The 59,071-nt window shown below is 36.1% G+C and overlaps 2 long non-coding RNA genes across 9 annotated transcripts; one reads left to right on the top strand and one right to left on the bottom strand.

The window, feature by feature from the left end:
• Positions 1-3,986: 3,986 nt before the first annotated feature.
• LOC149790442 (uncharacterized) lies at positions 3,987-25,361 on the bottom strand. 8 transcript variants are annotated; one of them, XR_016423850.1, is made up of 7 exons: positions 25,277-25,361; positions 10,856-10,964; positions 9,687-9,756; positions 7,934-8,026; positions 6,175-7,223; positions 5,206-5,291; positions 3,987-4,755 (listed from the first exon to the last, which is right to left on the bottom strand). It is a non-coding gene; the product is annotated as an uncharacterized LOC149790442 (long non-coding RNA). The 8 variants fall into 8 exon arrangements; XR_016423849.1 differs by lacking the exon at positions 25,277-25,361 and adding an exon at positions 11,208-11,296; XR_016423853.1 differs by lacking the exon at positions 25,277-25,361 and having other exon boundaries at positions 6,175-6,236; positions 6,542-7,223; positions 10,856-11,101.
• A 1,033-nt stretch (positions 25,362-26,394) lies between these two features.
• On the top strand, positions 26,395-42,492 carry LOC149790441 (uncharacterized). The gene is made up of 2 exons (XR_016423847.1): positions 26,395-26,875; positions 28,041-42,492. It is a non-coding gene; the product is annotated as an uncharacterized LOC149790441 (long non-coding RNA).
• Positions 42,493-59,071: the final 16,579 nt, after the last annotated feature.

The raw sequence follows: 59,071 nt of genomic DNA, 5'->3' as shown, positions 1-59,071 counted from the left end.
GTTTTGCACATTTCCACTATTAATTTTACATTGTTATAGAGTAATTTCAGTACTGACACTATATCCAACTAAATGTTTCTGTAAAATTCTGAGCTTAATCCATCCAATTCTGGAGCTTTTCCATGCTTTAATTTCAGTATTGCCACTTCAATTTCCTTCCCTTTAATTCATACATACATTTACTATTACTATTAATTTTATTAAAAACCACCATCCCTCCTAAATCAGGGGTCTCAAACACATGGCATGTGGCTGTGGCCCACTAAGCCGCATCCTGTGGCTCGCAGAATAATTTGCATCACAAGGTGTCAGAAGATAACAAAGGTTTTGCACCCCTTGGGCCATCGAAAATGCCCTCGTGTGCCCCTCAGGGTGGTTTGAGTTTGAGACCCCTGCCCTAAATATTCTTCACTTTGTTTCTCTGGTATGTTTTCCAATGTATATAAATTCCCATAAAATGTTTTTACCTGTCTTAAAAGCCCACAATGACACATGCCTGAAAACAAACAAACAGACATGATACAATTGCAATAAAATGGTTGGGGAGTGTCCTCACAAGGTTCACATGAAATATCTGACATGAAACATGGATGACAAAAGTTACCCCACCCAATGAGAAATGGTCATCTTTATAACAATTATTTAAGTAGTGTAGCCAGTCCTAGAAATTATTACTGAATGCACTCAGGAGTTGGTTTTCACAGTTTCCAAAATTCATTTAGAAATATGTAAAGTATGTCTATATGAAAATAATTACTAGAACTCCAAAGAGATGATATACAATAGAACAACATCAATCCAGATTTATATGCCAGTTTTGATCAAATCATCATGTCCACCTTGACTTCAGATCAGCATAACAGAAATTATATGATGTTGCTGTTATAGGGTTTAATGCCATTTTTCAGCACAGGATAGGCTATACATGGCGGCCAGTATAAATGGTGGAGGAAGAACACGGGGAAAACCCCGGAAAGAACCACCGACCCACGAGAAGCTACTGGCAAGCTTTCTCACCTAATATACACAATGGCCGAGCCTGAGACTCGAACCCACGCAGACAGAGGTGAGATGGCAGTGATCCGTGATGGACAGCACCTTAGACCACTCGGCCACTCAACTATACAATGTTATTCTAATATATATATAGATATATATATAGATATATATATATATATATATATATATATATATATATATATATAGAGAGAGAGAGAGAGAGAGAGACACAACACACACACACTACTGTGCATCCATCTCAAGTTTCTTCTCCACTTAATAACATTTTGTAGACTGTGAAGTGAAACATTTTATGTTGGAGCGTACTACTATGCCAAAAGAATTGAATCAAATTCAACATTTTTTCAAAATTGGACAGCAGTAGTTGCTACAGGGTTCAACAGCACATCAGCACAACCCTGGTTTAACAATGCCTAGGAAATTGATGTGTCCTCGGAAAGATACGAAAGAAATCATAAAGGGGAATATCATTAAAATATGTCTATATATTAAGCTTTACTCTTGAAAGACAAAATCCAAGACTTCCGCATTGGGAACATTATCCAGGATTATGAATAGATGTATATTCTTGTATTTTGACAATTGGAATTTAAATGCAACTGATTTTTAATGCATGGAAAATCCAATGTGTAGTACATTTTTATTATGTACAATGATTTGATCCAGAGCACAAGTCTTACTTACTTATAGTACTCTTCCAGCATAATTTCATAATGAGTTTGTGCTGTCCATTGCAAATTTACTGTATTTGTTAGTGATCAACATTTGCCAGACAACTGTTTACTTCTTGTTGGCCAATAATATCGCACCAGTTTAAAATCATTACGTATGGGCAGAGCTAGCAGTTCAGTCATGTCATGCATAATTGAATCAAGGTTAGTTTATGACATGATTGCATTAATATTTCATCTGATATCAGCATATATTTGATTGTCCATTTAATTATAAGCAATTAGACAAAACTGGATCAGGAAGTCAATTGTCAAAGTTATGTCCATGCACTTTTCAATTCCAGGCTGATTTCCAGAATATAACAGAGTTAAGGTAATGAATGTCATATCTTTTCCTTATTTATGAGGGTGAACAATGGGATTAGACTGATGATTTTGTAACTTTGTTATCAGCTGTTAATTTCTTATAAAACTTGACTAAATCACCTTCTTGTGGGATTGGTTTGTCTAATGCTAATAGATGCACTTTAAATGAGTCATGCAAATATTTCATTAGTTCATGATCTATTTCTATAATAAAACAAAATACCATAATTGCAATGGCAGTAGCTGGTACAGGAAAGTAACATTTCCATTGGTCAGAATGTTACCACGCGTTTCTGTGTGAACTGTAAGGAGAACTACTTTTCCACTAATATAAATACAGTCACATGTACAGCATAAGATAAACACTGCCAATGAAGGCAGACACGAAGTAAGCATTAAAGGAAAACAACATTCTTACATTTTTTTATGCAAAAATTTGAATAAATTTGGCTTCCATTGGTTGAAGGACTGGTATTATGATGACCTTATTACGATCAAGCAGAACAATCCCAAATGCTATATATAGCTAAGTAAACAGAAAAAACCCAAACATGTATTACTACACTCAATCAAGATTTCTATTTTTTAATAATCAGCAACTGACAGTTTATACCACAATAAACTCAGAAAAAACTTACGTAAATTAGTGTTACTTTTCTGTGCTCGTCTTTTAAGAGCATATATTGGCACACGACCCACCATACAATAATTACAATCAAAATACATATTGCAGAGGTCTTTGAAACTCTATCATTGTAGTAAGAGAATATCAGAAAATATGAAAAAGAATTTGTTTTTTTTATAAGGCTTCGTACTGTGATGCACTCAATCGGAACATCTGTGACCCTCATCCTGGTTCTACTTTTATGTCAGTTTTTTTATAATTGTGTTTACTGGAGAAATTATTCAATCTAGCTATAACATCTGAAGCATAATCATATGTATTGTTGTGTTCCATCTTTTTATTTGGAAATCAAATTATTATTCACTGGAATTGCAGTACTCATTTATTTGGAATTATAGTGAAATTAGGCAAGGACATATTTGGATTATATTAGTGGGATACATCAAAAAGACTAGTAGTACATAGATACACTACAGGACACTGACACATTATCATGTTACCGCTCTGGTGGCCTAGTGGTTAGAGCATCTGCCTCGGAAGTGAGAGGTCGTGGGTTCTATCCCCGGCTGAGTCATACCAAAGACTTACAAAAAATGGTACTAACAGCTGCCTTGCTTGGCGCTCAGCACTAAGCGGTTAGTGTTAGGAATGGTTGGCCTGGTGTCAGGATAATGTGACTGGGTGGAACATGATGCTACATGTCTGCGGCATGATGCCCCAGTGCTAAACATCACTATAAACTGCCACACTGCAGACACTGTAGCGATATAAATGAAAAATTGTTAAAAGCTACATTAAAAATTCTAAACACACACATTATCATATTCAAGACGACAGGCACATCAACACGTTCAATATTGGAACTTATTTGGAATACAACTGAAATTCAACTGCAACTTTATATATGTGCACTTGTGATAAACCTTTTAGGACTATTTAGGATTTAATTCACAATACAGTAAGTTCTTTTTGAATATTTACGTTGTGCTCTAGGAAATAAATTATTTGTTGAATTTTACAGAACTTGGTTTTGGCTCTTTCCTTTTACTTAGTTTGAGACCAGAGTCGTAACATGATCTCCATAGTAATTATGCTGGGGTTCATTGTATCTGCCAAAGATCTATATACTTCCAATCACAATACCTGTTCCATCTGATCAAAGTCTTTCAAACTGACTGGAAATATTCAAGTCACAGTAGGAATGATACAGGAACAGTGGACAAAAGGATGGACAGATTGCCCGCTCGCTTTTTTCTTAAAGAACATGTGGTCATGAAATGTAATCAGAACAAAAACATTTCAAGTTCAATTTTAGCTATTTATGTCATGGTTTTATGCATATAACAACTTTGTACAATCAAACTGAAGAATATAAGCACATACTTTCGAGAGAGAGAAGACAATAAATATACAGGGAGAGAGACAGAGAGAGAAAAGGGAGGGAGATACAGAAAGATATGCATATACAAAGAGAGAGAGAGAGATATGGGATTGATGGTTTTTCAAAAAATGTTTCATATTAAGCTAGTAGTACACTGAAACATAATGGAATCTAATGCATATATCCACACAAAAACAAAAGTGATTGATGACTGAAGGAGGGTTTCCTGCATGGTGTACAAACCAACGAATATAAGCACTTACATTTGCTCGTTAGTGATTGAGAGAGAGATAGATGCAAAAGAGATACATATACAGAGAGAGAAAGAGAGAGATAGAGAGAGGGAGGGAGAGAGAGAGAGAGGGGGAGTAAGATCAGATCAATCGTCTTTTTTTCAAATACGTTCATACTTCGCTGGATATGCATTAAAACATGATGAAATCTAATTCTTATCTCCACACAAAATCACAAACAATTGATGAATAAAGGAGGAAAGGTGATATCGTGATTTGCAATCGGTCATGATGCCCTCTTCTCCACCAGTCTACACATCAGAGCAATTCTTTATTCAGCAGGTAAAATGCAATTGGGCAAAATAAATCCATCCATTTTCTTTCTTGTGATCTTTGATCTCCTCCATCCATATACCATTCCCATGGAGTTGGGAGGTGTCAGCTGCTCCACCAAGTCACCTAGGGATAGAGAGACAGATTAATAGATAGTAAGATACCGAAAAACAAGGATATTAACTTCATTAACAATTTTTAATAATTTTCGTAAAACAAAGTGAACCCATCATAATAGTAATATCAATATATGCAAAAAATTGACACTCTTGCTATTTCATGTTGGTGAAAAGATTTTCAGAAAATACAGTTTTGGCAACATTCATAAACCTTCTGCCTGCTAAAAAAATGTTATGATTTCAAGTTTATGTGTTGCGGCAGAATGTGCAATGATAATTAATAAGTTCTATAAAATAATATAAACGACAATTAGGATACTTTAAGATAACTGACCCTTATGAGAAATATAGTAAACTATAATTGATCTTCTTCTTGAAAAAATTGATTTTGCAGTATTTCTTTCAGGAAAAGTAAAAGAAAGATTAAATAGAAATAGGAAACTGTTAATATCTTTACCTGGTTTAATATCCATTTCCAGACATTCCATCTTTTATGCTCATTAATAGCCACAGCCTTTACACATCGATTCAGTCCTCTCTCACCTAAAAGAAATGGTTGATTAAAGAAAGAAAGGTAACAGATTTTAAAGTACATTGGATATATCTATAATATCAATAACACAGAGTGTTTTTCATATTTTTTGTGCTCAGGATGTTTTTAACAGAAAGAAATAACCTAGATAGAAATATCTAAACTGTACGTATTTATGCATCGTTATTGACACTTCTTTTGCCTATATAAAAAACAATCCCGTCTTCAGGGAGTAATATCTTCAGTCCCATAATATAAACAATCCCATGCTCGTGGAGTTAGATCGATGTACTTTTGTAATACTTTACAGACCTTATTTAATTAATTGATTGTCGACTCCACCCTTATGTCATTCCAACATAAACCCATAGCAATTAACAATGTCCCGCTAACCTATGCTGTGACTGGCTAGATCTGAAGAAATACTTAATATCAGCATGAGTTTAATGAAAACCGAGATGCTAATAAACAGACATAGCCATATCTGTCCAGATGGTATATTGATTACTACCCCATCCCTTGTAAGGATCAATAGACGGAGCTGTGCTTGACTGATTATACCCCACCCCCAACCCTTGTACAAGTACAATTTGAAATGCTTTCTTTCTTTACCATTTATTCAATGTGAAAATAATAGTAATGGATTCTAACCAGGTTGCATTCATCAATCAAGCAATCTGAGATAATAGCACAGTCTCAAATTTATTACTTAAGATTGAACGACTTGACTGTATTACTCTAGTTTTTTTTAATGAGACTGTAATTTGGTGTCTTTTTAGGTGCTCGATGTTTGTATTATTTTTGTTACGAATATCAACGTATGAAGTGTATTATATTATTTTGTAGCTAAAAGTACTGGCTTGTAAAATTGTAAAAGAAATGAATTCAACTTACCACAGCTGTCAACTGGGTCAAAGGCTTATCCTCTCCTTTCTTTTCTTCTTTATGTTCATCTTCTGGAATACAATGTAGATGACGTTTTGTACTACATTGTACCTTTATATTTACATCTCAAATAATTTCATTTATTTTTTCACTAGAAAGAGCGCATAAGCTGATACAATTTCTGAAAGTCTGGTTTTTGTAAACGGAAACAAGTACAACAAACGTAGATAATTCCGTTTTGGACAAGGGTTGAATTTAGTTCCCAGGGTTGTAACTTCCAGCAGCATCAAGTCTCATGTATTTATAAAACATGTTTTCCTTCAGATTTTACTCAAACACGTCATACTTGTGCATAATGTTTTAAGCATGGATTTACCATTGGAATAGAATAAGTTATACAGTGTATCGAAACTATCGGCTGGTGTCATGGGCTTGTTCCCTTCGAGTTCCTTCTTGTCTTCACCATTTTAATTTCCTGAAAGATATTTTGGCAAATAAATATAGTAAATGTACATTACCAAAATAACAATAGTTACAACATCAACAAACCTAAATGTTGATTTCTGTCATAAGGATATTACTGTAACAACAATATCAAGTCTTACGAATTTAGGAATTATGTTCTTGTTCATAATTTATTTAAACACATAACATTTGTCTAGGCTTGGGTAATGATATTGTTATCTTCGACTTCATTTGTTTTTTTCACAATTTTCATCTGCTCTGCTGAAAGATATTGTGACAGATCAGATAATAGTAGCTAATATTCACTGTGAATACAAAAACAACAACAACTACAACTAAAATAAGAGATAATTACAGTATGTAAAACAGTTAATTTTTGTAAAAGGCATTTACCATAACAGCCACATCACGTCTTTTTAATTTATCAATTATGTTTTAATACATAATTTGTTTAAACATATGGTTGAGGATACATTTTTAGATGGTTAACTTACCATTAGAGCAGAAGGGATTATATAGTCCATTGTAACTATCTACTGGGGTAAGGAAACTGTCACCCTCTACCTCATTCACTTCTTCTCCTTATTCATCTGCTGAAATTAAACATACATTGTCAAAACAATATCATATTTTGAGTCATTAATTGGTGTAATTATACTTTATTCAAATCTGAGCAGGATTACAGCGCAAAAGCACTAACTCTGCCACCCCACCCCACCCAGGGAAATAAAAAGTAAACAACAGATGACAAAGTTAATCCACAACTTTTGATTCAAAAAGAAAAATAAGATTGTATCAGTTGGAGGAAGTTATTGTCTTTGTGTTGAAGAATCAGTCAAAACAAGTATTCGTTTCAAAAATCATTTGGTTGATATTTCCTAATTTCGAATAATCTGCAAAGAACAGATATTTGTGCACCGAATGTTTTAAGCAAAATATCATACTGATGTGATCAAGAACATTTATCCCCACTCAGAAAAATGATCGAGTGAGAATAAGAAAATTGAAACTATTTAAAATCCCAACGTTACAGCTTTCCGTGGTTTCAAAATGTCCAGCTATTAAAGGGCTATTCAACTTGCAAATCCGCCATTCAACTTAATTCATAAAATTTTGCAAATAAGCAAATTCATGTATATTAACAACACATGTATAAACATATGTTTATATTATTCAGCCAAAATACTGTATCGTGCTCAAATTTAATTTATAAGTTTATGTGTTTGAAGTAATTATATATTTGTTATCATTCATATCAATAACTCCCGTTCTCTTATGAATGTTTATAAAAAAATGCACTTACCATTTAAACAGAAAGGATTACACAGAAGATCATGACTGTCATCTGGTGTCATAGGTTTATTTTCCTCTTTATTTTCTTCTCCAACTTCACCTTCTGCAATATATTTTGGAACCTAATTATTTCAGTTTAAAAATTAACAACATAAAACATATTAAGTGTTCCTTTACACATATACACTTTTGCAAAAACAGACACAGACACAATATGTGTGTGTGTGTGTGTGTGTGTGTACGTACGTAGCTAGCTGTATGACAGTATCATCTATCACATTTTTATTATTGGAAATCAATAAGATAACGGCACTGCAGCAACTTTTCTAGTTCCATCCCACTTTTTACTGAAATAACATTTTGGGTAGTTATTTCATTTCCAGCGTTCCATGTCCTCTTAGGATAAGATAAACAATAACACAACCACACTGGACCTGAGGCACGAATTAAAGGTAATGTCTATAAAACCTTGTGTGTTTCTTAGAAGTAATCTCAAAAATCTATTTAATACTATGATCTCGATCTCTCTCTCTATACCCTTCCCTCTTGTATCTCTCTTTCTAACAATAAAGATCACTAAGTAACTGCATACTTCTTTCATAGAAGAGATTGTGAAGGACATCATAGATGTCCAATGATCTGATTCATGTAAATAAAACATATATAAAAATAAATTAAAAAATTCCGATTGCATTAGTACCATGCATGATTACTGCCGATTATGAGAAAAATATTTTGCACAACTAATACAACTGTTAATTAGGTAAATGCATATGCTTCTATCCAATTGGTGTTGACAGCCTACAAATTAAGCTACCCTAAATTTACATTCATTCATCAGTGATGCAAATATAGCCGTGTCTTCAGGTTTAGTTACTATTTTTATTGTTGTTCACTTATGGCTATTTGCCTTGTTTGTCTTAGAGTATGTAGTTCTCATTTTTGTAGCAACATCTTGATCTCAATGCATAGATCAAGTGCTGGTGTTGTTGTTGTTGTAAGGTTTAACGCAATTTTTCAGCACAAGATAGGCTATACAAGGCAGCCAGTATAATTGGTGGAGGAAGAACCCTGGAAAACCCCGGGAAGAAGCACCAACCCACGAGAAGCTACTGACAGGCTTTCTCACGTACCAACATTGGCCGAGGCTGAGACTCGAACTCATGCAAACAGAGGTGAGATGGCAGTGATCCGTAACGGTGAATGCTTTAGACCACTCGGCCACTCGGGGCCCCCAAGTGCTGGTGTAATAATGGACAAATATTGAAAAGAGTACATTCACTGGTTATAATGTGGCAAAAACATGGACGATGTTATGTTTAACTATAAAGTCACAAAGATAAGGAAAATGAAACGTTTTTCCATCCCGAGAAAGAAAGTCTAATTTAAAACATAACGAAACATTTTCTTATAATTCCCACTCTTTTAAAAGTTCTAAGACAAGCACAGTTGAAGCACTGTAATAGGGGGAAAAGGCTTGCCTCAATTAGTCACCTCTGACAACATATGGGAGGATGCATCTGCAGTATTCTACGTTCCCCAACTTGCTGGGTGCTAATGACAGTGGTCATGTTTCAAAATAGCCGATCAGCATAAAACTTCTAACCTAGTGTGAAACATAAGATGAGTGTAGGATATTGTTTAACTTTTCACTCCATATGTAGCACTTACGTAGTTCTACATTATTCAGATTGAGCTGATGCTCCGTTAAACACTATATACATACAAACAAACATACTCATTTTGGATGACTCCAAACTAACCGGAAATGGTAGTTTCTACCACAGGCCGATAGCCAAGCAGCTCCTCGACAACGATAGTTCCTTGGAATTCCTATAAATAATTAAAGATCATGAAGATTATATATATATATATATATATATATATATATATAGAGAGAGAGAGAGAGAGATGCACTTTATGTGACATCATCTTTGCTAGTGAAGGTTTTGATATGATAACGCTATCTACACCTCGGTGTATCAAGCAGATATGTCTGTGCTTCGGGTCTGCCAATTTCATTACATGCTGTGACTTGCCTCCGCATGCAATCGAAATTCAGTTCTTCAAATCTGAAAGATGTTACTAAATGATCAGGACAAGGGGAGTGCACAACTTAAATAGACAAAAAAAAATATAACAAATTTGACTCCTGGTCAGAGTTTGTACAAATATTTTTCACTCACATACACCTGTAATGGCTCGCCTGTGGCATGTAGAGATACGTTCGAAGTTAAACTTATCATTTTCAAATCAATTGTCTCCACCATTTTCGGCCGATTACAATGCACCGCTGTTACATGCGGTTGGTTAGTTGGCATTATATATTCATGAAATCCAACAGATGACACAAGGAGAAAGCACTAAATTATCTGTTCGATCCACCAAGGTGTAGATAGTGTTATCGTATCAGAACCTTGGCTAGCGAAGACAATGTGACACACGATTGGCACTGGAATCAATGTTCATGTGCAAAATATAGTGTTACGATAGTGAAACTGTAAAGCGCTCGTTTCGCAGCTATCCCTCCCGCGGTCGATCCCCAGTAGGTGCAAGAGTAAAAGATAATCAATCCATTGTCCTCGATTTTCTGTCGACTCAGCACACTTTTCAGCTAAAGAAACCATCCTACTGAAACATATATTTGGGAAAGATATGGCTTAGCAACTTGAACATGATACATGCAATAAATGCAACAATCGTAGGACACGGCACGATTAAATGTAGAACACGTCTTTCTAAGACGCATATTAATGTCACGTGTTTTTAATAAACCTTTAATATCAGAAGATTACACATGAATGAGACTTAAATCTCAATGACTTTGTCCACAACATCACTAGCAAACTTTTCTCCGACACAAAACATTGTTATCTACCCAAGGAGGTTGAAGGGTCGTTGAGAAAATTAGAGTTTCCTAAATGGCATTTACCTTATATGTTGGTATTTGGAGGTTTTCCTTGTTAAATTCTGACAGATGCTTGACCAACTTTTAAGAATCAACTTTGTTGAACAGGGATCGTACTGTTTTGATCACGTTCCTGGAAAAGACAAGAAAATAATCCACATAATATTGACATGTGTGAGAATGCTTGTATGTTGAGCTTTCAGGACAAAAATATCCACATTTTGACTCGAAATGCACATAAATATGTCATTTCTAAATGGCAACGTGAAGACCCACTCCATGACCTTTTTGAACCTGTAACCCAGAAAATTCTATTTACTATGCCTCTTTTAGAATAATACAAATAAATACATTATATAAAAAATGGAATGCGTACCTTAAAACAAAAGTGTATTTTAATCAAGTTTCCAATTTTGCATGAAGTTGTCCCACACGTACAAAGTCGTCTGCTACCCAACGTGTCTACTTCCCGCTATAACATAAATTATCAACAAATTCATCGACGTATAGTCTGTTTCAAAATTCTGTAGTACTTTTCCCCCATCAACAAGACGTTATAATCACATTACATCTTATTCATTGTTGTTTCTCTTCCACGTAATAGCTTATTTTCATAAAATGTTGAACTTTACTAACTTTTTTACAAGATCGGTTTAGTTTGCTTAATACCTCTTGCCATTTATTGGCATTTTTACGTTGAGTATTTTAAAACTAGCTATAAACATGACCCAATTACTCAAATGAACTGCTGACAGAAACAGTCCAAAGTAATATAAGTAATATATTTCATTTCTGTAGCCCAAATGGATAAATATTACATCTTTTCAAAGCCATGCGCAAAATAGGCCGACATATCGCGAGTCAGGAAAACCGGGGGGGGGGGGGGGGGGGGTGTATCCTCTGTGTCCAAAATTAATACTATTTTGAACAGAATATTCTGGTGAACATTGCATCTTTTTAAATGATAAACATTGCTGTATTTTTTTTTAAATCGCTCGAATTCCGTATGCGTTTTGCTTCAATATTGGAAACGAAAACTTAGGAGCACTGAAATGCCCTACAGCAGTGTACCTATCAACCTATTTTATTTGTAAAGTATCCATCTAAAAGCTAGAAAACTGTGCAAGCAACTAAATGACTAGTTTTCCAACTCCACAAGGAAGCAGGTATATAATCGACAGAGCTACTTTAGATCTAATGATATCATACAACCTATCTGCCGCACTATCTCTCGACTTTTTTTCCCCATCCACAACTGAAACCGATTCCGCAATCTGTGTTGTCCTTTTATCGTTTAACAATATATTTGAAACAAGACAAAGCATTAAAAAAAAAAAAAATATCAGTGGTACTTACGATAATACATCGTAGTTATTCCCGAGCCCATTAAATAGCTTTAGATCTACCATTTTATCGAAATTTAACAGTGTCTGAAGCAACGCGTGTTAAATTCGAGAACGGCACTAGACTGACACTGACAACGTACCATGATAACCAGTAAATGACGTCAAGAATGGAGTGACGTCAACTGATGCTTAGGATCTCGAAGCTCGTTTGAACAGACACCACGGAAACTTGTTACCGCGGCATTGCTGAGCGCACCGCGGTATACTGCAGTCATATTAGGGACCAACAATTCAGTGTTCTTGGACAGGGGCCTTGCACTTTGTAATATAATCTCCGTCTGTTAATACTGGAAATTGTCTTGTTCTCATTATTGCAAAATAGGACCATATTACATCCATGATATTATTTTACAATATATCAGCTAGTAGAAACAGCCATGTGCCAAAACCTTCATGGCCAGTAAACGAATGTAGTGAATGGGGATACTGTACATACAATAGGAAAATACATTACAGACCCCTTGGAACGTTTACGGACAAGATTTATACGGACAATGGGGAAAATACATTACAGAACATCGTGGAAATGTTTACGGACAAGGTTTTTCAGAACAACTTGGGAACGTTTACGGACAATGGAAATTTAACCTGGAATCTATAAATTATGTATTTTGGGTATGTTTACGAACAAGGGTAAGTTGGGTCTGTACAGCGTCTGACGTCACGGTATGGTTGATTGGTAACAATGTTGCTACCATGTGAGGTGACGTCATACTACTGAAGATGGGTAATAAATGTTAGGTGACGTCAATATGGAGCAAAGAGCGGGTGTGCAGGTGTGCACCTGGCTGACCTCAATTGGGAATAAAGAGTGGGACTTAGATTTATAAAACACATACAACATACAGTCACAAACACTTACACAACTGACTAAAAAAGAATACTGAGGCAAGAAAGCAACTCTTTTCAAGGCATATCAAGGGCACTTACATTCACTTCACATATTATATTATTATATACTATTGACACACGGGAAGGAGCACACACACAAAAAAAACCTAAAATATACTATCCACACACGGGAAGGAGGAAAAACTAACCAATATATACTATTCACACACCGGAAGGAGCAAAAACTAACCAAAATATACTATTCATACACGGGACGAAGAAAAAACAAACCAAAAGTTACTATCCACACACGGAAAGAAAAAATAAACCCAAATATACTATCCACACACGGGAAGGAGGAAAAACTAACCAAAATATACTATTCACACACGGGAAGGAACAAAAACTAACCAAAATATACTATTCACACACGGACAAAGAAACGATACACCGAAATATACTATCCACACACGGGAAGGATAAAAAATATACTATCCACACACGGGAAGGCTAAAAAAAACTAACCCAAATACACTATCGACAATAGGAAAGGGAAAAATATATACTCTATCCACACACGAGAAGGATAAAAAAATATATACTATCCAGACACAGGAAGGAGAAAAATACAAACCCAAATATACTATCCACACACGGGACGAGAGAGAAAAAAAAAACAAAAGTTACTATACACACACAAAAAGAAGATAAAATAAACCCAAATATACTATCCACACACGGGAAGGAGAAAAAAAAAAACACAAATATACTATTCACACATGGGAAGAAGAAAAAATAACCCAAATATAATATCCACACGGGAAGGAAAAAAAAAACAAATATACTATCCACACACGTAAAGAAGAACACATAAACCTAAATATACTATCCACACACGAGGAGAAAAAAAACCCCAAAATATACTATCAAAAATCCCAATATCTACTATCCACACAGAAGGGATGGGTAAAAAAACCCACACAATATCTAATATCCACACAAAAGTACGCGAACGCTTACAAACTCAAAAATATACTATCTACTCACGGGAAGGAGAGAAAAAAATAAAATATACTATCCACACACGGAAAGTGGGTAAAATATATAATATCCACACACGGGAAGGAGAAAACAAAACTTTAATATACTATCCACAAACCAAAATATACTATCCGCACTCGGGAAGAAGAAAAAAACAAACCAAAATATAATATCCACATACGGGAAGGAGAAAAAACAAACCAAATTATAATATCCACAGACAGGAAGGAGAAAAAACAAAAACAAATGTACTATCCACACACGGGAAGGAGAAACAACAAACCAAAATCGACTATCCACACACGGGAAGAAGAATAAACAAACCAAAATATAATATCTACACACGTGAAAAAGACGAAACAAACCTTACATATAATATCCTCACACGGGAAGGAGAGAAAAGAAACCCAAATATACTATCCACACATGAGAAGGAGAAGAAAATAAAACATACCAAAATCTACTTTCCACAAACGGGGAGAAGAAAAAAACAAAAATAAAATATACTATCAAAAACCCCAATATATACCATCCAAACAGAAGGGAATGGCGAAAAACCACAATATCTACTATCCACACAAACGTACGCGAACGCACACAAAACCCAACATATACAATCTACACAAGGGTAGGAGAAATAAAAACTTAAATATACTATCCTCACATAGGAAGGAGAAGAAAAAACATATCTACTATCAACACAGGGGAATAGGGGGAAGAAAAAAATACTATCCACACAGAGGTGAGAAGAAGAAAGAAAAAAAACATTTTACACTATCTGCACAGAGGGAAGAAGAAAAAAATACCCCATTATACACTATCAACATAGAGAGAAGAAGAAAACAAAACATAATATACTAATCACACAGAGGGAAGAAATAAAAACATTATATACTAGCAACACTAAGAGAAGAAATAACCCATTATATATATATACTATCAACACAGAGTGACGAAAATAACCTATTACATACTATCAACACAGTATATCCAAAATATACTATCCCCACACAGGAAGGAGCAAAAAAACTAACCAAAATATAATATCCACACACGAGAAGGAGCAAAAACTAACCATAATATTACTATCCACACACGGGAAGGAGCAATAACTAACCCAAATATATTATCCTCACACAGGAAGGAGAAAAAACAAACCCAAATATACTATCCACACACCAAAAGGAGAAGAAGGAAAGAAAAATCTACTATCCACACACGGGAAGAAGAAAAACAAACCCAAATATACTATCCACACACCAAAAGGAGAAGAAGAAGAAGAAAAAAACAAAATCTACTATCCACACATGGGAAGAAGAAAAAAAAAAACAACCCCCCAAATATACTATCAAAAACCCCAATATGTACTATCCACAGAGAAGGGAAGGGTAAAGAAAACACAATATCTACTATCCACACAAACTTACGCGAACGCTTACAAACCCCAAAATATGTTATCCACACACGGGAAGGGGGAAAAACACCCCTAAATAGGACAAATAATTATTGAAACAATCATACATTCTATGTGAAATATGTTCCTTGTTTTCATTCATTCATCAATTTCATAAAAAGGTAATGTGATATTTATTGTCGACTGACTGCTTAACATTTGCTAAACATATCTCAGATTTAAGATATGTCCTGGGTTTCGCAGCACACGCTACCAACAATGAAACTGAGAGAAAATAGGTCGAATATTGTTACATATTTTCTGAACGTGTGTTTTAGTTTTAAAATTCAGAGTTAACCATAGGCAGGGTTATACAGTGCAATGCCACTCGCGTCATTCTTGAACATTGTTACATTTTTTCCGAATATGTGTTTTGGTTTTAGATTTCAGAGTTAACCATAGGCAGAGTTATACAGTGCAAAGTCACTCGCGTCATTCTTGAAAAAGCCTTCTGTTTGTTTCCTTTCTAGAAAAACGGTACATCTAATGTTAGAATTTTTTCTGTGACACATTGCAGTGCCAAAATAAAGAGAAAGCTACGATGCCTAAATTCAGCTCAAGATTTTATTTCATCCAACGATTTACTGATTCACAATTTGTAAGGATGTAAGTGTGTGAAGAAAAAAATTACATGACAAACGGAACAGTTCACAGAAATAGGGTGACTACTGATCACAATTTTGGAGAGGTATCTTCAAACAGGCACAGATACCATTAGGATTTCAATCAAAACTACAAAGACGGAGAGAGAGAGAGTGTGTGTGTATTTCCTACTTTAAAAATATCACGACACGTACGTTTGTTTTTATGGTATATTTTCCTTGTGAAAGTTTCAAAGAAACACTCATTCTACTTACATAAGATAAGATAAGAATTCTTTATTTCAGACTACATAGTCCATACATCTAAATTAAAATATAGATATAAAGTAAAATCATTGAAAACATAAAAGAACATATAGAACATAACATAATCACATCCATAAAAATACACTATTAAAAAATATCACAAGGGTGAACTGAAGACGCATGTGATTAAAAAGTGACCACAGAATAGTACATCCAAACAAGTCGTGATGTATTTTGTAATATGACACAAGTCGTGATGTATTTTGTAATATGACAACATAATTTCCATGAGTCGCCCATGGCGTGATCGTTTGTGTGTTAGTTTTATTGTTTGTGAAGTGACTAGTGGTCAGGTACAGGAAAACGCGTCTGGTCATCTCGCGGTGCGAATAACAACTGAGACCAATTTGAAGCTAAGGCGGTGGAAAATATCGGTTAGCCAATGAAGTCACTTACAATGTGTAATACATTGTTTGGTTGTAAATTCAGGGCAAGTAGTGTAGCGACCAGCCGCAGAATTAAAACAAAAAACGTCCGATCTTGTCCCTGTGCGAAAAGGTACTGAAGTCAATTCGAAGCTAACGGGGTCAGAAAATAAGTCTAGCCAATGAAATCGTTTATGATGAGTGATGCATTGTTTTTTTCTAAGGTAGTGTGGCAAAATAATGTCAAAGCAAGAACGTTACCATTGCAGTGCAGACAGATTGGAGTGTAAACTTACAGTCCCTTTGTTGCGTATTGTACCATTTCCCCTTGTCACATCAAATAATAAACGGTCAGAGTACTGGTTCGCGTTTTGAAACTGACAAACATTTTTTTATCTTCCTCAAACATTTTGACAAGCACACTCACATCAATAGAGACAGAAGTGTTACAGTACCTGGTGTCAGTTTTTGTTGTTTTTTTTTTAATCCCCTTCAAACTAGTGAATTTGGGGTTTGTATGAAGTAAATGAAGTACAGTGAACCTCAAGAAGGATAAACCAAGCTGTCTGTCCATTGATGCATGTATTTACATCAGAAGAAATATGATCTCCAAAACACAAAGATATAAGACAAGCATGATTAGAACGAACACAAGGACAGCAAACTATAGTAACAAAGATGTTTTCGTTCACGTCCGCGTAACTTAAAGTTTCAATCCCCTTGCAAGACAAACTTGGTACCTTTTGTAGAGCTTGAAATAAAAAAACTGAACAAACTTAAGCACTTTGCTATAGATATTTTCTTTCGCAGCAACAGACTAAACAACATAAATACCGTTACAACAATAACTAATCTTGCATCTTCTTTATTTAAAAAAAGATATACGTCAAGAAATAGAATTAAAGATTAACGATGATTAACCAGCAAAACCGAATTTAACAAAGGCAATGACGTGTAGAAATGCCTCTCACTTTGAGAAGGTATTTGGATGTAATCTGCCATGCACCAACAACTTGAAAAAATATATAAACAGAGAGAAACCTTAATTCAAAATTTAATTTTGTTCCAAATTGTTTGTGTCTTTAGGGAACATACCTAAGCACTAATAAATGGTGGAACAGGGAAGATACACATAAAAGTTTTGATATGTCTGAAAAAATGAGGTGATATTCCTACAGTTCTTAACCAGCTTTATATGCTGGGACGGGTCTGTGGGATATCCACCAATAAAGAAGTACAGATTTCTGGTCACGTTGCAAGTGTGTGCGTGTTTTGGAAAATGGTAAAAATTGGATACACAATTTTCTCGTGACACTTATAAAGTAAAGAGTCTGTGCAACTGTCAGAAGCCAAAATCATACAACTTTTGTACGGTTTGTAAAGATTTCCACTTTAGAAAAAGTGAAGTATCACAAGTTATTATCACAAACAGAAATGGAACATACGGGCTTGACAGTTGTTGTTTAGACACCTCCGCTCAACTTCACAACTTACTTGCTCTGTCTAATATTTTGATCTTAAGGAAAGATCACCTTTGTGCAGCAACAGTGGTAACAGCAGGAGGAGACGCCGTCACTGCTGTCGAAAAAGGGTAGTTATTTAAAAATGAGTTTAGTATATTTTTTAAAAATATCAGATGAAGAAAAACGTGTGTTAAAACAGGGTTGGTAGAATCGTAGTCAGCGACAAAGTAGAAGTGACTGAGAGATGGGGACATCGTTGTCGAGTGGCGTAGTTTTCTGGAGTACGTACGTGTCCCAGCGACACAGCGCCACTGTCTCTAGCTTTTTTGAAGACACCAACTGTGTGTGGTTTTTTTTGCAACTTTTTTCTTTCGTGGTAGGGTTTGAATCGAAGGGTCGTCAAAATGCATGAGGTGTTTAAGACGCACCGCTATCGTTGGGTTCCTATATGCTTGGTGTTCACTTGCCCTTGTGAAATATACCAAGTCATTGTGACAACAAGAGGTAGAGAGGGTATATATGGAGAGAATGAACTTGGTTAAATCATTTCTGAATCAGCAATCGAGATGAAACGATCGCACGATTTCAGTGAGAGAGAAGAAGAACGTAAGAGGCAGCGAAGTGACGTATCGCCTCACACACGAAAAGAAGTGTTCGCTCAAATAGAAGACATGAGCGAACCTGAACCAATACCTTCCACATCTGCGACCAGACATAGAGAGCCTACTCCAAACCAAAGTCCACCAGTATCACCCGCAAAGTATTACCACATTCGAGAGACGGAAAAGCGCTCCTCTAGAAAATTTAGAACTACGGCTTACATTTACAGGGTGAAGTTTAAAGATTTCTCAAGTCCGACGTACCGCTGGAGAAAGTAGAAGAGTTCATCACCGAAGTGTGGGATTCTTTGTTAACCACACTGAAACAAGAATGTGAAGCCAAAGAAGACGATCGCTTGAGACTTTCCATACAACACGACAGTTTGAAATCCCCTGTTTGGATCGAGTTTAGTAGTCCCGCAGAATTGACCCCTTCCAAAGTCATGGACAAGATTCAACACGTGCAACAATCCAATGACCAGTTTGACATCACCGATGGAAAAGCCACACTGTTCATGACCCACGTCTCTCCTCCTCAAGGGACCGGACAACGCAGAAAGGTGTTATTGGTGAACGACCTTCGCAGCATCAAAAAGAGCCTCGTCCAAATTAACAACCCTCAAGACCAGATGTGTTTAGCCAGGGCTATTGTGGTGGGACGAACCTATGCCAACAAGAACGACAAGGCAGAATGGAAAAGAGCCTGGAAAACTATTCAAAAATTGGACCGAGCCAAACAACGAAGTGAAGCAGAACTCCTGTTACAACAAGCCGGCCTGTCCACAGACACACTCTGTGGCATTCCTGAAATGCAAAAATTGCAATATGTCCTAGCTCCACGCTACACCTTGAAAGTGCACCCTCAAGAAGTGCGCGGACCCAAGACTTTAAGGATGGAAAATACATTCATGTCTATCATCACGATGAACATTTCGATACCATTTCCAGTATCACCGGATTCCTGGGATACAGTTATTACTGTGAGAAATGTGACTATGGCTATAACAATCGAGAGCAACACAAGCATTGTGGATCGAAATGCTCAGGCTGTTTGGCCTCTCAACCCTGTCTGAACGAAGGACAAGAACGAGTGCATTGCCCTACTTGTCAGCGCACTTTTGTCAGTCCAGCCTGTTACCAACAACATCTGAAAACGCAAGGTTCACAGCAGAAAAGTGCATGTCAACTCCTGAGATTGTGCCCTACGTGTGGACAAGGCATACGTACCAATAGTGCCAAGTTTCACGTATGTCGAGGAAAGAAACGATGTCACATTTGTCACCAAATCGTGGACTTGGAACACGAATGCTACGTGCAAAAATACCAACCACAACAGGAGGAAAATGAGGACCACAAGAAGAAAGGGAATTTCATCTTTTTCGATTTTGAATGCATGCAAGAGACTGGCATTCACATTCCTAGTTTCTGTGTGGCTCATCGAGCGTGTGAGAAGTGCATTCAAGAACCTATCTTTAGTCATTGCCATCACTGCAGTAAGATTCCTGGAGGGCGTGAAAAACTCTTTCGAGGACCGAACACGCTAGCCGATTTCGCTCAATGGCTCTTAGACCCCATCGACGAAACATGGAGCCAAGAGGACATCGAACGTTACGGAGATTGTCATCGCCATGCCACAGTCATGGCCCAAAATTTCTCGGGATACGATGGACAGTTTCTTCTCAGATACTATACGGAACAAGGCACCGAGCGTCCTAAAGTCACTTTGAACGGAGCCAAAATCATTTTCATGCAAGTGGGACAAGTACAGTTTAAAGATTCAATGAGTTATTTGGCCATGCCTTTGAGTCGAATGCCTAAAACGTTTGGAATGACAGAAATGGCTAAAGGGTATTTTCCTCACTTTTTCAATACCGAAGCCAATCAACATGCTGTTCTACCCCATTTGCCTGAGGCTAAAGACTACGACCCCGACAACATGCGTACCGAACAACAAGAAGCTTTCTACGCTTGGTACCAGACCCATGCCTCGGACCCTTTCGACTTTCAGGAAGAAATGTTAAAGTATTGTCGTTCCGACGTGGACATTTTACGACGCTGCTGTGGAAAATTTCGAGAACTGTTCATGGAACACGGAGGGGTCGATCCTTTGAAAGAAGCTTGCACCATTGCCAAAGCGTGTTCCTTAGTGTACAGACAACGATTCATGCCTGAAAACACCCTGGCTGTCATCACCCCTCAGACGACCAACTTTATCAAACGTCAATACTCGGTCAAAGCCCTACGTTGGTTACGTTACTTGTGCGACAAGGAAGACAAATGGATTCAGCATGCCCGCAACGAAGGGGGTGAAAAGACCATCGGAATGCATTCGGTAGATGGCTGGGACTTAGAAAACCCCAAGATCGTGTACGAGTTTAACGGTTGCTTATTTCACGGATGTCCCGAATGCTACCCTGATCGTGACACTAAAAATCAGTTTTTACAACGAACCATGGAAGACTTGTACCAGGCCACTTGTCAGCGACGGCTGAAGTTAGAAAAGCAAGGATACCAAGTGGTGGAAATGTGGGAACACGAGTACGATCGCCGTTTGAAAATCGATCCCGAGTTTAAACGTATCGTGGAAAGTTACCAGTGGGTGGACCCCCTGAACCCGAGGGATAGTTTGTACGGAGAAAGGACTAATGCCACCTGTTTGTTGTACCAAGCCGACGAAGAGAAAGGAGAATAAATCAAATACTTGGACGTGTGTTCGCTGTATCCTTACGTGTGCAAATATTGTCGCTTTCCTGCAGAGCACCCGCAATTGCTAACGGAACACATCGACCTGAACCACATTCTACAATACGAAGGCTTGATTAAATGTAATGTCTTGCCTCCCACCGACTTGTACCATCCCGTGTTACCTTACCGTTGTCAAGGCAAACTGATGTTTCCCTTGTGCCGTACTTGTGCCGAAACGTGCAACCAAGACCAGCCTTGTCAGCACAGTCAGGAAGAACGCGCCTTGACGGGGACGTGGATTAGCGTGGAATTGTTCAAAGCTCTGGACACGGGATACCAACGGTTAGAAGTGTACGAAATTTGCCACTTTCCCAAGACTCAACAATACCACAAGGGTGACCCAAGTCAGAAAGGAATTTTCGCCGACTACGTGGATGCCTTTTTGAAACTGAAGCAAGAAGCCAGTGGCTATCCTTCCTGGTGTCACACTCCCGAAGACCAAAAGACATTCAAAGAGAAATACTGGGAACAAGAAGGTATCCCCTTGGACCACATCGAGATAAACGAAGGAAGGCGATCGTTTGCCAAAGTGATGTTAAATTGTTTGTGGGGAAAAATAGCACAACGACCGTGTTTACCCAAGACGGAATATTTGACAGAACCTTCCCGCTACTTCCAGATGATTCGCGACAAAACCAAATACATGAAACACGTAGACGTCGTTCGTGAGGATTTGATCTTAGTCAATTACGAAGAAGAATTGGACTTTGTACAAGCCGATGCATTTGGAAATGTCATCATTGCGGCTTACGTGACAGCCCATGCTCGCTTAAAATTGTACGAAGCTTTAGAACTGTTAGGGGATCGCGTCCTGTACTTTGACACGGACAGTTGTATCTACATCGATCGCCCGGGACAACAGCACCCTAACATCGAAGGAGACTGTTTAGGTGCCTGGACAGACGAGCACCCCGACGATAAGATTCTAAGTTTCGCGAGTGGCGGTCCTAAAAATTACGGCTACGAATACCGGAACCCAAAAGGAGAAGTGCACACCGGGTGTAAAGTGAAAGGATTGACTCTGAATTATCGCACCAGTCGAGTGGTCAACTTTGGGGTATTGAAAGAAACCTTGCACTCTGGAGAGGATGAACACTTTAAAGTGACCACCCGTGAACCGCATAAGATTGTACGTTTACCCACTCACCAAATCGTCAGTCGACCCTTGGAAAAAGTCTATCAAATCGTGTACCAGAAGCGAGTGAGACTTCCCAATCACTTTACGTTGCCGTACGGTCACGTCGATATTGGTCAGCATATTAAAAGGGACAACGTCCAAGACCAATAAGTCATTGTCACTACCAAGACCAATCGAGAAAATGAATCCTTTCAAACAGCAGATATAGAGCGTAAGACTCAAGTCCAACGAGAAGCTCGGGTGTGATTCTATGCCTCACGATCACATCTCCAATGCAGTGCCACATCTTAGTTGTTTATGTACAAATGCCATGACAAACTACGTGCAACCAGTGAAACTTCCAGACCACAAAACTTTACCTTATGGAAATGTTGATATCACCCAGTATAAAAAGGGACGACTTCCAAGAACGACACTTTATTGCGAGGACAAACGAAGAGAAAGATGAATAACTCTACGCAGAAGAAAAAAGAGAAGGAACAAACATCATTGACCTCTTTCACCACCATACCGTCACAGCAAAGTGCGTTCAAGAAGGGAAAGGGTTCAATAGACCTAAAGGAGCATTTTAGCATCCAAATGACTCAGACAGCGACCTCGAGAAAATTTAGAACGACAACTTACACCTACACGGTGAAATTTAAAGACTTCGCGTCTGACGTTCCAGCCGAGGAAGTATCAGGTTTCATTACGGATCTACTTGACTCACTGTTACAGGAACTCAAATGTCATTGCCAAGTCAAAGATCGAGGTCGTTTGAGCCTATCTATATATCACGACAGTTTGAACTCGCCTGTATGTCTCGGATTTAGCACACCTGCAGAAATAACCTCTTTCAAACTTTTGAGGACTATTGAAGACGTGCAGTCGATGAGAGAAAAATTTGACATCACCGATGGAAAAGTGACTATTCATATGGCATATGTTGTACCTCCATGGGAAGAAGACGATGACTGCTCTTGATCTGCTTACCGATAAGTGTACCTAGCACGATGGACGTAACAGCAGATTTACGACTGAAAGGGAGTACGTGATGGGAAACATCTATGCTGGGACACAAGTGGTAGCTGAACAGATTTCAAACAACGTGTGTGACGGGTAGAGAGACAAACATGAACTTTCTCTTATTTGATTGTTTGTTACTTGTTTTGTTTTAGCTTTTTCATATAAACGAACATTTAATGTAAATTAGCTGCATATGAAGTGTATTTAAAAAGGAGTGAACGTTAATTTTATACATTAGTTTACTAGCGTCAATAACTAAACAACTCGTAAATAGGTTTGTTTTATGTCCAAATGTTTATGTATTAAATGGATAGTACTTAGACCAAAGCACAGGCCAGAGAGCCCAAGTATATACTTGAATAAATGTTTTGAACCCATACAAAAGACTTTTCTTTTTCGAGTCTCTATACTATCTGTGAGTCTTTCTTTAGAATATTTCTGTTCTCTTTTCTGTGTGTTTGGATGTGTATTTGTTTGTTTCTGTCCGTCTATGTTTGTCCCTATCAACCCTTTGTCCCTACAAATACATTTCACCCTATAAAAGGTTTTGACCTTATAATCCCATGACGTCACTAATGTTTAATTCCCATTGATCCCCAGGTGACATTCCCATGTTCAATTCCCATTGACGCCAAAGCGCAAACCCCGTATTTTAACGTTAAAGTCCCATTGACGCTAAAGTACCGGTCCTGTGTTTCCCATGTTCAATTTCACATGTTAAATTCCCCTTGATGCCAAAGCGTCGGGACCCTATTTTAACATTAAAATCTCCTTGTCGCTATAATGCATATCATGTGCTCGCCATGTTAAATTCCCCTTGTCGCTATAGTGCCGGTCCTGTATTCCCCATGTTAAATTCCCCTTGTCGCCAAAAACCATAAAATATTTCCCCATGTTAAATTCCCATTGTCGCCAAAGGGCCGGGACACCTATTTTAACATTAAAGTCCCCTTGTCAGTGAATCGCCCCCATATACTACTCACGTGTCAAACATGGATTAAAAGATCATAAATTGTAAATATTATATTGTGACTTATATAACCGTTTCGTAAAATTATTTGAATTTTTTTTATTTAAATGGTCACGAATAATGAAAGGACGTAGTTAATGTTGATAGTTTGATCAGAGAAAAGCAGACTAAAACCAGCCATGCCCATTCACAACGTACGGAAAAGTAGTATCTTTAATAATTTAACATCTTGGACTTAGAAACTTCGTTTGATATTGAGAACCCTTTCAATATTTAAATGTGGATTAACTTAACCTTAGCGTAATACTCTAAATGGTTCTCTTGAATCACGCTAAATGGCACATTTTCCGCTTTCCAATGACTTCCTTTCGTCTCTTGGTTACTGGTATAATGGTACCAATTGTAAAACACCAGGTAGGCGGAGCTTAAGTGGGTGTACGAAACATTGTATTCAGTGTATTTTTATATTTAAATGTGGTACGCATGACTGAAAATGTTTCTGTTGTGACAAAAAGTCTTACCCATGTCTCGTTCGAGCTGTGCAATCTCTGAAATTCTTGCAGTTGGTCTGACGTCATTGAGTCACGTATTCAACATAACAACTCATCCGCCATATTTGTTTGGGGGACGCGCTCGTGAAAGATCGAAAATTCGAAGAATTAAGGTATTATATTAGAATAATTTTGAAATTTAATTGAAATGTCTTACCAATATCAAGACAATTTGGCTTTGCACGCACAAGAGAGGTACTCGGTAAAACCGAAGTTGATTGCAATCGATATTTGTCCTGATAAGATGCCCGCTGATACCTGGATCAATGACCCAAAACAATGGTCAGCTGCTGAATCCCACGATGTCTATACCTGATCAAACAACCATGTAAGTATTTATTTTATTTGACGAGCGAACTATCGTCGTTAGATGAGTGTAAATATTAATATTCTTAAATGTTGCAAATAACGGTAAATTACAATAAATTGATGCGTGTAATTCCAATGTTGACAGAGCTATTACTGTAGTAGTTTAAGAAATTGCAGAATATAATGAAGGTATTGTCTATGTATCTTTTACATTTTCATTTATTATATTCAACTAATAGTTGAATGAAATTTAAGACAACTTATAATTTTTCTTTACAGGTATTCTGCAGAGGCAATGGAGAACTTTAGGTCTATAGAGGCACACATTTGTTTTTGAGTCAGGCTGGTTTCAGACATTTCCACATGAAAACTGACAGTGGACATTATGTTTTGAAAGCTGATGTGAAGCCGTCTTGGAGAGTGACTGAAAATCCCCACCACCCATGGGTTGCATTACAAAATTCAGGACCTGTTATTGCAGTATATTGTAACTTCATGCTGGGCAAGTACATGTAACTATGACATTATAAATTTAGACAGTAGGCACACTGTTACCTATTAAACAAACCATTTCTTTTTATTGTATGCACTACTGGAAAACATGGGGAAATTTGCTGAAATTGCTATACAGACCAATAAATTTACAGAAAGAATCTAAATCTGTAGCCTTATAGTTATATATACGTATATTTTAAGACTAGTTGAACCAGATTAGGTATATTATTTCATAATTTTAACAATACATTTTATGGCTTTATTATAGGTTAGGAGAGACTTCTTCCCACATCGGTGCATTACTGTTTAAAATAGAAGCTGCAGTGCGACCGGGTTATACATCGAGCACCTGCACAGACCACCCATGTGAGTGGAATGCATGTTTTGTGAAGAAAATAGAACAACAAAAAATAACTGAGATAAAATTTTACAACACTGCTGCAAAAGAGACCCTACAAAAATCTAATAAAAAGGATGAAAATGGTGCCAATAACCAGCAACCGATGAATAGCAGAATCAATTTCTTCAATCACTGGATAGTTTGGATGAACCTTGTGTTGGTTTAAGTGCTGGTGGAGTACCTGATTCTGTCCTTATCTAGTTGACAGTCTAACATTGTTCTCTGTGACAGTGTGTGACACACAAAGTATATTCATTTCACGAAGCATTAGCACTGAAGTCTACGGAAGAACAATTGGTACCGTGATGCCTGCTGCGGGTCGGTCAGTTACCTCCCTCTGATATTAGAAGTGGCGCTTTAGTCAAGTAAGTCACTTGCTATTCTGGTTTACTTAATCTATGTTCAACTGACTTGCCTTTCTCAAAAGTGCTTCTTGTGCCTCATCGAAAAAGTGAGTTATACTATCCACATTTTCATTAAAAAGGATCATCAGATTGATCAGTCACAGTAGGAACGTGATGTTCTTTATGGTGAGTGCGTTATGACTTGGGCGCATTTTGGCATTGCACGTTATTTTTGTTTAACCCTTTACCTCACTGAGCTTAGTGACAAAGTGCAGCATGCTATTAATAGAACACCTATTACCTAGTCGACAGCATATGCATAGGCCTGCCTGTGAACTGTTAAGCAATGTAGTGTATGTAATGTTCAGCAGCAGTTTTAACCATTTTACATATTTGGTACACATCTATTATATGTGGACAAATATAAGAGTAAAGTCCGATTGTTATATCTGTGTAATTATTTTTCATGGAAGAATTTTTTTATGTGCTTTAAAATCGAGAGAGAACTCATTCACCGTCATGTCAATGAGGCCGCCTGACCAACCTTAGCTGCCATTTCCCATACTCGAAATTTACATGTTTTTCATCTGCGTCTACATCACTGAGTCATCTGAATTTGATAATCAATAAAAACTAATTGCTGCCTACATCAATGTAAGAGTTTTTATCTAAGTTATTAAATCTTTTGTGGTTTTGATTCTAATCGTGAAAACTTCATATGTACTGAATGAAATCTGTGGCCGCCATTTTGGAGAGGGGAGATTACGACCCAGTTACTTTAAATAGCAGATATCGACCAGTGCATAAATAGCAACCATGTGATCTGACATAATTGTCATTCGCAGAAATGAATGTAGTATCTAAGAGGGGGGTTTTCCCCAAAGGTGGCTTTACGAAAATTAGCTAAAAATGGCTGATGTTTACAGCAGGCGTCAAAAGGCGCTTCCATGTGAATGGAGTAGAGGTGTCCAAAGACGCTTGCATGAGTTAAAGGGTTAACTAACCCCCAGAACAAAAATATTGGGTGATGTGTCTATATTGTAGGATTAGCATTCATAGGTACGTTTTGATTTTTGTTCCTTTTGCCGGTCAAGGTACACATATGGAGAACTTTACGAGTGCTTTCTTTTACTCTTCATTGGTCATATGATGACCATGTGTAAACCACTTCATTGATCTGTTTCAGGTCCAGTCTCCACAGCCAACCTGCAATGAATCGGAATTCAATGATCAGAAAGATATATTCCTGAGTAAAAACGACAACAACAAAATTAAGAACAATGAGGTGTGAAATTCATAATAAAATGTGACCCAATAGTTCCGACCTAAAGGAGCACATGTATTTACGCGCAGCTGAAACAACACTCATACCTGAAGTTTGCGATTAAATAAGTTCTGGCTTGAAAGAGCACAAGAGATTACATGTTGATGAAAAGCCAAAAGTGTTAAGATTGTGACAACCCTCAGGCACAGTTCCACAAAGATGATCCTTATGAGGGTAACCATTCAAGTGTGAAGAATGCATTAACATGCTTAGTAGGAGTTCAGACATGAAAGCCACATGATGATACATATTGGAGAAAACAATATTCATTTGTGAAGTTTGTGATAAACTGTTTTGAGATGTTGCCACACTGAAGAAGCACATGAGAATATAGTGTGGAGGAAAACCATTCAAATGTGAGGTTAGTGATAAAATGTTTAGTGCAAGTGACAAGTTATGAGTGCACTTGAAGATACAAACTGGAGAACAAATGTTCACTTGTGAAGTTTGCAATAAACTTTAGTAGGCATTCAGAGTTGAAGGAACACATGAGGTTGAAATGCCATTCAGATATGAATTTTGCTATGACGTGCAGCTACTGCTCTAGGATGAAAGAGCACAGGAGGGTACATACTGGAGACTGAACATTCTTCCAATGCGATGTTTATAACAAAATGTTTAGCTTTTTAGCATCAGTGTTCACAAGAGGTTATATACTTGAGAAAAAGCATTGAAGTGTGGAATTTGCAATACAATATTCAGCAAGGTTACAACCTTGAACAGGCACAAACGGATACATACTAGAGAAAAACCATTTAAGTGTAACGTTTGTGATGCAATATTTGTTCAGCCAAAGTTCCAGTGTAAATAGACAAATGTAAATGTATACTGGAGAAAAAAAAATTATATGCAGTGTTTGTGATAAAATGTTTAGATGGAGTGGTTGTTGTTGTTGAGTTTAATTATAGTGGCTTGTGCACAATTGTGCATGTGCCACTTTTTTCTGACTGCACCGCAGCCTGCTAGTTGTTCCTGGGAAGGGAATGGTGCCACCTCCCCCAGGTTTTTATGGGTTCAAGGAACCCTGATAGTTTGGCCTCAATCTGTGGATCCATAAAGGTCCTTTACAGTTGAATGGTTGGCTGTCATTAGTGGGGGGGGGGTTCTTCAAAATGTTCTAAAATGGGGGGATTGGTTACATGCTGTTTATAGAGGTTGTTAGTAGAAATCATGTATGAAGAGAGATTTTCAAGGTTATTATGGTATTAATAGTCAAGGTGTTTAGGGTGTGCTTCCTACGTTATGTTATTTATAAGTTTTTAGATATTGCCTCTTTAAGTTATTTATTTATTAATGTTTTTAGAGATTGAATGTTATTTATACTTTATTTAGCAAGAGACTCGAGTCCTAGCCGATTACATGGTTTGTTAAGGACATCTAGGACCCGAGTCCTAGCTGATTACACATTCGTTAAGGACATCCGATTTTGCGGTTTCCTTAGTTTTTTATAGGTGCTTCGCAAGTGAATTATTTAATAATAATTTTATAAAATTGAATGATATGTTATGGGTTTTTATGAGGGGGCCACTCAATTTATTTAGCTAGTTACTGGGTCTTTTGGTTTTGTGGGGATAGTAACTATTTTGTACCTAAGTCCAGCTGAGTCTATGAATTTATTTATATTTTTATATGCTGATTGTTTATTTTTTTTTAGAGTCCATAAGTAACTCTGGGTATGTGTGTGGTGATCCAATCTCTTTTTGGCTTTTGATAAATATTTTCTTAGCAGGTTGATATTTTGGGCATATGTTGAATATGTGGTGTAGATCTTCGGTGGTGTGGCAGTCAAAGCAGTTAATGGTTGCTGGTTTGGGTCCTATAAACCTTTCAAAACTGCTTGCTAGTTTCGTTTTTCTAGTTATTATCCTGTTTATGGTTTTTTGTTCTAAATAGGTACCCTTAGGTAGCTGTATGTTCCTATCTATGTTTATTGGGGTTTCATGGTGCTTTTTACTTTTTGTGGAGGAGTTCCAAAAATCTTGCCATTTTTGGTCTATACAGTATATGTTTGTGTGAAGCTTAGTGCTTCTGTAGAGCTATAGTTAAGCTTGATAGAGTTTTGATCTCCTAGTTTGGTTTGTGCAACTTTGTCTGCTGTTTCGTTGCCAGAGATTCCAATGTGTGACAATATCCACATGAGTTTGACTAATTGATGTGCTGTGGTGATATCATCAATTAATTGGCATGCTCTGTCGAGGAATTGTTCCCTAGAGTGTCAATTACGATTTTGGATCGATTTGATAATGCTTAGGAAATCGCTTATAATGACTGCTTTAGGCATTTGGTTGTCTTTGATCCATTGTAGTGATTCACGTATAGCCCATAATTCAGTGGTGTAAATGGAACAATAGTCAGGTAATCTGGATCCCATTTGTTTATTGAATTCAGGGATGACTATTGCTGCTGCTGTTCTTGGTGGGTTGTTTGTTTTTGATCCATCGGTATATATTTTAACATATGCCAGGTATTTTTGCTTGATTTCGTTTACCAGTACAGGTTTTGTTAGGTTTTCTTGTCCTTCTTTATTGCCTAATTTGGTAGCTTCAGTGTTAATCCTTGGTGCTTTTTGTAACCATGGTGCTTTTTGTTCTGGTCGGTATTGTTTGTTACCTGTTTTTTTAGTTATCTTTTCTCTTTGTTCAAGAATTACTTTGCCACTTGGTGTGGTGGGTATGATTTTGGGTTTGAAGACAACTTTACACTTGTTTATAGCTATTTTGGTGGGATGGTTGTCTGGGTGGGTATCTAATTGAATGGCGTATCTGAGAAGCAGTTCTTGCCTCTGTAATTTTAAGGGTAGTTCTCCTGTTTTTAGTTCTTCTAATGATGTTGAGGGGAGTGTAACTGTGCATAATAGTAAGACTTTTCTCTGGATAGTTTCAAGTTTGTTTAGTACAGGTTGCTTAGCCGAGTTGTATGCTTGGCAACTGTAATCCAGTTTTTATCTAATTAGCGTTTTATATATCATGAGGAGGGTTTCCTGGTTGGACCCCCAGTCAGTCCCTGTGATGTTCCTGAGTAAATTGAGATCTTTGTTACAATTCTGGGTGAATTGTATAATGTGCTGTTTCCATGTGAGGTCGTTGTCAGAGAACATTCCTAGGAATTTTGCTACTGTTACGTATTTGATTAATTGATTTTGTATATAGAAGTTTGGATAAACTAGGTTGTTATTTCGTTTGGTGGTGAATATGACTGCCACAGTTTTTTCATGAGATATTTTGAAACCCCATTTGTCCACCCATCTCCCTATGTTGTCTCGGCAATGCTGGATTTCTTTAACTACTGTTTTATTGGCAGGATTTCCATTCTCCATATGCCAATATCATCTGCAAATTGTGACAAGTTTATTTTTTTGGAGGTTGCATTAAGGTCAAGATTGTTTACCATTATGTTAAATAGTAGGGGACTTATTACACTGCCTTGCGGTGTTCCATTTTCAAGTGAAAATTCTTCTGAAGGGGTGTTGCCTATTCTTGTGGTAATTTTCCAGCCTGTGAATAAATCGCCAATCAAGTTGAACAAGCGTCCAGTTATTCATAATTGGTTTAATTTGGCCATTAGTTCATTGCATTGGTCCATACTAGGTCGAACGCTTTTTCTGGGGCTAAAAAAAACGCTATGAGGTTGCGATCGGTTTTCCTATGTGCATTAAAAGCGAGTTTGATGTCTGTTTTCAACCTGAGAAGTTGGTCAATGGTGGACTTTTTGTTCAGAAAGCCACATTGATTTATGGAGAGTAGGTTATTTATTTCTAGGTGGTGTTTTAACCTATTTGCAATTATTGTCTCCATTATTTTGCAAGAGAGATGGGCCGGTACGAATTTCTGTTGTTGGGATCTTTACCCAGCTTGGGGATTGGTATTACTATGGTCTGTTTCCATTTGGTGGGTAGTTGGCTTTTATCCCATATCCTATTTAAGAGTTTGATTATGGCTATTATTATATTGATATGTATTTTTAATAGATAATGTAACCTAACTGATCCTTACCAGAGCATATTTCATTTTTAGATTGTAGGGCTATCTCCCATTCATGTACTGTGATGTTGCTATTTAGGTAAAATTCTTTTGTTCCTTGGTCTTGAAACATTTGAGGTTGGGTTTCCTCCATTAGTTATTTGTGTCTTGTAAGTTTCTGGTGTGGTTATTGTTGCTACTCATGTTCGAAAAATGCTTCGCTATCTTTATTTGTTATGCATTTGTAGTATTTATGTGCTATAGTGCACTATGTAGTCCACCATGGTACAGGGTTTTTATTTTGGATATTAGTTGTCTTTGGGATGCATCGTTTAGCTGCCTCTATAATTGTGTGTTATGTTATTATAATACATGTCAATATTTGGGCTTTCTAAGTTATCTGGATTTAGTCTAGCTAGTAATAATTGGAATTGGTCCCAGTGTGCCTGTTGGTACCTCCATTTAGGTGGGGTTTCGTTTGGAATGTGTTGAGTTTTTGATTGAATATTGATTGTGATGGAGGAAATGGTCATTTCCTAACGTATCTTCTTGATCCATCCACCAATTTGTGATTTGAGCCAATTTTGGGGTTTTGATGGTTAGGTCTATGGCTGAGAGAGTGCCATCCTCAGGGTTTAATCTAGTGTTCAACCCGGCATTTAAGATGACCAGATTGTTCTCAGTTATTCATTTTTCAACCATTTTCCCTCTTTGATCTTTCTTTTTACCTCCCCATAATTCACTGTGTGCGTTGAAGTCACCCAGATAATTAGATTGTTGTTATTAGTGATTGCCCTAGTGAGATTAGGTTGGTGGGGCAGAAGGAACCCTCTGGGTTGTATGCATTTATTATTTGAATGTTTGTGGTTCCTATATTTGTCATTACTGACATTATTTCGATGCTATTATTGATGTTTAGGTTAGGGGGTACTTCTGTTAATTCATAGTAGATTAGTGTATCTATATAAAAAAATTGCTAGTCCACCCTTTTTCTGCCCCCTTGGGTCTGTTTTTAAAGATTTCCTGTGTATAGCCTTGTAATTTGGGCAGGGGTTTGTGATCTTGTGTTTGAGGGCTTCCTGTAGGCAGATTGTCAGGTTTTACGCCATATTATTTGGTTTGTTCTGCAGTTCTGATAGGTTTTTAAAGATTCCTCTGCACTTCCATTGTCAGATGGTGATTTTATTATTTTTTGTACTATCCATATTTGACGTTGTCTTTATCTGTTAGTCTTGTGGTCTAGTATGGTGAAAATGGTTTTGAAGATTCTCATTATGCTATTGTGGGTTGTAGTTTTTGGTTCTTTTGTTTCCTGATTCAAGGGTATGTTTTGTGGTGCAATGTTTTCCCTTATTGGGCCTAAAGTTTCAATTTGGATGAATTTTTCCACCTGTTGAATTTTGCTGCATTGAACAATCAGGTAGTTTTGCCTTGGTCTTATCAGTTTGAATTGGCCAGTAGTAATTTTGTTGCATCTGCTGCTTATGTATATGGTGTGTTCGATGGAATGATAATTGTGAATTTTGTTTTGGGGGGTTCTGTTGTTTTATTTCCAGTTTTGAGTTAACCTTACATGGGGTGGGTGGGGTGTTTGGGGGTTTTAGCGGACCCTTGCCTTTACCTAGGTATGGGATCTTTGGGTTGCCTTATTAGTGATGCTACTGGGTAGTATGGTAGTGTCTAAGTCATTGTATTTGTTCCCATAGGTTGGTGGTCCCCTTGGTGTTATTATCCCCAATGGTCCAGGAGTTTGGCTTGAGTGTATAGTTTCTTTCCTAATGTTTTATTTATTGGTTTTTGCTTGATTTCCTGTTGTTGGTTTGTTTGCATGTTTCTAGGATTGGTTATTTCATTTTCGGTGAATTTTGGGGTTATGGTTATGTGGTCTAATTGTGGGGAGTTTAAGGTACGTAGGTTACTGTCAAATTCATATGTCAGGTTTGAAATAGTGGTGTCTGTATCTTCATTTGTGTGTGGTTTTTCCGCTTCCTTGAAGAGGATTGACGATAGTATTGGCATTGTATTTATATTGTTCCATGGAGTGTAGTTTTGTATTTCTGGTAGTTTCTGTTGGTGGGGTGGGGGGGTGTTATGTCTGCTGGTTTATGGTTTGTTTGGTCTGTGTTTGTGACCAGAATTAGGGGTCCCAGTGTGATCTCGGTTGAATTGGAGTTTGCTGTGGTTGGTATGACTTGCGTTAATCCTGCTTGTTTTACATGCTTTATTGGTGCTGTTTGGAGTTATGATACATCCATTAATTTTACTGATTTGTTGATAGGGTTGTTTGGTGGCTTGTGTGTTTCGATTGAATAGAGCCATTTGTTTGGACCTAGTTTGCATTCTTCTACTTAAATTGCGTCTAGCATTGAATGATGACTTACATTTTGTTTTTGTCCTAATGCCCAGTCTGCTCCTCTGCTCCAAGTCTCTCCTTTGTTTTCTGTTATGTGTTCCTATCATTCCTTTGTTTGAGAGTTCCTTTGTTCTGTGCACTTCTTTTGTTTGCGGCTTGGCAGGTTGCTAATTGTTTCCTCTTCTTAGTATTATTTCTTTACTCTTGTTTTCCTGTTCCTGTCTTCTATGTTAATTGGTGATGGTGGTGGTCGCACTCAGTAGAACTTCTAAAATTATATACCAAGCTGGTTTTACACAGTAAACAAATCAGGCAAACTGAGAGATAGTTTTCAAACTTGATGTTATTGGAATAGCTACGTTAAAAATCCAAATCATACACACGCGCCATCTCAAGTTTCTTCTCCATTTAATAACATTTTGTAGATTCTGAAGTGAGGCGTACTACTATGCCTCAAGAATTAAATTAAATTCAGCAGTTTTGCCAAAACTGGACAGCAGTAGTTGCTACAGGGTTCGACAGCACGTCAGCGCAACCCTGGTTTAACAGTGCCTAGGAAATTTATGTGTCCTCGGAAAGATACGAAAGAAATCGTAAAGGGGAATATCATTAAAATATGTCTATTGTTTGTTCTATATAAGCTTTACTCTTGAAAGACAAAGTCCAAGACTTTTGCATTGGGAACACCAGTCAAAGTCTTTGAACTTGCTGCCCAATTATTGCATCATGTTCTTTTGATCAACTCTTATAACGGCAACATGTACATCAAGGGTTTTTTCATCCACTGAATTCTGTCATTGTAAATATCAGCACAGCATCTATACATTTTCTCACTAAGCAGATGGCTGGAGCAGGACTGGCAAGTCTTGAATTTTGCCACCCACCTATTACATGCGTACAGAGGACTCTCATCTAAGTGATTTGCTGAATCCCAGATATAAAAAAGTTCGGCTAAATACATGTGATGAAGCTTTTCTGAGACCTCTGGATTCAAGTCACATAAAGAATGACACATGAACAACGGACAAAAGACTTGACATATTTCCTAGTCACATTTTTTCTTAAAGAACAGTATGTGGTCATGAAATGTTCTTATTGTTCTTGTTATTCTAGGGTTTAACGCCATTTTTCAGCACAACATAGGCTATACATGGTGGCCAGTATAACTGGTGGAGGAAGAACCCTGGAAAACCCAGGGAAGAACCACCGACCCACGAGAAGCTACTGGCAGGCTTTCCTATGTATCCACGCTAGCCGAGCCTTGGACTCGAACCCACGCAGACAGAGGTGAGATGGCAGTGATCCAGAATGGTTAGCGCTTTAGACCACTCGGCCACTCGGGGCCCCCGTCATGAAATGTAATCAGGACACATTTCAGGTTCAGTTTTAGTTATTTATTTCATGGTCTTATGCGTATAACAATGGTGTATGATCAAACTGAAGAATATAAGCACTTAATTTCAATGGATCATTCGAGAGAGAGATGAAAATAAATATATAGAGTTATTGTAGGGTTTAATGACATTTTTCAGCACATGATAGGCTATACATGGTGGCCAGTATTAATGGTGGAGGAAGAACCTGGGAAAACCCAGGAAAGAACCACTGACCCACGAGATGCTACTGGCAAGCTTTCTCACATACCCACATTACCAAATCCGAGACTCGAAACCACACAGACAGAGGTGAGATGGCAGTGATCTGTAACGAAGAATGCTTTAGACCACTCAGGGCCCCTATATAGAGATAGAGATACATATTCAGAGAGAGATAGGTGGGATTGATGGTTTTTCCAACGTGTTCATATTTAGCTAGTAATACATTAATACATAATGGAATTTAATTCAAATATCCACACAAAAACAAAAGTGATTGATGACCGAAGGAGGGTTTCATGCATATAACAATGGTATACAAACAAACTGATGAATATAAGCACTAACATTTGATCGTGAGTAAGTGAGATGCAAAAGAGCAAGATACATATACAGAGAGAGAGAGAGTAAGATCGGATTAATCTTTTTTTTTCTTCTTCAAATGTGTTCATATTTCGCTAGAAATGCATTAAAACATGATGAAATCTAATTCAAATATCCACAGAAACAAAAATGATTGACGACTGAAGGAGGGAAGGTGAAATTTTAATTTCACATCCAATCATAATGCCCTCTTCTCCACCAATCTGTACATTAGAGCAATTCTTTATTGAGCAGATAAAATACAATTGGATGGACTAAATCTAACCATTTTCTTTCTTGTGATCCGTGATGTCCTCATTAAATACAATATTTCCATGGAGTTGGGAGGTGTCAGCTGCTCAACCAAGTCGCCTACAAATAGATACCGTAAAACAAAGACATTAATTTCGTTAACAACTTTTAATAATTTTTGTAAAACACAGTGAATCCAGCAAAATAACAACATCAGTATATACAACAATTGACACTCCTGCTATTTCCCATTAGCAAAAAGATTTTCAGAGAATATAGTTTCAGGGACATTCTTGAAAGCTTCTGCTAGCTAAAAAAGGGTATTATGTCAAGTTGATGTATGTGTTGCGGCAGAATGTGCAATGGTAATTAATAAATTCGACAATATAATATAAACAACAAATGGGATACCTCAAGATAACTGACCCGTATGAGAAATACTGTATAGTCAACTAGAACTGATCTTCTTCAGGAAAAATTGATTTTTCAATTGAATGACTTAACTGTATTACTCTAGTTTGAATGAGACTGTATTTTAGAGTATTTTTAGGTGCTCGATATTTATATTATTTTCATTAAGAATATCACTGTATAAAGTGTATTTATATTATTTGTATGTAAAAGTACTGGTTATTACAATTGTAAAAGAATGAATTCAACTTCACAGCTGTCAACTGGGGTCACGGGCTTATTCTCTCCTTTCTCTTCTTTATGTTCATCTTCTGGAACAAAATATAGATGATGCTTTGTTCTATTTTTATTTTACATTTTTATTTAGATCTCTAATTGTTTAATTTCTATTTTTGATGAGAAAGAGCACAGAAGTTGATACAGTTTCTGAAAGTCTAGTTTTCGTAAACAGAAACAATTACAATAATCGTAGATAATTCCATTTTCGTGCATTTATAAAGTATGTCCTCCGTCAGATTTTATTTGAACACATCATACTTGTGCATATAAAAACATTTTAAGCATGAAACTTGCCACTGGAATAGAACAGGTTATATAATTTATTGTAACCATCACCTGGGGTCATGGAGTTGTTCTCTTAGAGTTCCTTCCTTTCTTCACCATTTTCGTTTCCCGAAAGATGTTTTGGCCAAAAAATATAGTAAATTTACATTACCAAAATAACAGTTCTTACAAAATCAATTTCGTGCATTTATAAAGTATGTCCTCTGTCAGATTTTATTTGAACACATCATACTTGTGCATATAAAAACATTTTAAGCATGAAACTTGCCACTGGAATAGAACGGGTTATATAATTTATCGTAACCATCACCTGGGGTCATGAGCTTGTTCTCTTAGAGTTCCTTCCTTTCTTCACCATTTTAGTTTCCCGAAAGATGTTTTGGCCAAAAAATATAGTAAATTTACATTACCAAAATAACAATTCTTACAAAATCAATTTCGTGCATTTATAAAGTATGTCCTCCATCAGATTTTATTTGAACACATCATACTTGTGCATATAAAAACATTTTAAGCATGAAACTTGCCACTTGAATAGAACGGGTTATATAATTTATCGTAACCATCACCTGGGGTCATGGGCTTGTTCTCTTAGAGTTCCTTCCTTTCTTCACCATTTTTGTTTCCTGAAAGATGTTTTGGCCAAAAAATATAGAGAATTTACATTACCAAAATATTAGTTCTTACAAAATCAACATATGTAAATGTGGATTTTTGTTATAAGGATATTATTGTAACAACTATATCTTTGAATTTCAGAATTATCTTCTTCTTCATAATTTATTTAAACACAAATCATTTGTCTACGCTTGGGAAATGGTATTGTTTTCTTCGACTTCCTTTTTTTGTTCATCATTTTCATCTACTGAAAGATGTTATGGCAGATAAAAGTAGCAAATATTTATTATTAATATAAAACCAGTAACAACTACAATTAAAACAAGAGATAATTACGATATGAAAAATATTCATTTTTGTAAAAGGCATTTACCGTAACAGCCACATCACGTCTTTTTAATTTATCAATTATGTTTTAATACGTAATTTGTTTAAACATATGGTTGAGGATACATTTTTAGATGGTTAACTTACCATTAGAGCAGAAGGGATTATATAGTCCATTGTAACTATCTACTGGGGTAAGGAAACTGTCACCCTCTACCTCATTCATTCTTCTCCTTATTCATTTGCTGAAATTAAACATACATTGTCAAAACAATATCATATTTTGAGTCATTAATTGGTGTAATTATACTTTATTCAAATCTGAGCAGGATTACAGCGCAAAAGCACTAACTCTGCCACACAACCCCCACCCAGCGAATAAAAAGTAAACAACAGACAACAATATGAATCCACAACTTTTGATTCAATCAACAATATAAGTCTTTATCAGATGGAGGAAGTTCCTATGTTTGGGGTGGAGAATTGATCACAAAAAGTATTCATTTCAAAAACCATTTTGGTCAGTATTTCCTAATTTCAGACAATCGACAAAGAAGTAATATTTGTGCAGCAAATGATGAAAGTAAAATATGTGAACATTATCTCCACTCAGGAAAATGATCGACTACAAAGAGTGAGAGAACATTTGTCTCAACTCAGGAAAATCATTGACTTGCATACAGCAAGAATAAGGAAACTGTAAAGCTACATAGAATCCCAACTTTACAGCTTTTTGTGGTTTCAGAATGTCCATTTATTTAATTTGCTGGGCTACTCAACTTGAAATCCGCTGTTAAACTTAATTCACACAATTTTGCAAACAACAAATTCATAAACATTATCAGCACATGAATAAACATATATTTATATTATTCAGACAAAATACTGTATCGTGCTCGAATTCAATTTATAAGTTTATGTTTGTGGTAATTATATATTTGTTATCATTCATGTCAATATCTTCCGTTCTCTTACAAATGTTTATCAAAATTGCACTTACCATTTAAACAGAAAGAATTGTACAGACGATCACAGCTATCAACAGGTGTCGTCAGCTTATTCCAACTTCATCTTCTGCAATATGGAACCTATTTCAGTTTAAAAATTATCAACATTTTTAGTGTTCCTTTACACACAGACACTTTTGCAAACATACAGGCATTATATATATATATATATATATATATATATATATATATATATATATATATATATATATATATGTGTGTGTGTGTGTGTTAAATTTCAGGATGATTATTATAAAATATTTGGGTCTGGATCTAAGTTATTGATATTCTCTTACAATTTACCTGGTATACATGACATAGTTCAGGCATGTATTATAATTTTAGAAACAGACTTTCTAATAATAACTAATTAGCACAAATAACTTTTATTATTTTTGTGTCTAGTTGTTTATTTGGGCTGAAATTTCTTTCTTTCAATTTTTAAAGTAATTTTTCTCTGAAATACATGTTAGTGCATAGATTTCATTTGCCCATGATTTTGGAAGCTCTAAAATGCACACTTTTTGAATCTCCATATAGTTAAACACTTTTATGCCTCCACATAAATAAATATAATTAAATTGACTGTACTCTGATAATACAAACAGTCTTAGTCATCCACCAAATTTAATTTTGAAAATATAAATTTGGCATATACAGACTTTGTTAACATATTTTTAATCTCCTCACATCAACATTAAGAAAAAAAGTTATTTTTAAGCTCCAATGAAATTGTGAAATATTTGAAAGCCTAGATTTATGAAGTTTGTAATATGGTAACGAATTAAAATCAATATCAATGTAAATGAAACTATGAATATGTAAACAAGAGAAAAAGAAGAGAGAACATAATAAAGAGTATAACATAATTTATTCTATATTTATTTATAACATCATAAATAGCATATATTTCTTTATAATTTAAATATCATCATATTCACCCTCTCACGGAATAGGGTTGTTTGGCAAAGTCCGGGGTGGCATGTACAAAACAAAACCAATATCAATGCAAAATTATGAAGGAATTTATTGCAACTAGAACATTTTAGATGACACAGTGTGAAATGTGCAATATTTGCATAACATTCATTTCCCTCACCCCCTCATAAAAGAGGGGTGATGTTTTCATCTTAAACCTTGGGTACATTAAGGCTGTTGTACATCACTTCAAATCAATTTTGATGTAAAATCTATCAAAGAAATTGACAGAAAAAAGAATGTTTTAGATGATGCTGTGTGAAATGTGGAATATTAACAAAATATTGTGTGTGCCCTTTTGCTTCTTCTTTGCCTACTAGTAAAAATAATTATATGACCAAGTTGTTGGTTAAGCTTGAACACAAGATAACAACAAAGTTTGCTTTGTGTCACTAACAAACAGAATATTAAAGGAATAAATGTGTAAATGTGCCATGGTTCGATTAACAAGATCTCTCTATATGATGCCATTTGTTTTGATCATGTGACAATAGTTTCATGTACAGATGGATATTCTGAGACTGTTACGTTCGATGTATTACAATACAAATGTTCTGTATGATTTATATTATGTACAGTGCTAAATGTATTTCACAGTGTCCACCATTTTTGTTTTGGAGACAATTTGTGTATTGGAGGCACCTCAGATTTCCATTACGCGGTGTATACAATCATTATTGAACACCAATAAACCATTGATGTAACCAGTTTTTACATAGAATAAGTTATGCTCAACAATAGAATAATGCACTTACCGTCTCCTGCAAGGACAAAAAATCAGGATAGTGAATGTTTTTATTTTCCCGCACCAAATACTTGTTTGGAGGATAATGTGTACTGTCTTGTTTATACATGTGACACAATGATTTTAGTGTTTGATCATACGTTTGTAATTAAGAGTGTAATAATATAATTAGCATTCAATATTTGTTTTGAATCTCAATATTTTGACGATATTTAATATTTATTGAGTCTGAAATACTTGTTAGCAGTATGTACTATTTTGTTGGAGTATTACACTGTGTAGTGCAACCAAAGGTTATAAATAAAAAAGGGTGTCGTGCATACAAGGGCACTTGATTCTGGGGTCAACTAATATGTATGCTCACTGTATAGTGCCTGTGCGTGCATACCATTTACAGTCTGATATCACAAACCCGTTTGTTTGTACCCCCCAACAGTTTCAAAAATGAGAACGTTTAATGTGATAAAAAGTGCACAGAACTAACTCAATTGAATCATTGATTTATAATTTCTAACCTGACTGAGACCAGAATGGCACTAATGCTGGCATCCCCTGCACCATTTCATGCTTAATGGACTTTCCATACTAACACGGCGCCATATTGCGTACACAATAGGCTAGTTTATTTCCATCAGACAACATACTGACATAGTTCATCCTGTTCGGCAAATGCTGAATAATTGCGTAAATTACATAATGTTGTGGGTTTGGAATTATATCCCTTTGCGTACATGAACTTTTGCAATGTAAAAATTGATAGGAAAAATCAAAGCCAAAGATATAGCGTTGAGTACTTTTACGTAGGGATATAGGGCCTCCATAACGCTATTTCAGTACATTTGTATGACTTTATTTTTGTCGTATCAGAAATAGTCACCTGTGTCACCTGTTGATTCTGTTTATTTAAATCCGTTTGTATTGGGATTTTAATGTTACCCCTATGATTATTCTTTAATTATTTTATTATAGTAAATATTATTTGATCAATAATATTATTTGATACAAATTGTTGAGACTGTTGGTTATAATTATATGCACATTCTGTTACAATTTATTTATTGACAAGGAAGAGAATGTGAATTCTATTATATTGATTTCTTTATTGACATTTATAGACTAAAATAAATCCTACATTTTTCTAATTCAGATTTTATTTTGTTTATTTACTTAGATAAATAATTTCCTCACATATAGATAGCTAGTATAAGAGCCATTATTTCAACAGAGATTTTGTCAGTATAAGAAGTCATTATTTCTACAGGGATTTCGTCTGTAATCAGATGACCTAAATACTACCAGTACATTATAATATTGCAACCAATTCAAGGTCTCACTTTAAGGATTGCCGAAGTTTCGAAACGGGAAGAAATTTTCTAAATATAAGTGAGCTTGCGCTGGTAAGTTAAGTGAGCACATTACAATATATATATATATATATATATATATATATATATATATATATATATATATATATATATATATATATCACTGTGTCTCTTATTTGAATTAAGCCCTCTATTTCCCAGTATTCATATTTGCATTTAACATAGGATTTAAGCAATACTATATTTTCAAGTTCGCAATTTTCTGAGTTATTTTGGCCATCTGACCCTAAAAAAGAATAACAAAAACTTCACAGTAACAAATTTTAAATAAGTCACCAGATTATATTACTATAATTTCAAGTTAGTAAAAATGCTTAATCAACTAACCTTAATCAATTTTTTAAAATTCTTTCATTTATTTATGCTTTCTAAAAGCTCTTAATAATGGCACTTTCAAATATTTCTACACATATTTTGAAACAATCCGTGTACCATGTACATGAGAGCAAATATACACGTGTCTTCAAATCATACTGTTATAAGAAATAATAATAATATAGACTTTATTTAGAGAAGGTAACTCAATTAGTTACAGAACTAATCTACCTTGGGGCCTTCTATCTATTCTGTACAATATATACGGTATATACAACATGATGTGAAGAATCTGGCTTGACACTATTAAAATTCAAAGTATCAAGCCTGGAACACATGAACAGGCATCTGTGAAAACATAAACATATATAAAACATAAAATATCACCCTGCACTGAAAAATTCAACTATGTAAGTGATGCAAAATCACAGAAAAACAAGCGGTATTTTTATGCTAGAACTATTCAGTTTTCTAAAGATTTAAGACATTGATTATGAAAAGAAGAAAGGCTAGGAGCCTGCCTTATGTCACTGGGAATGTTGTTCTATACCAGTGGACCAGTATATTGAAAACTTCTCTTAAACAATACCTTCTTTGACCTTGGTATAATGTAAGTTTTACTTCTTATGGACCTTAAATTTGGAGTACCATCAGCACACCTTTAGATAGACAGGAATGACTTTTCTGGTTACTTTATACATCAGTTTGGCCTTTCTAAGAAATATTTTTTCATGTATTGTTAAAACCTCTATTATTCGTTGCATCCTGAAAACTGTCTATACATTGATCTAGAATTAAATGGCAGACCCTCTTTTGGAGTCTTAAAAGTATTGAATTAAAAGTATTACCCCAAATTACATTACAGTAGTCCAGATATGGCTGAATATAATTTTTTTTTTGTAAAAGATGACCCCATACTGAAGAGGAATGTATGTTTTGATTTTCCTCAGTAGCCAGCTATAAGAATTAACCTTTTTTGAAACATGTTTCATGTGAATAGACCAAGTAAGATTGTTATCTACGAATACACCAAGAATTCTGTCTTGAGAGGTCATATTGAGGCTCATGTTGTCAAATAGAACCTGGAGTTTGTTGCTATCTAGCCTTACTCATTTTTGTTGTGTTGTAACTAGTAGGGCTTTCGTTTTTTTCTGTATTTATGATCGTACTGTTTTCCTTGCACCATACTTGAAGTCTGTTGAGAGCATCTTGTAAGTTATTTTTATATACCATTTTGGTTTTACCCGTCTCAGACAATTGTTCGTCCCCATTTCTTCGTTGCAGATAAAACATTATCGTAACTATTGATACATAACACACTAAAATGCATACAATTATGGAAATGTCTCCTTTATAGTCGGTATATGAATTACACCCTTCTTTCCTACAGAATCAACACAGACGTGAGTGCATCTATTTTTAGATGGAGAGGTTTTTGTAATGAAATCACTCACTTTAATATAGCTTCATTACAACAGTCCATTGACAGGATTGCAAATTTATGCTTTATTTATTTACCTACTTACTTGTAATAATTTTAGGTAATGGTTAAATAGTATACGCTTTGCTGCTTTTTTGTATTTTCACAAATACGTGTCAAGTCAGAGAACAATTTAGACCTTATAACGCATCTCACGAATTCTACAACATAGCATTTTCTCAAACGTTTCTGACCTACATAATGTGCATTTTAAAGTTAAATCTTTAACAAAATAATACCTAGGCATTGCTTTCAATAAATTGAATATTTTTCTGAATATATTTGCCCCATGATTTGCGAAAACATACAATCTAATAAACTGGTACATCCCAGACTTAGCGATGTCCACCATTATTTCCCGTTAGGCTTACTGGTTCACTTACAGTTTCAAACTAATTTTATGACAAAATAGTGTACAAGAGACAGGTAATATATATCCAGATCTGCAATTTTGACTTTAAAACACAAATTGCTATTTACACACTTTTGTCAAACTTTCGAAATAAGTTTTTGTGTTTTTATCATCAAAGGATATGCGGAAATTGGGCAATGATAGTTGCTACTTTACTCGGGAAAGGGTTAGTGGTCAATCAGCTATCAAAACTCATGCTTGTGAATGGGCAGAAGTTTGTTTGTCATACGTTGATATAAAAACTAAGCCTAGCCACAGACGTATTTGATAAATACATTTCGCTACGACACTAGAACTAACCGGGTTAAGGCGGGGGGGGGGGGGGGGGGGGGGGGGAGGGGCATCTAAAAAAGAATGGGCAGTCATAGTACCTCTTAAAATTGTTTTCGCTCTGCTAACAGAAGAAGGCGAAGTTTACCTTTTTTAGGCGACTTAGTCGCCCTCTTCGGCTGGTAGCATGACCCCTGGCCCTCCTAAAAAACTATGAAAATTAGACGATCTGTTGGTTGCAATTAAGTTTAATATCTACATTCTTTATAACAAAGACAGCTCTTGTTTGTCCATCAGAGTGAGACAATTTTGTTAATCCAAGCACTAAGCTAGGCATCACAGACTTTCTTACACTTGGCTACTGTCCATTCTGAACTATCAATTCTAGCAGCTTTGACACTCTTCTGAATCTCGTTACAAACTTCGTTTGCCATGTAACCCAGGCCGCCAGTCAAAGTCTTTGAACTTGCATCGCAGCTATTGTATCATGTTCTTTTGATGTACTCTTATAATGGCAACGTGTACATCAAGGGGTCTTTCAGCCACTGAATTCTGACCTTGTAAATATCAGCACAGCTAATTGATCAACACATTTTCCCACAAAGCAGGTGGCTGAAGCAGTACTGGCAAGTCTTTGAAATTTGCCGCACACCTATTACATGCTTACGGAGAACTCCAAATACGCATGATAAAGCCTTTCCGAGACCTCTGCTCCAGGTTTAAAATTGCCAAGACACGACTCTTTGTTCAGTTGATGTATGTTGTACTGAGAGCAAGAACTACGGCTGATGGAAACATGAAGTGCATTTCCCCAATGTGTTGGAACCATTTCTGAAAGCTGCATTTTCCTTGTCTTTCACAAATCCACCCCTGTACAAAGCATACATACAGTATATATTTGAACAAAACAGAGTACAGATTGCAAAACAGATGTATCACAACCACAGACAATATTCCTGAATTAACAATCAGACTTAAGCATTGTCTTATTACTTGAACAAATTAAAGCAGTCAATATAAATTACTTTGCTTTGAATGCTGGATCTCGGAAAACCCTATAACGTTTTAATGAACAAATAGTTAACAATCCTCTGTGTGTGCGCGCGCGCGCTTCTGTATGTATTTTAAAACAAATTGGTGTTTTCCTTAGCAAAGTATCAACTGTTTGGAATTCATTCACAACTAACAGGAATACGTATTTTGTATGTCTTCTTTCCAGTATTTGTCACCAATAATTGTCTCTAGTGAAGAAAACATGATATTAATCTTTCCTTCTTTTCTTAATTTATCCGTGTCTGTGTCTCCTCCTGAAATATAAATAATAACATTCATTACATACAACTCAGTTCGTGAAATGAGTCTGCTAGGTACATAAGGTTTAAATTATTGTAAACATCACATTAAAGACCATATTGATTCTCAATTTAGGTTCTAATTATACATGTAGTTAATTAGGAAAGGAGTTATTGTTTATTTTGGCATGATATTCATTTATTAAGTCCTAATATATAAATTCTTTGTTTTGTATGACAAGATTTCCATATTAAATCTTTGGAATGGTCAGTGCTCTCAATTGGTTCACATTTGCTACTCTTCCTTTCCTGTCACAACAAAAGAACAAAGACAAGAATAATGCGTATCTGAGTGTCAGCTCTGAGTCCCATCAAGAGTTCCAAAGATATGTACACGGACATGTCAGAGACTTTCCCAATGTGGTCCAAGAAAAATCTTTGAATTATTTTGTGTTTTACTACAAATTTAACAAGTATAAATGAAAGTATTAATTCACAGAATGAAATGGACTGGCCAAATTTGCATTGCCTGACTAAATTCTGTTGCAGTCATTTCTATGCACGAGTTTAAAGTTTTTCCTTGCAGTTTAGTTGTGGCTTCTGGGGAAATTAGTGTTTGTCCTACCTACTTGAAATAAGGTTTCTTATTATTAATATTATTACACGAAAATTTGTCAAATAAAACCACTGTCAATGAAGATCACAAATTACCTGAAACCATGTTTTCACTTTTAATTTCTTATTACTGATTGCAGTGGGATGGGGGAGTTGACCTGCATCACAGGAGTCTGACGTTTTATCAATAACGTACGGTGAAATCTCTGACAATATGAAATCACCTTATCGGTAATATAAATGAACACTTTTTATATTACCGATACGGTTCTTTCATATTATCAGAGATTTCGCCGTACTTCATTGATAAAACGTCAGACTCCTGTGCCTGCATCTTTCTATCAAAGGTTAATACTTTGTTCTCACTATGTAATTATATTAAGTTCCCATCCTATTTTATTTGCAAACAAACGATAATGGTTACACATGTGTACGTACACACAAACGAAGTTGAGATGGTATTCTTGCACTTCAATGACGATCGTCGAGATTCGGGTCATATGCGAAGATATGCAACTTTTGAATGACGAATTACTTTAAACACCAAATACTTACCTCTGTACGCTGTGTTAATTAAGTCAAACTTCGTCAGCCTGAAAACTTGATTTTGCACTATTGTTCCTAGTGGACAGCCTACAGTATAATCCTTCTTTGTATGTGGGCCACTTGCCATCCCAAACTGGCACCACTGAGGAGTCTCTCCACCCCCAACCCGTTTCCAAAATTATAAAGGATATTATATTAGTGGTTCCCCCTCATACCTGTGATGTTGTATATTCATAAAAAAAGTAAAAAATAATTTGGATTTAAAAAAAATATTTAAATATTGTTTTTGATTTGATTTGGGGTTAATTTTCCTATGAGATAGTGCTAATCAGGGATCCTAAGCTGGCTCCACAACGTTCTCATGTTTGAGATTCCGGGTTCCGTACTCTTCGACAATTACAGAGGTATAAGGCTGGTTTCCATCTCTTGCGACCTTTGGCCAGAAGGTCTCCGCACTGTCCAGTTGTACCATGTGTGTGTTATGCTACTGGTGTGTATGCATGGTTGCTATGTGAGGACGATACATTTTTCAAATTCAATTTCCCATGAGTCTTATATAGTTTGTTCATTTTTTGTTATTATTATTATTATTTTGTAATTACCGGGAAGTATTTCCAATTGATTCTTCCCTCAAACAACCAATTTCAAAATTTTAATTTGCCTACCATTAGAGGAACATGTATTTTGTATTTTGTATATATCAACAATAAAAATGAAAATAAAAAATAATCTTATTCTATGTGTATATGGTGTTGTGTTTGCTGTATTTATGTCGCATGTCTCTCTTAATACAGGTCTCGTCTTATAAGGCTGTGGATTTTCCTTATTTATTATCCCTTTTCTCGACTTAACCTATGTGTAATCGTACTGTCTTGCTGACTTAAAAAACAGCCGAAAGAAAAACATATGTACAATAATGCTTACTCGTATATTTGTGTTGTACGGGAGTGTGCTTGCTAATATAGTGGGGAAAACTGTTAATACTTTGTTTTTGCATTCCCAGTCTGTATGTATGTGTAGCGTTCTGTGTTAAATCTAAGTATGTTTTCACACTAGTCTAGTGATCTTTAAATTATTAGTTATAATATTTAATTTTTTCATTTGTATAGGGGGATATCATGCATTTATAAAAGTGTATGTTATATTTTATTTATATAAGGGAGTAATGTAGCATTACTCGAATCACTGGCCTAAGGAGAATTGCTCTTAAGACTATATACATTATATATTAAAATCCCTATGGTTGACGAATCTAGGGACATTGTTTACTACAAATATTGACACACTAGCGCTAAACAAGCAATTTCAATAACTCGCTCCATACTGGCTTTCTGCTTGGTATCGACCTAGGACCTCTTTAAGCGAGATAAGACAACTGTCGCCTGCCTGCATGTTCCAGTGCCCATACTGCCATGGCCACCTCCACATCACCAATAAATTATGTTTTGGTATCCGTTTGTTTCCTAAAAAGTGGAAATCTGATTATAGTAAGACAGTGAAAACAACATATTTTTTTTGTTAAATCTGTTGTGAAATTTGATCAAAAAATGTGGCGGATTCTTATAACCATGTAACAAAATAACCAGTGTATTCTGTGTGTGAGAGAGACAGAGAGTCACAGAGGGTTATATGAAATATTTGGTACATGTCTCTTACCGTGTGGCTTCTTGTTTGTTATTTGTAACTGCAAAAGACAAAATAAACTACAGATAACTAGTGAGAACTTATGGTTGTTTTAATCATATGAGGATTCCCAACTCTTTTTTTTTTCTTTTTCTACTCATAGCCACAAACACTGCTTTTGGTATCACTGTCTATGTTTGCCTTCTTCTGATGATGGTCCTATAACTTTTTTTCTTAGAAACTGCTCTCTAAAAGACTGGGTCTGGAAATATTTGACACCCTGCTCTCTAAACGACTGGGTCTGGAAATATTTGAAAACCTGTTCTCTAAAACATTGGATCTGGAAATGTTTGAAAGCCTGCTCTCTAAAAGATTGGGTCTGGAAATATTTGACAGCCTGCTCTCTAAGAGACTGGGTCTGGAAATATTTGAAAACATGCTCTTTAAAAGATTGGGTCTGGAAATACTTGAAAGCCTTCTCTCAAAAAGACTGGGTTTGGAAATATTTGAAAACCTGCTCTCTAAAAGATTGGGTCTGGAAATATTTGAAAGCATGCTCTCTAAAAGACTGGGTCTGGACATATTTGACACCCTGCTCTCTGAAAGTCTGGGTCTGGAAATATTTGACAGCCTGCTCTCTAAAAGACTGGGTCTGGAAATATTTGAAAGCCTGCTCTCTAAAAGACGGGGGCCTGGACATATTTGAAAGCGTGATGTCTAAAAGAGTGGGTCTGGAAATATTTGAAAGCCTGCTCTCTAAAAGATTGGGTCTGGAAATATTTGACGGCATGCTCTCTAAATGACTGAGTCGGGAAATATTTGAAAGCCTGCTCTCTAAAAGATTGGATCTGGAAATATTTGACAGCCTGCTCTCTAACAGATTGGGTCGGGAAATATTTGAAAGCATGAATGCTCTCTAATAGACTGGGTCGGGAAATATTTGACACCCTGCGCTCTAAAAGACTGGGTCTGGAAATATTTGACACCCTGCTCTCGAAAAGACTGGGTCTGGAAATATTTGAAAACCTGTTCTCTAAAACATTGGATCTGGAAATGTTTGAAAGCCTGCTCTCTAAAAGATTGGGTCTGGAAATATTTGACAGCCTGCTCTCTAAAGGATTGGGTCGGGAAATATTTGAAAGCATGAATGCTCTCTAATAGACTGGGTCGGGAAATATTTGAAAGCATGAATGCTCTCTAATAGACTGGGTCTGGAAATATTTAACAGCGGGCTCTCTAAAAGATTGGGTCTGGAAATATTTGAAAGCATGCTCTCTAAAAGACTGGGTCTGGACATATTTGACACCCTGCTCTCTAAAAGTCTGGGTCTGGAAATATTTGACGGCCTGCTCTCTAAAAGACTGGGTCTGGAAATATTTGAAAACCTGTTCTCTAAAACATTGGATCTGGAAATGTTTGAAAGCCTGCGCTCTAAAAGATTGGGTCTGGAAATATTTGACAGCCTGCTCTCTAAGAGACTGGGTCTGGAAATATTTGAAAACCTCCTCTCTAAAAGATTGGGTCTGGAAATGTTTGAAAACCTCCTCTCTAAAAGATTGGGTCTGGAAATATTTGAAAGCCTGTTCTCTAAAAGACTGGGTCTGGAAATATTTAAAAGCCTGCCCTCTAAAAGACTGGGCCTGGACATATTTGAAAGCCTGCTCTCTAAAAGATTGGGTCTGGAAATATTTGACAGCCTGCTCTCTAAATGGCTGAGTCGGGAAATATTTGACAGCCTGCTCTCTAAATGACTGAATCTGGAAATATTTGAAAGCCTGCTCTCTAAAAGATTGGGTCTGGAAATATTTGAAAGCATGCTCTCTAAAAGACTGGGTCTGGACATATTTGACACCCTGCTCTCTAAAATTCTGGGTCTGGAAATATTTGACAGCCTGCTCTCTAAAAGACCGGGTCTGGAAATACTTGAAAGCCTGTTCTCTGAAAGACTGGGTCTGTAAATGTTTGAAAACCTGCTCTCTAATACACTGGATCTGGAAATGTTTGAAAGCCTGCTCTCTTAAAGACTGGGCCTGGACATATTTGAAAGCCTGCTCTCTGAAAGAATGGATCTGGAAATATTTGACAGCCTGCTCTCTAAATGACTGAGTCGGGAAATATTTGACAGCCTGCTCTCTAAAAGATTGGGTCTGGAAATATTTGACATCCTGCTCTCTAAAAGATTGGGTCGGGAAATATTTGAAAGCATGAATGCTCTCTAATAGACTGTGTCTGGACATATTTGACACCCTGCTCTCTTAAAGACTGGGTCTGGAAATATTTAACAGCGGGCTCTCTAAAAGATTGGGTCTGGAAATATTTGAAAGCATGCTTTCTAAAAGACTGGGTCTGGACATATTTGACACCCTGCTCTCTAAAAGTCTGGGTCTGGAAATATTTGACAGCCTGCTCTCTAAAAGACTGGGTCTGGAAATATTTGAAAACCTGTTCTCTAAAACATTGGATCTGGAAATGCTTGAAAGCCTGCTCTCTAAAAGATTGTGTCTGGAAATATTTGACAGCCTGCTCTCTAAAATACTGGGTCTGGAAATATTTGAAAACCTGTTCTCTAAAACATTGGATCTGGAAATGTTTGAAAGCCTGCTCTCTAAAAGATTGGGTCTGGAAATATTTGACAGCCTGCTCTCTAAGAGACTGGGTCTGGAAATATTTGAAAACCTGCTCTCTAAAAGATTGGGTCTGGAAATATTTGAAAGCCTTCTCTCAAAAAGAAAGGGTTTGGAAATATTTGAAAGCCTGCTCTCTAAAAGACTGGGCCTGGACATATTTGAAAGCCTGATGTCTAAAAGATTGGGTCTGGAAATATTTGACAGCCTGCTCTCTAAATGACTGAGTCGGGAAATATTTGACAGCCTGCTCTCTAAAAGATTGGGTCTGGAAATATTTGACACCCTGCTCTCTAAAAGTCTGGGTCTGGAAATATTTGAAAGCCTGCTCTCTGAAAGATTGGGTCTGGAAATATTTGACACCCTGCTCTCTAAAAGTCTGGGTCTGGAAATATTTGAAAGCCTGCTCTCTGAAAGATTGGGTCTGGAAATATTTGACACCCTGCTCTCTAAAAGTCTGGGTCTGGAAATATTTGAAAGCCTGCTCTCTGAAAGACTGGGTCTGGAAATGTTTGAAAGCCAGCCTGCTCTCAAAAGACTGAGTAAGGAAATGTTTGAAAGTCAGTCTGCTCTTTAAAAGATTGGGTCTTCATATATTTGAAAGCCAACTCTCTAAAAGACAAGGTCTGGAAATATTTGAAAGCCTGCTCTCTAAAAGATTGGTTCTGGGAATATTTGAAAGCCAACTCTCTAAAATAAAAATGGGTCTAGAAATATTTGAAAGCTTGTGCCTTTCATAAGATTGTTAATTGCCGTGCTTCTACTCACACTAGCTCAGCTTGTAAAGCATGACTCATAATCCAAATATTTGATACCTTCCCAAGACATCTCAGGTTGGCAGCCTCACTGTGTCTTTGGGACGTAGCATGACATATGTCCAATCATGTTTAAAAAGTGCCGTCAGGACAAACACATAAAACACCTACTATTTTTTCAATCATAATATATTTTGTTTAGAAGAATTAATGATAACTAAAATATTTAATAGCATCTTGAATTTTTGTTTAGAACGATGCTATTTATTTTAATTTCAGGTTGTAGATATATTGAACAAAGTATTCATTATATATTTTTTCTATGTTGAAAATGAATTTGCATTTTAATTTAGATGTATGGACCATGCAGCGTGAAGTAAAGAAATCGATCTTGTCTTAAAATATTGTATCAAAGGGAAACTTTCATGTGTGTACGAACATGTAAAAAGTTAAAGTAATAATATAGTTACAGGTGAAATTAGCCATGGATTAACCCATCACTTTATGACTCTGAGGTACTTAGGTCCAAAAAAAGCATATCGATTTCATATTTTTTAAAATTTCAGTGTACAAATTTCATGCAATTGCTGTAGGTATGGGAAGGTATGGTTAAATCAGATTTTTGCATCAGATGTATAACTAGATATTTATCATAATTATGCTATCAAAGGTTCAACGTTCTGTAAGAGTTCTGAAGACATGATATTCATCTTTAAGAACACCTGTGCAAATAGGGCAAAATCACAGTTTTGTATGTAAGATCGGTGATTTATATCTACCTTGCTCAGTTTCAAGAAAATGTGAATTTATATGGAGTTTGTGAATGAGATTACCAGTATGTATTTCTTCTCTACAGAGGAAAGAAAATAATTTTCAAACTAAAAGTAGACCCAACTTGATATTGATCTCTGAACAAGTCTGTTTAGGACAAAACTACTGGTACCCAAATATCATTGCAAAATTTCATATTATCATTGCAAGACCAAAATGGTAATTGAATATTTACCCCAAAGTATTCTTTGTTGTGTTAGCCCGATGCACCTCACTGCATGTCATAAGAAACGATGCAATGAGTCATCCTTTTGGCCCTCTTTAAAATCTTTGTATCATTCTCCAGAAGAATGGATGTTGTATCAACATCATGCTTTCACTAAAAGACTTATTATATTTTCTAATTGGTGCCATTCAATACCATGGCAGTCATGATCAAAATCTTCTCATCACTACTCCTCCTGAACGAAAAGTCATGTAACAACCAGGTTTCCACCATTATGTCAAGTTGGGCCTAAGTGAAAATTGTAGCCATCTTGAAAATCCTGATAGTTCAACCCCCTACTATCCAATGGGTGGTCATGTTGGCAAGGAGTTTTCACCAAAAGACTTCTCAATATGCTTGGGTGATTCTGATTGAAAAGGGTCACGTTCATATATCCAATATGGCTGTCATAATGGCCATCTTGAAAATCTTGTTATTGCTGTTGCTAAATGGTTGGTCATACCAACTTAGGGTTTTCAGTTCTTTCTAATAAGTAGAGCATATGTTCCCACAAACACTGTTTTTTGTGATGAAGGGTGCTTGTAGGTACTAAATAAGTAGGTATTATTTTGGTTCAAAACCTAAGGTACAAGATATCATACGTGTCTCAGGATATAACAGAATAGTTGACAGGTAGCGTATTTGGATACTTCATGATATACATGCAGTGTGGTTAGGCCAGTACGCTTTCTATCATTAATTTGGTAAATTGTGCTCAGCAGTTTTAAGAACAAGAGATTTAAACAATTTCTCTACTTTTTAGCTTTAATGATCACAGACAAGAAGGGCTTATGGAATGTCCTATTGTCCATGATCTGTTGTTTATTATCCATTTGCACATTGTTATTGTTACTTCTTCTAAACAAGAGCCCCGAGTCCTCGAGTACTTTAAAGCGTTCACCATTACCGATCACTGTCATCAGAATTCTTAATTTACATCCAATATGGCTGCACCGTAGCTAATTTGAAAATCTTGTGGTTCAAAGTATATCAGAGATAGTTTCAACACTTAGCAGTAAAAAAAGAAGAAATAATCTTGTCTTGAATTCCTGGAAATTCTTTTCAAACAGTAGAGCATGAAGGACTCCAGTTTAGTAGAAGTAGCCACATCTGAAGGCAGATCAGTAACCTCCGTATAAATTTGAACACCCTTTTGAACAGTTCATCATTAGTTATGTTTATGCCAGGAAACTTTCTATCAAAGTTGTCAAATTCTATTCAGCTGTTTGTGAACAAATGTCATTCAACATTTTTGATTTTCAGTAATGATGGCAGTATTTAATTAGATTGGCATTATATGTCAAAACCTGTGAGGCCTTCATTCATGGATGGTACCAAGTTTGGTTGAAATTTGTTTAGCGTTTTTCAAGATGATATTATATATAGCAATTGTTGAGTGACACATGAAGGACAACAAAAATAGTCCTTTCTATAAGTTCACTTGACCTTGTGACGAATTGATTTATTAAAGCCCTAATCTTGAGTAAAATTAAATTTGCATGTTTTGTACAGAAATGCAGAAGAAAATGAAACAGACCGACGTTACATGGATGCTAGCAATAATTGCCGTTGTAAAATTTAGCGCAGGGAATCGGCTTAAGAATAATATATGCTCATCAGTCAAGATGAACAATGTAAGTTCCAGTATTCCTCAGATTTTATGTGATAAAGATGTAAAAATATTTGACCCCACACATCAAAGTGGTATGCATCTTTTTTTATAACACTGGCAGCTGGATTTTCAGTTGTCTGTGCAACTGCCACCTGGCAAAGATCCCAGAAAGTTGACATATCTTGTCAGAAAGCATTGGCCATGGAATTGAATATAAATGAAATAAAGGTTTTTAAAAGGAAAATAATATGTTATGATGGAGTGCTGACGTTGGTACCAGATAAATTAGAGGACTACAACATCAGCTGGTTTATTAATGAATTCCAGATATGATATTTATACTAGCTGTAAATGAAACTTTCAGCTGGACAATTCCAGAGACTGAAGTTGGCAGTAACCAAAAATACTTTCAAAGTCTTAGCAAACATGAAACAGTGTTGGTTGTTGTATTTATTTAATGGACTGGGCTATAAGATTGGAATAGTTGATCTGAAAACTAGGCTAGAAACCGAATGTATTAGAACTGAATTAGTCCTGTCTGCAAATCCCTCAGTCAGTGCTAAGTATTTGAGTAATGCTAAATATTAATTAATAAATTTTCAATGCATTTTACAATTACCTTCAAGTAGTGCTAAGTATTCTGGTAGTGCTTAGCTGAGTTATCAAAGTTCTGTTGAAATTTAAAATTTGGCTTGAGATAAATTAACCAGTTACCAGCATGACAAATCCCATCTGAGGGGAAATTGACTGATAAGTTTATAAGAATTCTTTTATGAAACAGTCTGGATTTGTTTATAAATGGGTAGGGTTATTGTCTGGTCAAAAAACCTGAGATGAAGAAATGATAAAATATTGAATCCTTAGCTATCACAGACCCTGAACATCAGTATTATTCCAAATAAATGGCAAAAAATTAATTCAAATTGTAAAAAATAAAAGAGTGCATTAAATAAAATGTAGGTCTGATCATATATGTGTTCTCGACATTTGCATCACTCTCAGTCTTAACTAGAGAACTGTATCACTACACCTAAGTGATTACAAGCAATATCAAGCTTGTTGATCACTTACTTAGATGTGCAAGTATTATTTTCTTTCTTATATTTATAAGAAGATTCTCTAAAAAACGAAATGACATCAGTTTACCTCCTGTGATGTCAACAGAATGGCTATTCACTTTTTATCTGGTACTGTAGGTCCTTTTTTGATATTACTCTATTGGATGTAATTGTTCCCAGTCACATACAACTATATTCATTAACATTAATTGGCATTAACATTAATTGACACATATAAAACATCCCAGTCACACAAAAGTATATGCATTAACATTAATTGGCACATATAAAACATTAACCTGATACATTAAGTTCTGTTTGAGATGTTTCATCCTGTATGGGTGCTGTTTCACAGGTTTGGAATTTGCAATTTCAACGTCATGAACATTTTTGTTTGTTCTTGTAGGAACATCTGGAAATAAGTGCTCATATTCAAATAATAACTGTTTAAGTTCATTTCTTTCTTGCACTTGCAAATGTGAAAGTTTCTGTTCCAGATCTTTCATAATTTCTAAGTTCCAAAGATTTGTCACTCCAGCATCAGTAGAATCTGATGATATTCCTTCACTTAAATCTTCACTGAGTGGGACAGGCACAACTAAATTAATTTCATGTTTGACCTGGCTATCACTTTCAATATACTGGTACTCCTGTAATTTAGTTATATCCCAGGAGTACTAACATTATAATTTAACTCCTTCATTTTCTTCTTAAATTTATAAGGGCTGTAATATCTAGACTGAAGAAAATTTTGAAGAAAAAGCAAGAGAAACTTGACCCTTGACCCAATTGGACAGATTTGGGAAGGCCAATTGAGTAAAAGACTTTATTAAAGCTTTACTATTGTTTTAGATTTAATATTCCTCAAAGGAATTGCCCTGGAAACCTTGTTGACGCACACATAATGGTCAACAGGTATTGGTTACCTGACTTGGCCTTAGGTAAGGGACCAACACAATCTACCATAATTCTACTAAATGGTTTATCAAAGGTAGGTTGTATATGAGCCTTAGGTATCTTCTTATTGGGTTTTCCTACCATTTGATAAGTATTACAAGATCTACAGTATTTACCAACATCACTTTTGATTTTTGGCCAATAGAAGTGAGTCAAGACTTTGTGATAAGTCTTATCAATCCCTAAATAACTAGACAAAGGAGTTTCATGGGCCAGAGTAAGTATGTCCTGTCTGTAAGGTTTTGGAAGTATAATTTGATAGTTCACTGACCACTCATCAGCAGCAGGTACCTCAGGAGGTCTCCATTTTTCATAAGGATTCCATTTTTAATGAATTAACAGACAGGAACTTCAGTGGCCTCAGTTTCACAAATGGCCCTTTAAAACAAACAAGAAATCTAAGGATCTTTTTCCTGTTCGATGACAAGTGATTGTCGTTTGTCACCCTGATTAAAATTGAGAGAATGAGTAGTTAAAAGAGGATCACTGTTACCAATACCTTCTGATTGATCCAAACAAGGAGTAAAAGTGACCTCATAAAAAAGCCTGACCAATACAAGTGTCAGCTAAAATACTTTTCTTATCAACATCATTCTCAAGAGCTTTCATTGCCATAGCTCTGGTAACTGCATAAGCTGGAAATAAATCAGGGAATTCTTTTTCAACTGGATCAACTTTTTGATCCAAGCAAGGATTCTCAGTTACAATCTTGTCTCCAGCTAGGTTGTTGCCTAGAAATAAATGAATGCCCTCAACAGGTAAAACAGATACTGTGCCAAGTGTCACGGGTTCTGAGACTAAGTCTGATGACAAATTTACACAATGGAGAGGAACATTAACAAAGCCACACTCCACTCCCTGAATAAGAACACTCTCATTAGAAGAAGACAAAGTACCTGACAATAAAAGACTCTGAGAAGCTCCTGCGTCCCTTAAAATTTTATTAGGGATATGATTGGCTGAATCATCCAGGAGTGATATAGAACCCTTCAATATGAATGGTTCATAATTCTCCATAATAATATCCAACTGGGGCTTATTAGGCCAAACAAATGTATTGCTTTAAATATATGACCATGACCTTGACCTCTGTAATAGGTCTGTCCTGATTCTGATGCATATTTTCCAATTTGTAGCAATCAGAAATAACATGTCCTTTATTCTTGCAATAGGTACATGTAGGAAGAGACAAGGGTCCTTAGTCAAGTTTATCTGAGGCTTGATTTTTAATAGTTGTGCCATTTTGAGATTTAGAAGGGCTTGTATTAGGCTGAAATACTTTTCTACCAGAAGACTGCTGAGCGGAAGTCTTGGTTACAAGAAACTTTATGAGCTAAAGCATACTCATCAGCAGCACGAGCAGCATTTTCCAAAGTTTCGATCTTGTGCTCGTCAAGGTAAACCCTAATGTCACTATGGACAAAGTTCTTGAACTCTTCAACTAATATGAGTTATCTGAGACTTTCATAATCTTTATTAACCTTTCTAGAAGAGTACCACCTACCAAATTGTCATGCTTTTTCCCCATGCAAATTTGACATAGGTCTGGTCAGCTTCTTTATTATCGTTTCTGAATTTTTGCTGACAAGCTTCAGGGACTAACTCATAACACATCAAGATATAGTCCTTAACTACATCATAGTCGGCACTCTGCTGAGTGACAGTGACATGTAAATATCACGAGCTCTACCAGTGAGTACACATTGCAATAATAGAGTCCTGTACTCTCTTGGCCACTTAA

The sequence above is a fragment of the Sinohyriopsis cumingii genome, chromosome 10 (assembly GCF_028554795.1).
Source record: "Sinohyriopsis cumingii isolate HCF-2022 chromosome 10, ASM2855479v2, whole genome shotgun sequence".
In the NCBI taxonomy this organism is placed as follows: Eukaryota; Metazoa; Mollusca; class Bivalvia; order Unionida; family Unionidae; genus Sinohyriopsis; species Sinohyriopsis cumingii.
Note: the sequence above shows the minus strand (reverse complement) of the source record. Positions and strands in the feature narration are given on the sequence as shown.